We start from the raw sequence: 72,089 nt of genomic DNA on the forward strand, positions 1-72,089 counted from the left end.
CTCAGCAAAGACAGGGACCTGAAGTGGGTCACTGGAAATGGGCCTGAGTTCTGTTTTTTTTTTTTTTTATGTAGCAAGAACAAGGGAGTCTTCTGTGGGTTCTTCCCAAATGGGAAAGGTAAAGCTCCCTCCTAAGGGTGTTGCATCTGTGCATGCCTGGGGTTGGCCATAGTGTCTACATCTTGCTTATAACCCATGAGTGCATAAGCGAAACCTACAGGGGGGCTAAAACCACAATGCTGATGTCATGTTAATGATATTATAATGAGCTGGGTCCAATTAAAGATATTTAGGTTGATTTATATCACCTGCACTTAAGTTGGGACAGTCCCTACTGAGCAAACATCCTGGCATAAGAGGAAGTTCTTAATCAAATTTCTTCCCATTATCTACATGCGCAGTGCAGGTGTGGTCCCAAAGTGTTTTTCCACTCCCAAGACCCTCCCTCTCTATCTACATAACTGGCCTTTAACTGCCTCCTCTCTTACATGGATGGATATGCCATAGTTTATGAATTCACCTATAAAGAACATCGAGGTTACTTCTAGTTTGTGGAAATTATGGCTAAACTACATGTTATAAACATTTGCAAGCAAAGTTTTGTTTGGAGATAAGTTTTTAAATCAGTTGAGTAATTACCTAGGAGTATGAATGCTACATTTTATAGTGAGACTATGTTTAGCTTGGTAAGAATCTGCCAAACTGCCTTCCAAAGTGGCTGTACAATTATGCACCCCAAGGGCAACAAATGAGCAGTATTCCTATTGCTTTACATCCTCACCTGCTTTTTTGGTGTCAGTTTTTTGGATGTTAACCATTACAGTAGGTGTCTAGTAAAATCTAATTTTATTTAAATTTGCATTGTCTTAATGATATACGATGGTGATTATTTCTACCTGTGTTTCCTCTCTAGTGATGTGTCTGTTTAGAGCTTTTGCCCAGTTTTTTCTTGGGTGGTTTGTTTTGTTATTGTTAAGTTTTAGGACTTCTTTATTTTGTATACACGTCCTTATGAATTTCCTAAATATATTCTCTGATATTGGGCCTTGTCTATTGATACTCTTCGCAATGTCTTTGTCAGATAAGTTTTAAAACTGATAAACTGTGAGTTATTTTTTTCTTTCCTGAATTTTGTTTTTGATGTTGAATCCAGCAACTAATTGCTAAACTCATCATGACACCAATTTTTACTTATGTTTATTTTTTTCTTAGAAGTTTTCTAGTTTTGGATTTTAAATTTAGGCCTATAATCCATTTCAAGTTAATTTTTTGTGTAATTTATAAGATCAGGCTAGATTTTCTTTTTTTCCCACACAGAAGTCTAATTGCTTTAGCATCATTTACTGAAAAAAAAAAAAAAAAAAAAAAAAAAAAAAAAACTATCCTTCCTGCATTGAATTGCTTCTGTGACTTTGTTAAAAATTACTTGACTATATTTGTGTGGCTTCATGTCTGGGGTCTCTATTACATCTCTAGTTCATTGATTTATGTGTCTACTCTTCTACTAATATTCTACTGTTTCTAATTCTATAGCTTTATAGTAAGTCTTGAAATTGGATAGTATGAGTCCTTAAATTTTGTTCTTCTCAAGCATTGTTTTAAAGGCTATTCTAATTCTTTTGTTCTTGGGGGAGAATTTTTTAAATGTATTTTTAAATTTTAATTTTTATGGGTATGTAGTAGGTGTATATATTTGTGGTGTGTTAGGAGTATAAGGTATAATAATGTTGTAAACATGTTTTGGCAAGAGGCTAAGACATGGTAAAAAAAGATAAAAGTGTAAACATGTGCTGACCAAATAGAACATGTAAAGCAAGATAAAATGGAAAGATGTTGACACAGATGTTGCCAAATGTATCTGGGACTTTGGATTTTGATAAACAAGTTTGGTAAGCAGTCCTGGACATTGCAAAATGTTTTGATTTTGGACTTTTGGCAAACAAAAGGATCAAAACAACAATGAAGATTACCACGGTCATAAACAATCAGGAAAAAGGATTCAGGACTACACCTAAGGATGAAGCACAGAAAAGAAGGACTTCACAACCAGCGGGCTGCGGCAAATCCCCAATTAATCTCTAAGCCCCTTGCTGCATGCTTAGCGGCAAGAGCTAGCTGTATGGAGGCCCTCTGCCCATTCACTCTGACATTGGACAAGACAAGGATGGACAGACTGGAGGTTGTTTGATCCTCCAAGGGTACACTTGAATGTTGAATGGAACTCAGATTGAATGATTTTAACTGCTGTGGTGAGGCTGGCCCTTAATAACCCCCTTTGAGTGTGTCCTGTGAGTGTGTGTGCTGAGAAATGACAGTTGGTTATAGTAATTAATAAATCATGTGATTCAAGCATCTAACATGAGTGGCCAGTTGTTGTCATTTCCTGTGCTATAAAACCCTTGAGAAAGCGCAAGTTATGTCCTCGTGACATGGTGCATGTGAGACGTTTTGACACAGCCATATAATGTATAATAATCACATCAGGGCAAATGAGGTATTCATCCCCTCAAGAATTCTTCATTTCTTTACATTATAAGCATTCTAATTATACTTTTTCTTATTTTAAAATGTATAGTAAATTATTGTTGACTGTAATCACCTTATGGTGCTATCAAATACTGGATCTTACTCATTCTATCTAACTATGTTTTTATATACATTAGCTATCTCTACTCTATCGCTCACTACTCTTCCCAGCCTCTGGTAACCATTATTCTACTCTTTATTTCAATCAGTTCGATTGTTTTAATTTTTAGTTCCCACTAGTGACTGAGAATGTGCAGTTTGTCTTTCTGTGCCTATCTTATTTCACTTAACATAATGTCTTCTAGTGCCATCCATTTTGTTGAAAATGACATCTCACTCTTTTTATGGCTAAATAGTACTCCATTGTGTATATGCACTACATTTTATTTGTTTTCTTTTTTTCATATAAACTTTAGAATTATTGCCAACATCTACAGAGTAGCTTGCTAGAAACTGGATTGGGATTGTGGTGAAACTATTCTGCAAATTGAGAAGAATTGACATTTAAATAATATTGATTCTTTCAATTCACAAACACCAAATATCTTCCCCACTTATTTTATTCTTCTATGATATTTCTCAGCAGTGTTTGGCTGTTTTCTACATATAGATGCAATACATATTTTGGTAGATTCATGTAGAAGTATTATATTTCTTCTACTGCTTTTTCACAAAGATCAAAAGTAATTAAATGAAGGAAGAATAACCGTTTCAACAAAGGGTGCTAGAGCAATTGGTTATTCATAGACCAACAACTGAACCTCAGTCTAAACATCTAAACCTTACACCTCATACAAAAGTTAACTCAAATGTATTACAGACTTAAATGAACAATGTAAAACTACAAAGCTTTTAGAGACCACAAGAGATATTATCTTCAGGATCTCTAGGTGAGCAGGGAATTCTTACACTTGATGCCAATAAACATGACCCATTAAAAAAAAGAGTTAACAAATTGGACACATCAAAATTAAAAATATTTTCTCTAAAAAAGACTTTCCTTAAAAGGTGGAAAGACAAGCTGTGGACCAGGAGAAAATATTTGCAAATCACATATAAAGGACTGAAATATAGACTATACAACAGACTGAAACTCAACAGTAAAAAAATAAATAATCCAATTAGAAAATAGGCAGAAGACATGAACAGAAATTTTACTGCAGAGGACATAACAATGGAAAATAAGTACATAAAAAGGTATTCAACAATGCAAGCCATTAGGGAAACACAAATTAAATCAACTATGAGATATCACTAAATACACATATGAGTGATAAAAATTAAATTGAAAAATGTTGACAGCAGCAAATAATGATCAGGATGCAGAGAAAGCAGATTACTCCTATATTGCTGATGGAAATATAAAATGGCACAGCCAATCTGGAAAACAGGATGGTAGTTTTTTACATGACTAAACATGCCACTACCATATGACCCATAAATGCATTCCTGAGTATCCCAGAGAGATGAACACATACATTTACACAAATACTTGTACACTAATGTTTACAGCAGCTTTATTTATAACAAATAATGTTGGACATGACCCATATCATTCCATGGATGACTCGTTATATAAACTATTATGCATACACACCATGACATAATACTTAGTAGTAAATACATGGAATTATTGATGTGTGATAACCTGCACAAACTGTCAGAAAATTATTCCAAGTGAAAAAAGACAATGCCCAAATCTTATGTACTGTATAATTTTATTTAACATTCTTTTTTAAATTTTGGGGTTTTTTTGCAGGGGGGAGGGCAGAGTATTGCTTTGTTGCCCAGGCTAAGGTGCAGTGGCACATTCAGGGCCCACTGCAACCTCTGCCTCTCCGGCTCAAGTGATTGTCCCACTTCAGCCTCCCGAGTAGCTCAGACTACCAGCTCGTGCCACCATGCCCGGCTAATTTTTGTATTTTTAGGAGAGATGAGCTCTAGCTATGTTACCCAGGCTGGTCTAGAACTCTGGACTCAGGCGACCGTCCTGCTTTGGCCTCTCAAAGTGCTGGGATTACAGGTGTGAGCCACCATGCCTGGCCTATTTAACATTCTTGAAATGACAAAATTATGGAAATTTCCAGTTAGGTAATCTTAACCACCCAAGAGATGGTATTTGGAGATGGGGCCTTGAGAGATAATTAGGTTTAGATGAGCTCATGAAAGCAGAGTCCTCATGATGGGATTGGTGCACTTGTGCAAAAAAAGACACGAGAGCTTGCTGTCTCTCTCTCACTGCTGTGTAAGGATACAGTGAGAAAGGCAGTCATTTATAAGCTAGAGTCTGACCATATTGGCACCTTATTCTTGGACTTCTAGCCTCCAGAATTGTAAAGAAATAAATTTATGTTGTTTAAACCACTCAGTGTATGATATTTTTGATGGAAACCCAGGTGGACTAAGACATACAGTTTTTATTCTTTTTCTCCTTAAGCCAAGAAAGTTGCATTATTTAAAGTTTTGCAATGTGTTTAAGAACTTGCTGATATCATTTACAAGCTATGTTATGGCTTTTAGAGTACATAAATATTAGTTTCAGAAGCTATAAGAAGATATATTTTAAAAGAAGAAAACATTCCTAAAGTGCCCCATTTGCTGTTACTTCATTCCACCATTAACTTTTTGAGTTAACTTGGGTTTTATTTTTCTTTTTATTTCCCTCCTTTTTAAAATTAGAACACTTTTTGCTTATTAAGAATCACCTCACAGATGAAAGAAAAATGCTCCAATTATCTTTTGGGAATGAGTTTTCATACTACATGCACATCAATTCTTCTCAAGAGGAGACATACCTATTTCAAGACTTCTTTTAAAATTACAATTTAAGCAGCTCTTATTTGTGTCAAAATTATTTAGTCTGTTTGAATTGCCCCAAGAAAAAATATTCTAAGAGGCTTTATAAAAGGAAAACTTCTTGTTATTCAACTCATATGTTCCTCCTGAGAATTTTTTAAAACACATCTATTTTAAGAACCTGAGGGAAAATTTACATTTTACCGAGTTGCTGTAAACAACAAATATAAAAAGATTCAAATAGAGTTGCTGAAGCAGGAGTGTGTTGAATTACTCTAGTAATTCTTTAGTATCTATTTATATATGTTTCTAATAGTTCCCTCAGAAATATTCACACAAAAAAAGAAATATGATGTTAGAAGCAACAACGTAATGGTCCACTCATACAACATGTTCCAACAGATAAATTATTCTAACACCAATACAAGTAGAAATATATCTAGGCATTATAGATCTGCATCTGTTTTTATAAGGCATGCTTAAATAATGTATCGATGATCAAATCACTTCTGTAATATAACAACTATGTCCTGGCCCATAGTGGGTACTAATATATATTAGTAGTTAAAGCAATGAAGGTACTTAGTTGTTATAAAATAATGGAATATAAGCATGACCTAAATACACATACATGACCTCTATACCTACATACATACTCTCAAGCACATATATATGTAAACTTGTGATTTGTACTCTGATTATTTTATAGAAGCACTGAATTCTCCTTACTGCCTTCATATAAGAAAATAGGCATTTATTTTTCTCTCTATCCTATAAGTTTGCATGATGAATCTGATTCCTCTACCTTTGCAAAGCTGAACATCGTGCATTGAGATGGTGTGGTGGCATTTCAAGATCAAGGAAACTTGGTTCTCTAAGTATCTGGATGTAGAAAAATTCTAACCAACCCAAATCAGCAGATTTGAAGGCTGGGAGGTGTTTGCTAACACCATATAGTCCTTGACTAATATACTCAGTGTTATTGTTCCTTAAATGATCCATGACTTACTCTGTTTACTTTGTTACTATAAATCAAATTTTATATAAACATATGCCTTTGTTTAGACAGAAAACACCATATTTTTAATAATAGTTCTTTATGTAGACACAGCTTAACACTGATTTTCATTTCAAATAATATTATGAAATGATGCTGGTCCTGAATATCTGTGTGCTCTGAACTAGAGTAAAATTAAATCTCATTTGATTTTAGCCATATGTCTCTTGAGAAGATACTACTAGATAATTATATGCTATATTATGTATTATGGTTTGCCTATACCAGCTAGCTGCCATCCTACTGAGGAAAAAGACATCATTCTAATGTACTGTAATAAATTCTGATCATGAAATCAGCCTATCAGTAAGCACCTCTTGGATATCATGGATAACATGCTAGGAAAATACATTATTTTTAGTGGTGAGTGCATGAAGCCCTGTAAGTGACATTGATGTACACTATTAACAATTTGATCCAAATTATATTGTTTTTACTTTCCTTCATAGGGAAAGAAAAATAGGCACTGAGTCAATAATGTCAATAAATTTGTTGTCTCTTAGAGTTAAAAAGAAATAGAGAGATTCTTTACATCATAGCATCAATTGAAAAGAAATAGAAGGTCTAAAACTAATATTCAAATTAAAACTACCTGGAGATATCCATTCATTTATAATACGTGGCTCTACCACTTCTCTCAAAGTTATTTTCAGTGCCTCCCTGCTTTTATTAAGTTGAAGGCATCTATTTAATCAGAGAAAATTTAAAACTTTACTGAAAGATTACACAGAGGAAAAAAACTATATTCTGCTTTTGAGATTCTAAGCAATATTTCAAATTCATAATAGAGACAATGGTTTGAAAAAACACAGCTTTTGTTTAGAACAGGCACACATTTTGTGGGAAAAAACGATTTTAAGATTAAAAGGGCTAAAATTGAGAGAAGGAAGACAGAATTTATTTAGACAAAAATAAAGGAGTAAGAGATTGGGCGAAGATGCAGATAATCCAGACCAGTTAGTCTCCACTGGGGTTTCTAGAGCTGTCAGTGAGAAAGGGGCTTAATTCAGGAGGGTTGAGTGGTGCTCATCTCACAGGATGTGCACATAAAGGTGTGCAAAGTTGACCTCCAGCAGTTGGTCAGTCTCTGTCAGAGCAAAAACCATTTTTAATATCCTGATGAGACTGATATTATGAGAGGCCCTCATGTCCACAGTTCACATAATTCACAGAATGGAGAGAAAACTGCACTCCCTCTACTTGTCATATGTAGAGGACTTCACCTTACCTGGGACCTTACATGCCTCCATGTTTATTTAATAGAATTGATACACTTGTTGAGCTCTGCCTTATTACACTGAATTGACAAACTCTTCTTTGCAATGCCCCAGATGCTCATATCTCATTGAGTGCTCCTCAAGCTTTATTGTGCATGCATTACCTGAAGATATTGTAGAAATGCAAATTCTTGTTTCATAGGCCTGGAGTGCAGTCTGAGATTCAGTCTTTCTAACAAGCTGCCACGTGATGGCAGTGCATCCGTCCAAAGACCGTAATTGCCCCGGACAGTCACATATGTCTCAACCCCGAATGCACATCAGACACCCATGGTAATAAGATAAAAATACCAATACTCAGACCTCAACACCCCTTTGCTAGAAGGATTTTGTTGTAATGTATCTGGAGTAGGGACAAGACATCAGTATATCTTAAAAGCCTCCTTATGATTTCTAATATGCAGATCGGGTAAGAACACTGGAATAGGGGCCGGGCGCGGTGGCTCAAGCCTGTAATCCCAGCACTTTGGGAGGCCGAGACGGGCGGATCACGAGGTCAGGAGATCGAGACCATCCTGGCTAATACGGTGAAACCCCATCTCTACTAAAAATACAAAAAACTAGCCGGGCGAGGTGGCGGGCGCCTGTAGTCCCATCTACTCGGGAATCTGAGGCAGGAGAATGGCGTGAACCCAGGAGGCGGAGCTTGCAGTGAGCTGAGATCCGGCCACTGCACTCCAGCCTGGGCGACAGAGCGAGACTCCGTCTCAAAAAAAAAAAAAAAAAAAAAGAACACTGGAATAGGGAGTTAAGAAGTGAAATCCTCCAGCACCTACTTTTGGATGAGATTGGAAAGAAACCAGTGGAGATAAGACTCTTCCACCAACTCAAAAGTAGTGAACGGAAAACCCAGTTCTGTTATATAAAGATAAACACACACACACACACACACACACACACACACACACACACACACAGGAAAGAATCTGATTTGCTATTTTTATTTTTATAACATGCTTATTAATTTTACTTGCTGATAAAATATCCATAATCAATGTTTACACTTAAAATGCCTTAGTAGATGCCAAAGTCTCTTTGAAACTAAATTGTCCTGGGATTGACATATAGTTTCCTAAATCTTTCAGAATCACAAAACAAAATAAAAAATGATCAAATGACAAGCAATGCTTTATAAAGTAGTAAATATATTTGTGAGTGTGTTTTGTTTTGTTTTGCTTAATGCTGACAAGTAAGTGATAATATTACTCTAAAGCAAAGCTTTTTAATGGACATTTCAGTTATGACTTACACCTTAATTTTATGGACCATTAAGAAAACATTTGACAAAATGTAACATTTTTAATAACATGGATTATAAATGACAATCTGGAGGATTCTTACCTTTACTTATATCAAAGAGCTTACATAAAGCCTTAAATTCTTTTGTTATGAATTATTTCAGAATTGATTCTCTTAAAACACACACTACAAAAATAATCACATATATTTTGGGAGAATCTTTGAATATAGAACTTTAAGATTTTTAATTGTTTTTTTGTTCTATATTCCTATGCTACATCAAACTACTCCTGACAGATGACAATTTAGTCTACTTTAGCACCAGAGAAATCAATTCACAATCCTCCCACACCATAATCAATTGCATTTATTAATTCTCCAGAACTGTGTCTTTCTGTGTAATCTAAATATGTTTCATTGAACCCAATTTGGCCTTAACATAAGAGAAGAAATATATATGTCTTTTCTGAGTATTAAAACTAATCACAGACATTAATAATGCTGTGAAGTCATCTTTTAAGAATTTGTTCCTCTGTAGAATGATTTTAATTCTCAAATGAAATGTGTGCTTTTTTTTTTTTTTTTTCCATTTGGTTGCTCGGTGTCTGTCTCCAACTCTGAATAACAGCAATTTCCTTTTAGGATGTACTATTTCTCCCCGACTGAGTATAGTCTAGGTGAAACTCACTAAGCTGCCCTCCTCTAGCTTGAAATTTTTGGTTTTAATTGCACAATTTATTTGGTTATTTCCAGGCTTAATTGCTGTGCTAAATGTCTACTATTATTGTAAATTCCATTTTTCAAAGTGCCAGAACAATGGGACCTCCCTCAAGAGGTCACTCTTTTACAAAAGTCTGTTCACAAATCAGCTTATGCTCCTGAGCTTTTATTTCTCATTGAAAGTGAATCCATCATTCAGCTTATTTCTTGGTAGATGATAGATAGGTAGATAGATAGATAGATAGATAGATAGACAGACAGACAGATAGATAAATAGATGATAGATAGATGATAGTCATAAAGAGATATTCATTTAATTAGACATATAGTTTTATTCATGCAAGCATATGTTAATTGAAATTTATGGTAATCATACTAACTACAAAGGAATTCATTTTCAGAATTTTTATAATCAAGGACCAGTGAATATGCTAAAATCCCAAGTTTACGGATGCATCATTATACTTATGCTCTTCCTTTCCAGTTAAAATAGCCTAAAATTTGTCAACCCTGTAACAGTTACCATATACCTGAGAAACAGTCAGATTAAGGCTGCCATAGGAATTGACTGAAATGATCAGGTTTTCGTATATTATTTTAAAATATATAATTTTGCATTTTAGTTTAGATTCGGGGGGTATAAGCCCATGTTTTTCACCTGGGTATGTTGCATAACGCCAAGACTTGAGGTATGAGTGATCCCATTACCCAGATGCTGAGTATAGTACCCAATACTTAGTTTTTCAATTCTTATTCGCCTCCTCCATCCTCCTTTAGTAGTCCCCAATGTCTGTTGTTGCCAACTCTCTGTCCATGAATAGCCATTCTTTAGCTCCCACTTATTGTATGTGTTTTTAAATAAAGTATTTTTTTACCTTCGTAAAAGCAAGTACTGTCCTAATTTAATAATATGCTGAGTCCTTCCAAATATCAAACCCTATTTTTATCATTTGAACTGGAGATACCCCTTGATATCTTTGAACCTCAAGTTTCTTCCTATAAAATTAAAATAATTTCTGTCTTTAGCGGTGATGCTATTTTTCTTTTAAATGCTTTAATATTTAAGAGGAAAATAAATTACCATAATGATTTTCCAAATCAATATTATTCTAGTAGTGATGTGAGGAAAAAAATAAAGATTTTCTTCTTAAATTTAGGCAAGGTTGATTTAGGCAAGTATATTGATCCTTCCCAATCAAAATGCTGATCCCCAGAATCTTGGACATGCTTAAAATTATTCCGAGGAACACACAGAAAATGGCTGGGAGAGTAACCAGAGAAACATATGGCCCAGGTCTCCACTTTCTTGCCCAATCCGTTGCCAGCTGAAATGTCACTTCTTCATCAATGCTCCCATCACAAAATGCTAATTTTCTTCAGTTATTTTTCACTATGTTTTCTTTTCTTAATAGCATTTACCACAATTTAAAAGTATTTATTCACTTTTTATGTCCTTCTTTTCTTCAGTAGAACAAAAACCTTATCTATCATACACTTATTTCTACCTACATATCTTGCTGTCACCAACTTCTCTCTTCTTATAATCTTCTTAATCAACTCTAATTGACCTTTATCCTATTTTCTCTCCTAAAACAGGGCTTATCAAAAATAGTGATACCTCCATCTTGGCAAACCTATTGCAATCTCCCCTTAGGTACGTTCAGTCTGTCTCATTTCTTAATATATTTTTGTTTATTGACCCGGTGTCTACATTTTTACTGCCTTACTCCTACATTTCACACTTATATCTAATCAGTTTAACATTTACACATACATTTCTGAAAAAAAAAGATATAAACCTTGATTTTCCCTTTTGTCTCACACTCTTCATCCAGTCTATTAGTAAATCATGTCTATACTTTTTTCAAAATACAACATAAATCTAATTTTTTAAAAATAATAATATCCTAATACCCAAGTGAAAGATACTATCACTCACTCCTGTAACACTACAACAGTCTCCTCAGTAGTTGCCTTGCTCCTAGTCTTGCTCCTTTCCCCTAATAGATCATTTTCCACAGAGCAGCCATTATCAGGTCAAAGTGTAGAACACATTCTCACTTCACTATTTATATAACATTAAATTTAATTTTAAATCAAGCATGTTACATATATCAAACAGTTATTAGTAATTTATTAAGAAACATTTTCAGATGAGTCAAATAAATAGGTTGGTTTAAGGAGGTAATGAGAAATGAGACAATATACACTCGTGTCATATGCTTTATTGGTGAAGAAATGGAAGAAAGTGATGTTCTGAAGAAAAAATGAGGGTTAGAAGTAGTTTATATTACATATTTTCAAAAGTGGCTGATAAAGAATGAGAGATTGAAGATGAAAGAGAAAGAGAGTGACTGCAAGGACCTAGATGAGACATGAGACTGTGGCTTCCATTATGTCTGTCTCTGTTTCTCTATCACTTTATAGAGGCAGTTAAGAAGCAATTCACAGAGAGAAAAAGTGTTTAGTAACTTTTGTCATTGAGACATGCAGATATAGAGATAGAATAAGAATTTCCTAGTGCCTGTCTCTTCAATTTAACTCAATTTTAAAATCCAATTATGTGTTTAAAAATGCATATGAAATATAATGCCTAAGAATGGATTACAAATGTTACTTGGACCTATGAAATGAGCTTAATCTAAGATATTGGTATCAATTAAAAGGTTATTCTGTGGAGGGCAAAATCTTCTGAATTAACAAAAGGCCCAGAACAAAGGGACAACAGCAACATCACCAACAAATACCAGCAAAAGCTTTGACCAGGAAAAAACTGAGCACAGGCTCTCTTAGGTATAGCATTAAAACAAACAATTCTTCCCCTGAAATTCAAGATTAATACAATAAGCACAAAATATTGTATATTGAAAATGTTTTACTTTTGCAAGGAGAATATGCAAATTGGTTGGTTAGAATACTCTACCATTTTTCTCTCCTCTAAAATCATCATGCTTTGTATGGCTAAAGGGAAAGAGGTTACTATTGTTGCATGGATATTAACCAGTCTCTGCTGTCATCTGAGTATAGTTTCAAAGTAAACCTTGAAGTGATTGATACTGTGGGTGAGATGAGCAAAGTATAGTACTATTGTTGAATATGCCAAACATATTGAAACCATACTTGTTTGAAAAGAGAAGAATGTAGTTGTACTTTACAGTTCTGTACTTTTTGTATGTTGACAAACATTTTTGTCAAGTTCAAGAGCCTTTCTTTACTAACTTCAAAAAGGAATGTCATTTTAATAATTCCAGTGCTCTCTGACATTTGCACCTGCAGTATAATGTATGCATTCAAATCTAGCTACATTTTTCATAATTACTCTGTCAGTCATTTGATGTTTTTAAATCTTTTTTTTAAATGTGTGTATTACAGTTCCCAAATAAGAATTCTTTCCAATAACAAGTCTTACATTAAATTTTCCTCTAATTATTATTTTTAGAATTGAAATATTATTAATTTAGTGGCTCCACTATAATTACATTTGCCTCATTATCCAGTTGACCTTTATTAAAAGTTTAACAGAAAGGATATTTTAATAGGAGGGGTATTTTCAACCCAATTTGATTCCAATTTTGTATATTTTTTGTGGGGATATGTCCTATTGTATTAATCTGAGAAAAGATATATTGTATTATAACTATGATATTTAATATAAAAATGCTCTGTATATGATAAAAGTAAAATGTAATATACCATCTATTTTATTTTATATGAAAACAAGTATTGTAAATTGTTATCTTCCAAGTACGTGTCTTGCTGCAATATTATCATTCATATCTTCTATATCTCATGAAAATAATTGATTCTAGATACCATTATTTATGTTCCAAAATAAATAGCCTTTATTTGGATTTTGAAGGAAAATCCAAACAAAAATTTGTGCATAATCATGCCTTTAAAAATATTTTTTAAATTGTGCTAAAAATACCACAATGTTGGATGAAATCGTCTCTAAACTCAGTACTGATGCTTGAAATTTGATTTTTTTCAAAATAGAAAACTTAAAATAATTAATTGAAATAATTTAAAAGCTTAAAAGAGGTGGGCGCATGGAACCCAGGAGGCAAAGGATGCAGTGAGCTGAGGTTGCACCACTGCACTCCAGCCTGGGCGACAGATCGAGACTCTGGAAAAAAAAAAAAAAAAAAACACTTAAAAGAATGAATGCTAGGATTAAGCAACATATGACTACTATCAACTAGCTGTTCTCATGCTATTTTCTTTCTTTTTTTTTTTTTTGAGACGGAGTCTCGCTCTGTCGCCCAGGCTGGAGTGCAGTGGCCGGATCTCAGCTCACCGCAAGCTCCGCCTCCCGGGTTCACGCCATTCTCCTGCGTCAGATTCCCGAGTAGCTGGGACTACAGGCGCCCGCCACCTCGCCCGGCTAGTTTTTTGTATTTTTTAGTAGAGACGGGGTTTCACCATGTTAGCCAGGATGGTCTTGATCTCCTGACCTCGTGATCCGCCCGTCTCGGCCTCCCAAAGTGCTGGGATTACAGGCTTGAGCCACCCCGCCCGGCCCTCATGCTATTTTCTAATCTTAACCTTCAGCATTTGACACAGTTCACTTGCTACTCCTTCACATACTATTGCCACTTGTCTTATCCCAAACCACATAATCATACTGACTATTCTGTCACCCCACACTTCCAATCTGTTATCTTGCCTTCAAAATATATCAGCTTTCTGACCACATCTTATTCCCTCCATTGGTCTTAGACACCAACATCTCTCACCTGGATTGAAGCAACCATATTCAAATGAGTCTCTCTTGTCCACTCTTCCCCAACCCTGCACCCCACTCTACACCCAGTCTAGTCTCAACAGAGCAGCTGGATTAATCCTGATAAACCTAAATGAATCTTGCCACCCTTCTATTCACAACCCTGAAGTGATTCCCCATTTGTTTTATACTGAAATGTAAACGTCCTTAAAATGCCTTGTAAGACCCTACATAATCTGGTTTACCTTTAATTTGCTATCACATCTGTATTAAGTTTTGTGCTCCCTGCTCTGGCACACCCACCTCCTTGCTCTATCTCACATAAACCCAGCACACTTTCGCATTTAGATGTTTGCCGTATCTGTTCTCTCTTCCAGCAGTGTTGTTCTCTTAGGTATTTGTTTGGCTAACTTGTCCATATCCTTCTGTATTTTCTCAAATGCACCCTTTCGATGAGAGTGACTCTGACGACACATTAAATATTTCAATGAATTTCCCCTGCACTCATAGTTCTTCTTACCTTGCTGTACTTTGGCTTTTCTCCATCTAAGTTAGCACCTGTTAATATACTTTTAATTTTATTATTTGTCCTGTCTGCCTTGGTCTAGAAGAATGTAGGCTACATGGGGGCACACAACTTTGGTCTTACTTGTTTGTTGATATATCCCCAACACTTAGATAAGTGAATGGCACTAGTGAGAAATTAAAAATTTGAGAGTCTGACTGATTGAATAAAATATATGTTTCAATTTTAATTAATGCATTTGACTTGTTTAGGCATAAAAATGGTGACTTTTTTCTGTCATGTAAAATTGAAACTCAGATCTAATTTATACATTTAACACGATGGTGAATATGGTGTTTTGTTTTAATTAATTAACTTACTTATTTGGTAAACTGCATGGTGTTTTAAAAAAAATCTGGTTATAGAGTAATTTTGTAAGGATGGAAGAGAGGTAGAATAATCATTAGGTAAAAAATAATAATTCAGGATTGACATATTTACTTAAAATCACTCACCTATAATATTTAGGAAAAGTATATAAGATTGGGTCTCTCTACATATACATGTAGCTGATTGATAGACACCATTTTGCCATTTCTAAGCTCTTGAAATTCTGTACTTAGTGTTCAATTTTCTATTTTTTACATGAATAAAAATTTTTAATTTGGAACAAAGCAGTATATCGATATGTAATATTTGATCACAAATATTGACATGTAATATTTGATCACAAATATTGACATGCAATATTTGGTAACAATTATTTATTGTAGCTAACATAAACAAAAAATAGGATACTTTCTCTCCCATGTCAATAATATCTCCATTTGTAAAAAATAACTTCAATAATACCTGCTTTAGGGGAATAAGGTAAGAACAACATGAGTTCATGCAAGTTACATATTTGCTAGTGTTCTTGACATTTAAAAAATGTTTAAAATGTTGGCTATTATTTTTTATTATGATTACCGATCCAGTTCCAAAAGAATTAAAGTTCACAGAAATGCTTCATTCTGTATCTTTAAAGTATTTTCCATAAATATCACGTAACAACTTTTTGACTACTATTATACCTAGGAAGATAGTAAAGTTTAAATGATATGCATTGATTATTTTATTTAAAAATATGCATTTTTGTAATTGAATGTACACTATAATTATCATGCTTCACTTGAAATTACTATCTAATAAAGCATGTTTGGCATTTACAAAGTCCCATGTTTTCTTTAAAGAGATTCATATGATATCACTGATTGTCATCACTAATCACATTTTGGAAACTAGGAATTAAATGAAGGAATGTGTTTGTTTGGATATAATGTTACATATACAGATCTCTTGCATTGTGAATTGGTCTAAAGTTGTTAGAGGAATAAATTGAATATGTGTGTGTGTGCACGTATATGCATGTGTGTTATATAGTTATATATTGGAGGTTATCTGAAGTTTACACAAAATGTAAGTTTTTGGAAAGATTCTAAAATAAAGTATTAATAATGGCAAAATATAAAGATACAATATGTTAGCACTTAATAAATCTGTTCAATAGTATCTTTCTTTTAGAACCGTAATGAGCAAAGACAGAGAAGACTGATAGTGGAGCCTTATGAATTTTGTAGTTTATGGGATCCATACTAACTTGAATAGTCCATTAATAAGATTATTATGAGAGAGACATTTAAATGCTTTTACGACAATTAAGGTTTTAGTTTTTTTCCTGTAAGAAAGATAATTACCTATATCTTTGTTATATATGAGTAAGTAATATACTTTAAAGTTCCCCAAGATTTAGTTTAAAAAAAACCTTAAATAAAATAGAAATTGTGATAGTTTTATAGACAAGTTAGATAACAAATGTCATAAAACATGATACACAGCTTGAATAATAATCTCAATATACTTAATGAAAAGTAGAATGTATTGTTTGCTTCTGACTTTGATTTTGAAGTAATTATAAAACACAGAGAATTTCAAAAATAGTACAGAGATGTACCCGTCATTCAACTTTTCGTCACTGATTGCATCTTAAATATAGTACAATATTAAACTAGAAATTTTCCATTGGTATAATGTGTGTGTATTTAGTTGTCTTTCTAGATATTAATATTATTGCTGAATGTTGGACTTTTCATAGAACAAATGGGAGATTAGGTGAGGTTCTCATTATATTAAAACACACACAAACACACACACACACACACACACACACAGATTTCTGCTAATTGTTACGAATTACTTTGAGCATGAGCCTGTGTTATCTTCTGTAAAACTTTTCTTTCCAGAATGCTAAAGGATTCTAATCCAAGTTTCATGTGACATCTTCTACTCTCTTAGGCTTTACATCTTACACTGTTTATTTGGCTACAGTGGTGTGTCAGAGGTCTATTAAGGTTCAAATTACTCAAAAGACAGCAAAAGACAAGATGATATCACCTATGTTGTTAAACTTAGTCTTTCCCCGTTAAAAGAAAGTTGTAAATGACATACTCAACCTGATTTTTAAAAAAAGTACAATATACATGTATTACACAGTACAATAATTAAAATATGTTTGTGAAATATTTGCTTTTAAAGTGTTAGTCAGGTTTTTCTAGAAATTCTTTTTTAGTAAAACTATTATCTCTAGATACTCATCAATACAATCTTAAAATAGTATTAACGATAATTTTCTTTTACTTTTTATTCCCACCGCTATCAAGGAAAGATATTATGTATCCTCTTGAGGGAGGTCCAAATAGTCATTAAGGAAGCTGAGCAGCTTGGCTTTAGAGTTATTATTTATCATTTACACAGAACCATAGATATGTATAGCACCAAGGAGAATAAAGAAATGCCTTAAACTAAGTGATTTGTTTCCAACATAACCCAGTAAGGAAAAATAAAAATCCAACATTGATAGTTTTGTAATACAGGAAGATTTTATACCAATGAAAGCCTTTGAAATATCAAGAAATATTAATATAAGAGATAATAAGATCTTAAAAACAATTGATATTGTGACATTTAAGAAACATAAAGGTAGCAGAGGAAGAATATAAAGGCATCACTCCGTAGAAAGGTCAAAACAGAGCTATCTAGGAATGTGAATTTAGAAAAATATATCCCAGTAAAGAGTATTACATTTAAGGTAAGTCTAGGAATATGTCTCCCTGTCTATATATGGAGAGAGGGACCCATGTATAAATGTGTGTATTTGCAACTACATAAAAGTTTATGTATTAGTAGATTAAAAAGAGAAATAAATATAAATCTCCAATATAGATTCAAATTAGGTGAGAAAAAAACTTAAGATCCATTTTTTAGAATGAATTATTATGTCTCTATAAAATAAGAAAAGGTAGTTTCTTTTAATATTAACATTTATAAGAAATACACAACTCATCCCCAAAGCAATCAATGTATTTAAAGATGCAGTAGGATAATATCTACTACATTCAATGATTTGAAATAATGTTCATTATCACTACTAATATATACCATTAATCTGACGATTTCATCTGGCTCTTTCTTACCTCCCATATTTCACCCAATATACCTCTTTTCTTTTCAAATTATGTTCCTGGAACACTGGATTTTTAAATGCTCAGATAGCATGGTCTGTTCTGCATCACATTCTTCTTCCTTTTCAATTTTCAGGTTTCTGACAGTCTACCTAAAGTATTCCTGTCTGCTTGTTATTAACTATCACATCTCTCTTTTAATTTCTCCCATAACACAAGCATTACTTACATTTTATTATTTATTAATACTCAAATTTATTTTGTGCATTTTAATCATTCCCAGATTAAAACATATGCATTTTGAAGCAATTATTTCTATTTCTTTCCTACATATTTTCTCCCTCTATCAAATATTCTTCCATTTTTATTTTACCTTTGCTTCTGTAAGGGTCAGGTGCATCTGGGATGTGCAAATTAGAAGGATGCTAGCATGATTCTCTTCCAGTTTTGTATGTAAGGTGTCACATTCTTTATCTCAATCATTCATCATTAAAAAACTGCTTACATGTGTGCATTGAGGTCCCAGGTAGAATAATTATTTTAGAAGCTTAATAAATATAAAATTAATAACAAACAGCATGTCTTGTGATTATCTCTTTATCTGCATTCCCTGGGCTTAGAACTTTATTTGAAGAATACAGTCATTTATTAAATATTTTAAATGAATAAATTAATACTTTTTTGAGAATAAGATTATAAACATTCTTAAAGAATTGGTCTAATGTTTCACAGCAATTCCTATAAAAATCCCAGCATTTTATTTTAAATACAGACAATCTTACCCTAAACTTACATGAAAAAGGAAAGGAACTAGAATAGCTAAAACAGTATGGAAAAGAACACAATGGGAGGAATTACACTCCCCAATTTTATTTAATTATATAGCTATTGTATTCAAGACTAAGGATTAATGGCAAAGGAATTGACATATTGATTGATGAAACAGAATGAATAGCCTAGTAAAAAACACAACTACACCTTCAGCCAACTGATTTTTAACAAGGGTACCTGTGTAATTCAACGAAGAAAGGCAGTCTTTTCAACCGGTAGTCCTGAAGCAATTGGATACACATAGGCAAGAAAATGCATCAACATAAACCCAATACTTTATACAAAAATTAATACCAGATTAATAATAGATTTAAATGTAAAACTACTGTAAATATTTTAGAAAAAAATAGAAAAATCCTCAGGATATAGGGTTTGGTAAAGAGTTTTTAGACATTAAACCAAAAGCTTAATCCTTGAAAAAAATTGATAAATGGGACTTCATAAAAACCAAAAATTTAACTCTGCGTAAAACTTTGTTAAGATGATACAAAGATGAGTTACAGACCTAGAAGATATATTTTCAAGCCACATCTGACAAAAGACTTATATGTAGACATTATAAAATACTCTCAAAACTGAACAGTATGCTGATTTTGCAGAGGGTTTTAATCACAAAGGGATGCCGGATTTTGTCGAATGCTTTTTCTGCATCTATTGAGATGATCATGTAATTTTTATGTGGTGTGTCACAATTATTGATTTGTGTATGTTAAATCATTCCTGCATCCTTGGTATGAAATCCACTTGATCCTGGTAGATTATCTTTTTGATATGTTGTTGGATTTCATTAGCTAGTATTTTGTTAAGAATTTTACCATCTATGTTCATCAGGGATATTGGTCTGTAGTTTTCTTTTTGGTTATTTCCTTTCTTGGTTTTGATATTACGGTGATACTGGCTTCATATAATGATTTGGGGAGGGTTCCCTCTTTTTGTATCTTGTGTAATAGTGTCAGTAGGATTGGTACAAATTATTTGAATGTCTGGTAGAATTCTGTTGTAAATCTGTCTGGTCCTGGACTTTTTTGTTGTTGTTGTGGTTGGTAATTTTTTAATTTCCATTTCAAACTAGCTGCTTGTTAATGTTCTGCTCAGAGTATCTAGTTCTTCCTGATTTAAGCTAGGAAAAATGTATCTTTCCAGGAATTTATCCATCTCCTCGAGGTTTTCTAGTTTATGTGCATAAAGGTGTTCATAGTAGCCTTGTTTCTTTTGTATTTCTGTGGTGTCAGTTGTAATATATTCCGTCTCGTTTCTAATTGAGCTTATTTGGATTTTCTCTCTTCTTTTCTTGGTTAATCTTGCTAGTAGTCTATCAATTTTATTTATCCTTTCAAAGAAGCAGCCTTTTGTTCCATTTATCTTTCGTATTTTTGTTGTTGTTTCAATTTCATTTAGTTCTACTCTGATCTTGGTTATTTTCTGTCTTCTGCTGGGTTTGGGTTTGGTTGGTACTTGTTTCTCTAGTTCCTTTAGGTGTCACCTTAGATTATCTGTTTGTTCTCCTTCAGACTTTTCAATGTAGGTGTTTATGGCTATGAACTTTCCTCTTAGCACTGCCTTTGCTGTATCCCAGAGGTTTTGATACGTTGTGTCGCTGTAGTCATTCAGTCTGAATAATTTTTAAATTTCCATCTTCATTTCATTTATTTAATTTCCACGTATTTGCATGGCTTTGAAGGTTCCTTTTGGAGTTGACATCCAATGTCATTCCACTGTAGTCTGAGAGAGTGCTTGATGTAATTTCAATTTTCTTGAATTTATTGAGGCTCATTTTGTGGCCTATGTTAGAGAAAGCTCCATGCGCTGTTGAATAGAATGTATATTCTGTGGTCGTTGCGTAGAATGTTCTGTAAGTATCTGTTAAGTATATTTGTTTCAGGATATAGTTTAAATACATAGTTTATTTGTTGACTTTCTGTCTTGATGACCTGTCTAGTGCTGTCAGTGGAGTAGTGAAGTCCCCCACTATTATTGTGTTGCTGTCTGTCTCATTTCTTAGGTCCATTAGTAATTGTAATATAAATTTGGGAGGTCCAGTGTGAGGTGTGTATATATATATATATACTTAGGATTATGATATTTTTCTGGTGGAAAAGGCCTTTTATCATTATATAATGATCCTTTTTGTCTTTTTTAACTGCCGTTGCTTTAAAGAGATCCAAATACAAAATGGCCAAAAGATACAAACAGGTATTTCACAAAAAGGATATGTGAATGGTAAATGGCCACATGAAAAGATGTTCAACACCAGTAGCCAGTAGGCAAATGGAAATTAAGACTACAATGACATACTACTACATACCTACTAGAGCAGATAAAACATATTTTTAAAAATGTGACAACATGAAATTCTGATGAAGATGACACCCTAGATCTTGCATACATTGCCGGTGGGAGTGTAAAATGATATACCCATTCTCAAAATAGTTTGACATTTTCTTTAAAATTTAATAAAAGAAAAATATGTACATGCCATATACTTAGCCGTCACATGACTTTTATTCAAAACAAACACCTAAACAAAACCTGTACAAGAATGTTCGTAGCATCTTTATTTTTAAAAACCCCAAACTGAAAACAACCAAAACTCCTTTAAAAGGCAAATGGCTAAGGCAACTGTGGTACATCCTGCCATAAAAACTGATTCAGCAACTTAAAAAGAATTGGCAAATTCTTTGAATTTTGGTCTGTCCTTCAAGGAGCTTAGAAGTCACCACATGATCCTAACAACAAATAAAAAGCTAAATATTTTTTTAAGTCAATAAAGGTTTTTAGGTATTTCAGAGAAGTGAGATCACGGGGCAAACCACTGTGTCCAAAATTGGAGGAACAGGTAGACAGACAGACACACACAAAACAACACCACTTATCAGAGCAGGTGTCTCCACAGGAACCAGTTATCATAGTAAGGAAACCTAAATGGTAATTGAGCAAATGCTGGAGGCTCAGGATGGACAAGTCTGAGAGTTAAAATCTCCAGGGGGACTCAGTTATAGGGAACCCTAATGCTTTTGTGTGTTTATTTCTAGGAGTTATACCAGGTCATCACAGTGAATATCAGAGAAAAATCCTCTCCTGCTTTGAGCAGAAGAGGGGAGAAATAACCCCTTTGAAATATACTAGAGTACTCTGTTCTTCTTAAGAAAGCCTTCCCTCAGGAGAAACTATTTTTATCAGAGCCTTAACCTGATAGAGCTTTACCAGAGTCTAACTCACCCAGGGCAAGTAAAACACCCTACTTTAGTTACCTCTAGCCTACTAAGTGGAGGAAGAGAAATACTAAAAATCCAGCCCTTTTACTTACCCTGTCCCACCTAAATGGGAGGGAATAAAGAAGCACTGGTGAAGTCCATAGTCCAGAAGCACAAACTCACTAAAAGACTAAGACTAATAATAAGACTACAGATTGCTTTCCTCCTCCTGTCCCCACATTACAACTGCATTACTAAACACCAATTTACTGCCTTTAAAAAAAAATTGCCAAGTACATCATATTTACCTTCCAACAAAAACTAGAAGGCATACTGAAAGGCAAAACAAAACAAAAACAAGACCCACACAGTGTGAGAAAGCTAAATAAGCATTAGAACGGTGTCAGATTTGGCAGGAATGTTAGAACTATCACAGCATAAACTTAAAATAAATCTAATTTAATTTAATTTAAATAAACCTTACAGTTAATATGCTGAGGTTTTTGACAAAAGAGTAGACAACATGTAAGAACTGATAGACAATGTAAGTAGATGGGGAAATTCTAAGAAAGCATCAAATAGAAATGCTGGAGATAGAAACACTATAAAAGAAATGAAGAATACCTTCAGTGGGCTCATTAGGAGATTGGAGGAAATGAGCAAAAAGTCTCTGACTTTGAGAATATAATAATAAAAACCTCCAAAATTGAAAAATAAAGAAAAAAAATAAACTACAAACAAACAAAAAAACAAAACCCCTCTGAGAACAGAATACCCAAGAACTCTGGAACAACTAGTTACACAAACAGTGTAACATATATATATTGAGAATACCAGATGTAGAAGAAAGAAAAGAACAGAAGAAATATTTAAAGCCATAATGACTAAAAGTTTTCCCAAAATAATGTCAGACACCAAATCACAGATCCAGAAAGCTCAGATAACACCAAGCAGCATAAATACCAAAAAACCTACACCTGGGTACAACATATTCAAGCTTCAGAAAATCAAAGATTAAAACAATTTGAAAAAAGCCAGGGGGAAAAAAATATGCATAGAGGAGTAAAGACAAGAACTACATCCGACTTCTCAGAAACCATGCAAGCAATGAATGTAGTAAAATATTTAGTGTTGACACCTGATGTATGCTTTTGTACAAGTAAAATGAAAGACAGCAATGATATAAGAAATGAGAAGAATTAGAAATATTTTGTGAATATAAGATACTTATGCTATTTGTGAAGCAGTACAGTGTTATTTCTAAAGTGGACTTTAGAAGTATGATTGATGTGAAAAGATGATAAGAAAGAAGAAAAAAAGGAATTATATAAAGTGCTCAATTAAAACCACACAAAAAAAGAAAAAATGTGAAAAACAAAATAGAAACAAAGAATAAAGGCAACAAATAGAAACCAGTAACAAATATAGTAGATACTAATCTAACTGCGTCAATAATCAATAGATGAGAATTAAAAGACAGAGATTTTTAGAGTGCATCAAAAAATAAGACCCAATTATATACTTTCTACAAGAAACTCACTTTAAATCTAAGGAATCTTATAGAGGAAAAGTAAAGGATGGAGAAAGATATACCATACTATCTCTAATCAAAAAAAAGAGGGAGTAGCTCTATCAGTTGCAGACAGAGCAGACTTAAGAACTAAGAATGCCATCAGGGATTATGGACAAATTTGATAATTTAGATAAAGGGATTGCTGGGTCAAAAATTTAGAAATAGCTCAATTTAACAACCTAACATTACAACTAAAAGAACTGGAGAACCAAGAGCAAACCAACCCCACAGCTGGCAGAAGACAAGAAATAACCAATATCAGAGCTGAACTAAAGAAGATAGAGACACAAGAAACCATTCAAGATCAATGAATTCAGGAGTTGTTTTTGAAAAAGAAAAAAAAATAATAAAATAGACTGCTAGCTAGACGAATAAAGAAGAAAAGAGAGAAGATCCAAATAAACACAATTAGAAACATGAAAGGGGACATTACCACTGACCCCACAGAAATACAAATAACCATCAGAGAATATTATGAACAACTCTATGCAAACAAACTAGAAAATCTCGAATTAATGGGTAAATTCCTGGGGACATACATCCTCCCAAGACTGAATCAAGAAGAAACTGAATCCTGGAACAGACCGATAATAAGCTCTAAAATGGAATTAGTAATAAATAGCCTACCAACCAAAAAGAGCTCTGGACCAGATAGATTCACAGGCAAATGGTATCAGATGTACAAGGAAGATCTGGTACCTTCTCACTGAAGCTATTTTTTAAAATCTAGGAGGAGGGACTCCTCCCTAACTCATTCTATAAGACCAGTATCATCCTGATACCAAAACCTGGCAGAGACATGACAAAAATTAGAAAACTTCAAGTCAATACCTTTGATGAAACTCAATGCAAAAATTCTCAACAAAATACTGGTAAACCAAATCCAGCAGCACATCAAAAAGCTTATGCATCATAATCAAGTAGGCTTTATCCCTGGGATGCAAGTTCGATTCAACCTACGTAAATCAATTATTGTGATTCATCACATACACAAAACTAAAGACAACAACCACATGATTATGTCAATAGATGCAGAAAAGGTTTTTGATAAAATTCAACTCCTTTTCATGTTAGAAACTCTCAATAAACAAGGTATTGAAGTAATAATCCGCAAAATAATAAGAGCTATCTTTGACAGACCCATAGATAATACCATACTGAATTGGCAGAAGCTGGACGTATTCCCCTTGGAAATCAGCACAAGACAAGGGTGCCCTTCTTACCATTCCCATTCAAGGTAGTATGGAAGTCCTAGCCAGGGCAATTAGGCAAGAGAAAGAAATAAAGGTATTCAAATAGGAAGTGAGTAAGTCAAACTATCCCTGTTTGCATATGACATAATTTTATATCTAGAAAACATTATAGTCACAGCTCAAACATCTCCTTAATCTGATAAACAACTTCAGTGAAGTCTCAGGATACGAAATCAATGTAAAAAAATTACCAAGGCCGGGCGCGGTGGCTCAAGCCTGTAATCCCAGCACTTTGGGAGGCCGAGACGGGCGGATCACAAGGTCAGGAGATCGAGACCATCCTCGCTAACACGGTGAAACCCCGTCTCTACTAAAAAATGCAAAAAAACTAGCCGGGCGGGTTGGCGGGCGCCTGTAGTCCCAGCTACTCGGGAGGCTGAGGTAGGAGAATGGCGTAAACCTGGGAGGCGGAGCTTGCAGTGAGCTGAGATCCGGCCACTGCACCCCAGCCTGGGCGACAGAGCAAGACTCCGTCTCAAAAAAAAAAAAAAAAAAAATTACCAGCATTTCTGTACACCAAAAACAGCCAAGCCGAGAGCCAAATCAGGAATGCAATCACATTCACAACTGCCACACAAAGCATAAAATACCTAGCTATAGGGCTAACCAGGGAGGTGAAAGATCTCTATAATGAGAACCACAAACCACTACTCAAAGGAATCAGAGACGACACAAGCAAATGGAAAAACATTCCATGCTCATGGATGGGAAAAATCAGTATTATTAAAATGGCCATACTGCCCAAGGCAATTATTTTGTAAAAAGGAATGGGTTACCGATACAGGCAGTATCATGTTTAATCTCACGTGAATTACTGTATAATAAAAACCAATCCCCAAAATGTCACACTCTATATGACGCCATTTATATAGCATTCTCGTAAGGACAAAATAATAAATAGGGAAACAGATCAGTGCTTCTAGTGATGATGGGGGTGGTGGTAAGAAGGGAGTTACTGAAGGGGAACTTTGTGTCGAAGAAATAGTTCTATAGGTTGATTGTCATGGTGGTTACCTGAATTTACACTCACACAGAACCACACACACACCCTATACCAATGCCAATTCCCTTCTTTGATATTTTGTTATAGTTATGTGAAATACAATCACTGTAGGGAACTTGGTGCAAGGTACATAGAGCTCTCTGTCCTTTTTTTTTTTTTTCTTTTTTTGTCATTCTTGTAAATTTCCAATTATTTCAAAACAGAAAGAAAAAAGGTAGTTTCTGACTATCTATTTCTGACTACTTTCAGTCTAATGAAAGGAAAAAAAGACATAATTTTAAAAACTCTCCTTAGAGGTGTTCTGTTTGCAGGCGTATCAGAGGTACCCAAGACTATTGGTCTGATGATTCCCTAGGGGGAGTCACAGAATTTAGCACAAGTTTTACTCACAGCAAAAGGATACAGAACAAAATTAACTAACAGTGAAGTTGCATGGAGCAAATCTGGGGAAACCAGACAGTTTCCCAAGGGTCCTTTCCCAGTGGAATCACACAGAATGTGTTTAATTTCCCCAGCAAGAACATGTGAAATGTTTTCAACTGGGAAGTTGGTTACAGAATTATCACCCACAGTTTTTATTGGGCCAAGTCAAACAGGGGGCCTCTACCTGGTATGTACAAAAATTCCAGACTCTTAGAAGGAAAGTAGGTATTCAGGATATACCATATTGCTTACTCAAACAGTTTAAACACAGTGAGCAATTCTTACCATGAGGAGTGTAGGAGCATTCCTGAAATCCAGGTTCCCAGATGCCAGCCAAGGGCTCATCTTACAAGCAGAACTTTTCAAGGGCAGCAATTTAAACTCACTATGTTAACACTTTTCTGTATAGTAAGGCCATACATGTTGTAAAATTAAGCAAATACACAAATATATGTCAAATATAAATGTATGACATTATGAGAAGCAAGTATTCATGTTCTGAAAAAACAAATATGGAGTGGGGGGTCTAGTAAGGCAAGGATGAAATTGGTGCTGTTAGTTTAGAATTGAAGATAACATTATAAACATGATTTTTAAAAATCTATCTGTCAATATATCTATCTACCCACCCTCCTACCAACCTACTAAACTACAGTTCTCTTTATTAAAAGGATCCAAGTACAATACCAACCCAATAGGCATTAAGGCATCAAGCAATTATATCTTGCTTCTCAAAACTATTATTCACTTAAGCGAACAAGTAATTTTTGAAAAATAGTTGATTTAAAGGATGGGGCAGAGAAAGTACAAAGTAAACTCGTAACACTTCATTATGCCACAAAGTAAGAAAATACTATTAAAGGGGGAGGGACTCAAGTCAATGTGAAAATGTTTGCACTAGACAATTATGGGACAATTTCAGCATGAAATGTATTGTAAAAAGAATGGATTATAATCCAATGACTATGAACCCATAGAGATTATAAGTATATTAATAAATAAATAATGTAGGTGTAAAAATAATAGATTAAAAAAAAAACTCCCGGTACCAAATTTTTATTTATGTTTCAGGCAAGAATAGTCCATCAATGCCAAAACCATCAGTTAAAATGTGATGGAGAATGGATATGGGCTGCTTTTTTAATGTATTGATATAAAAGATGCCACCTAAATTAAATACATCAAATTAAGACACAACAACTAGGACTCAGGGACATTATTCCGCCCCCTCCCCCCCCACGAAGTGTTGTACTAAAAAAAATGCGATATTATATATGTTAAATTTTTGCCAAAAATGCATAATCTGAATCTAATCATAGGAAAACAAAGAGAAATCCATATGTTCTCCTTAAAGTGCCTGTGTTATGAGATACAAAGAAAAGGTGAGGAATTGTTTATGGCTAAAGGTGGCTAAAGAGACCCACAAATAAATAGAAGCATTATCCTGGATCAACTAAAAATATTATCTATATATATCTCTATATATAGATCTCCATCTATATATATACACACGTATATATACACACACACACATATATATATACACACACACATATATATATACACACACACATATATATATATGGAGATCACTGGGACAATTGAAAAAAGTTGAAGTATAGTGTACTAGATATAATTACTATATCAATGTTAAATTTCCTGAACATGTTAATTGTACTGTAAACATGTGATTGAATGTCCTTGTTCTTACAGGTGGAATTATTAAGGGATAATTGATCATGTCTGTAACTTGCTCTCAAATGGCTCAGCCAAAGGACAGAAATGTCAGAGAGATACAGAGAAGGAGAGAGGAGGAAGGGAGAGATAAAGAGAAAAAGAGAAGATATGGTAAAGGTAGCACAATGATGAAAATTGGCAAATATACGTAAAGGCATACAGAACTTCGATGAACGATTCTTGCAACCTTTATATAATTCTGAAGGCTTTTTGAAAAATGGCAAGCTTTCAAATAAAAGCAATTTAGGAATTGTTTTACATATACATGGTAAATTAATGAAAGTAAAGCTACATGGTTTTTAAATGGCATTAAACACTGAATATATTGCCTGGGCCTAATTTATAGGCATGAAAGTCGAGTCATGTGGAATTTTTCACATTCTTTTTAAATTATGTAAATTAAATTAGAAAGTTAAAATGTTAAGCTACCACCTGGCACAGTTACTTAAAAATATTTTCATTAACTGATTAAATAAAATTACTTTATTACTTTTATATAAGTAGCTTTTGCTTTTATAATATATACAGCTGACTCAGATAATCAAAGTCCTGCTGGAGTGTAAGTATTATGTCACAAGAAGGCCTAAAGACGGCCCCACTGAGAATCTAAATGAAACCATTCTCTTGGGATCTCAAAGTATCTTAGTGCTGGATTAAAGCTGATGTCCAGGAATCTACACATAATTCACAGAAAACAAATTGTGTCATTCCTCATTGGTAAATTTAGTATTCTTCCCATTAACTTCTTTGAGGAGGATTGTAATTGGAGACTAGTGCACGTTAAACGGGCTCCTTAGGCAAACGCAGAGAGTGCCACAGGTCAGAATTACCACCTTTCATCAATCTTGATATAAATGTAGAAACATATATTTCAACATATTCAAATGTATTATACTCTCACATTACCTCTCTAGGATTTCTCATCCAAAGTGTTTCCTGTAGGAGAGAACCAAACACACTGGAAAGAATAATAGGAAAGTTCACTTGCCAGAGTTTGGAAGGGAAGTGTGATGGAGATAGAGCATCTGTCAGGCTCTGTGTATCTAGACTCTTAGATCTCCAGCCTGGCCTGCTGGCCTGGGCTCTAGTATCTGGTCTCAGAGAATATGAAGTACTTAGGTCACCACATTATTTACTGTTTGTGGGGGTCACAGCTCTGCCTATAGATTCTCCAGCTCAGACTTTTGACATTACAAGCAGCTAACAATGCTCACATATCATGCTTTAATAGCACATTTAGGTACCATCCTACTATCCTGTGTAGAACGTTGGAATCAGTGGCTACAGCATCTTAGAGAGCTCCGTTTGTTAACAAAGTGAGTGCATAAGTTGGGTAATGTCTTGGCACCCCAGTCTGCCCTCCATATCATTTACATGTGACAGGGAGAGCAATGCAGCAACCACCTTATGATTACAAAACAAAGGACAAACACAGAATCCTAATGAATTATGTAATCCCAAAAGCCAGTGTTTCTTAAGAAGATTTAAGTCCCAGTTAATTTCTTCACACCAATAGAGTGAAGATTAGTCTGAGGCAATCAGTGCACAGCCTACACAACATGATTTGGGCACAGTTTTGCCAAAACTCTTCCCTATTTATCACCAAAGGACTTCATTTGTATGATATCTACCTCAATTTGAAACAGTTTATAATGCAGGGAAAGACAGACATAATGTAAGATTACATTTTATGTATCTCCCACTAACATATGAATAGGTAAAACACAAAATTCATGGCTATCTCAGGTGGATTTTCAAAAATATATGCATATCTAAAATGAGATAATAACATTGGCTAGCCTGCTATGTTTTCAGCAATATAGTATAAAAACTTACTTTGCCCTATTTTGGGCTTAAAACTAATGCTAGATTTCAAAAGAAAATTTCAATTAATCAGAGAACAAAAGTTCATCATTTTCTTATGAGATTGTTTATTTGAAATTATCAGTGTCTTACCAGGAGTGGAGACTGGGAGGAAATAGATAAAAAGTAGAAAAGGAGACAAACTTGCTTTTATGTAGGATGAATAAATCTGGAGCTCTAATGTACAGCATGAGGAATATAGGTACTAATGTTGTATTGTATACTGAAAACTTGCTAAGAGAGTAGATTTCAGGGGATCTTATTCCAGAAAAGTAACTGTTGAAGGTGATTGAAATGTTAATTTGATTACACTATGTGTATGTGTATCAAAACACCACGTTGTACATCTTAAATATATACAATAAAAGTGGGCTTAAATATAAACATTTTATAAAACAAAGTATTTGGTAAAAATTATTTTACTTTAAAATTTCATCTTTCTTGTTTAAAATAGTTTTTAAAAGTAATATTATAATGAAAAGTTTTACAACTACAATAAAAGCTTCTTTGAAAATTTTAACACAACTGAATAAACAGCCACCAAGATAATGTTGTAACTATGAATATAAAAATGTTGGTATCACAGCCTTACTTGAAACACCACAAAACTATTCTCTTTATGCTATTTTAACCTCTTATAAACTAATTGAGTTCTTCCCAGAAATGCATTGATTGGGCATGAAGGTGCTCAGTTAATACTCATTTAGTTTTAATTACTTACATGTATTAAAATATCAGAAAAGCATGTGAATAAAATGTAGCATTCTTCCATATTTTACTACCTATCCATGTACCTCCAGCTTTTCATGAATAAACTTGTTTCCTGTTAGTTTTTATTCCCGTATGAGCTAAAAAGCAGAAGAATCTCTAAACATCCGTAGAATGCCTTCCATGGATACACCTGACAGTATCTATTATTTGTCTCAAAAAAAAAGTATGATCACTTTATGATTATTTGTATGTGGTTTTGCTAGAAAAGAATTGAACGTTATTAGTTGATATATAACAGAAATAAACACATATTCATAATTTTCAAGTAAACATTATTATCTCTGGTAATGATGTTACGTCTATAAGAAACCAAATATTTTCATGGCTATTACCAAGCCCTTATGCACCCACCCAAATTTTGGATGTAAGGGAATTAAAATAAAGCAGAAAGAAACGCAGGATATGTAGGCAGTAGAAACCTGAATATCTCTTTGTTTAAAGATACCTAGATTTTCTGTATTTCCATGTTAATCATACTGAATTATAATTAATTTGGTGACACAATTCACTACTATACTAGTACTTGTTAAAAGTTAGGCTGTCAAAACATAGAATATGGCCACTACATTAGTAAAGACTGACATCTTCAATTTAAAAAAGCTCTATCTGAATCTGGTAAACAAATATCTCATGAGGCAAATTTCCCCAAGTAAGTAATGAATAAAAATGAGAAATTTTTGAAATATGCAACTACTGTGTTCTTTTTTGTATCTTCCCCAGAGTTAAGGAGAGGTTTGGGAACAGGTTGGGAGAAAGGTAAATACAATGAAATGTAAGTACATTGTTTGCTATAATTTATCTGAGATTTAGCCATGCTTCTTGGTATCAGGGAGGAGGGACCAGTGAATGACTTGTAATTAGAATAATTGTAAATTGCAAACAAACTACAGTGAAATATGGTATCGACACGAGTTAGTCATTAACTCTTGTTCTATTATTGATGTTTTCTCCTCATCATTACACAAAATGGCAGAATCCTGGCTTAACTTATGACATCTTTTATCTTTATTATCCTTACATATTGATTTTTTTTCTAGATGAGTCATGAAGGCTAAATGTGTGTGTGTGTGTAATATAACTATTTCAATCATATTACTCATTTTTCAGAAATCTAAGTGTCTAACTAAAATTTATACTTGTGTCAACTAAGGATGGTGCCTGGTTCAGGAAATTCCTTGTGATTAGATATGACTGTATTACAACTATATACCTTTTGCTACAACTGATTAACTATGGATTTCCCCAACATGAAATCTTTTCAACAGGAAAAGGCAAATATTATGGTAAATGTAATAATCTGACCTTCTTAGTTAAAATATGTGAATTATATCATAAATGTGGACACTTCAAAATAGTTATTTATAAGTATTTCAAAAGAGGAAAATTTAAACATCCATAATGCTAGAGTCTAAAGCAAAGTTGGCAAACATATTGAGAGATTTTAAATGATACTCCATTTCCCTGAGACATTCTTAATATCTGTTCACCTTCTCTTGTATTTAAAAAAATCCCAAATTTATCAGTGTCTTTCACATTATCCCCCCCAAACCTACCCATTTACATTAATATTTCATCAGTTATATTACCTTTCTAGGCATGCTATGCTCTGATGTTATTTGGCCAAATGCATGTAGCTGCTATTGAAGAATAAATTACACCAGACAAAGTTAATTAGGCAAGATGACCTTATTCAAGGTCATTGAATTATTATTGAAACAGTGGATAGAGGCAGAACTCAGTCTGAATTAAACTCTGCTTAAACAAAGGGCTGAGACCATTAACCAACCTCTCTTAACCCCTCCCTTCCCATGGAAGAAATAAGTTCTAGTGTCGAATAGCACAGCAGTGTTACTGTAGTTAACAGTAATTTATTCTGTATTTCGAACTAGAAGAAAATATTTGAAATGTTCCCAACACACAGAAAGATACATATTTGAGGTGATAGATATCCTAAAAATTCTGATTTATCACACTTTGTATGCAGGTATCAAAATATCACATGAATTCCATAAATACATACAATTATTATGTATCAGTAACCAAAGAAACAAAAACAAAGGGCTAGGAGTTTTGAAAAGCTGAGGTTGGAGGGTGAGTTATAGACCATTTGTGGTGTTTGCTTACTGCCTTTACCCAAAAGAAGAGTAAACTTTCCCTTTTTGGCAGAGGTAGTTTTGGAGGCAGTTCCCTGCAGAAGTTAGGCCCCGATTTTCCCACAGAAACTGGAAGATAGGGGCACTGTCGTCCTTAACATTACATGTCAAAGGAATGCCTCCCAGGTCTTTGAGAAAGACTTTCTTGGGTTGTAAAACTAGCAAGAAGCTTTTAAAATGATTTACACCTCAAAGGAATAGAGGAACGAATTTACAATGACAAGATTTCTAAAGTAAATGCTCTTTAAAAAAGAAAAAAAAAAAAAAAAACACAAGGGTCAGGGGCTTAGAGGCAGAAAGAAGCCTGTTTAAAGTTCAATCCAACTGAGAAACACTAAGGCCTTCTTGATCACTGTCATTTGGCTTATAATTAAAACTCAGTCTCCAGTGATAGTAATTAGAGCTGCAGATATGATTCTGGGGAAATAAATAGCTGCAGTATGTTCAAATCACTACTCCTGTTTTTTTTTTTTTTTTTTTCTTACACAAAATGAGGATGTTGGACCAAATTATCTCTCAAGTTAATTCCAATTTAACTTCTACAGTTCTATTTTTCTAATATTCTTGTTTGTTTAAATTCTTTTATATAAAAAAGAAAGAGAAAGGTGGAGAAGGAATGAATATCATTGATTGCCTTGTTTCATAAAAGCAAAACTGAAAATAAAAATATATAAAAAAATTAGTAACAGCAAATGATCAAGCATTCAAATCTTTAACAAGAAGAGAAGCTAGGTGTCTATAATGCTAGATCCCAAAACAACTTTGTTTTCATGTAAAGTTCATGTCAATTATGTTGACATAACTTGCTTGTATTGTTAATGATGATCTTTTTTCATGAGAAGTGGTGATTGCTGATCTTATGGCCTTTTCACCCTTTCCACCAGATTCTCAAATCTCACCTAGGATAAATGTAAAAATTTATGCTAAATATTTTTTGACTAATCATTAGACTTACATGTTTCCAAATTAACAAGACTATTATTAGCCAAATGTCCCTCTAAGGGTTTGCGCTCTTTCTATTCGCATCCTGCTGCTATAGTACCCAGGTAAGTCATCCACAATTTTCCCGCAATTTTTATAGGTATTTCATTTAGGGATGCCAAGTTCATTGCAAATTTGAATCAGTCTTTTGAAGATCTATAGTTTAAAATTAAGCAATACAAGCTAAGCATTTCCTTTGGTTTCTGACAGATAACAATATGAATAGACAATGCATTGTTTTCAGGGTTTTATTCTTGCTTTAAACAAATTTCATTAGATTCATATCTTGTTTCTTTTCTTAACATTTTAAACTTTGGTTTCTAGCAGGGCAAAGAATAATGGAAATAGCTGAGAAATTAAAGGTCTATATTCTGATTCAAATGCCAATTCAATTCGAAGAACTCAGAAAGATGCAGCTGCTTTGAGAGATAAGGAATTAAAGAATACCTTATGGTATCTACTAAAACTATAATTTAAAATATATAAGTACAAATCCTGCAACATCAAAAACTCTCTATTATGAAAAAACTTAAGGTAGTAAATGCAGTATTTTAAAAACTCATAATGTGAACAATATGAATATAAAGTTTACAATTTTTTTTTTTTTTTTTTTGAGACGGAGTCTCGCTCTGTCCCCCAGGCTGGAGTGCAGTGGCCGGATCTCAGCTCACTGCAAGCTCCACCTCCCGGGTTCACGCCATTCTCCTGCCTCAGCCTCCCGAGTAGCTGGGACTACAGGCGCCTGCCACCGCTCCCGGCTAATTTTTGTATTTTTTTAGTAGAGACGGGGTTTCACCGTGTTAGCCAGGATGGTCTCGATCTCCTGAACTCGTGATCCGCCCGTCTCGGCCTCCCAAAGTGCTGGGATTACAGGCTTGAGCCACCGCGCCCGGCCAAAGTTTACAATTTTTGCAGTGCATTTTAGTCTATAAATCTCAAGTAGTTTATTCCAAGTTATACTCTACTGTGTATTACAATACTTTTTAAATAATTTTTCACCAGCAATATTTTAAAAAGCAAACAAAAAGTATGAGTAAAAAGTTCCTTCTCTAAATTTAATAAAACCAGAGTTGTGGTATTAATTAAGAATGGATGTCCACATCCCAATTTGTTGTTTTCCTGTGTAACTTCTCAGTCTCATTTATGAAAATTTTAAAAACTTACAGTTTATAAATCAGTGGTGCCTATTACAGTAATGCTTCATATATTAATGACACATTTAATAACTTTAATACAATAATAACTGATAATAATTCATAGAATTGTGGTATGAATCCAGGCATTAAAGGCCTTTGTCCTGGCCTCCATAGAGGGCCTTGCATATTTGCAAACATCTAAAAGAAATTAAGTAAAGAATGTACAGAAACATTGGTTTCTTCAGATCAGGTACCCAGAACTAGAACAACACTACTCAGAATCCTAAAACATCGATGTTCTTTGGTTACTAATATTCTTTTATTTCCAGAGTACTTCTCTCTATACTTCTTACTTCATATCCTTGGAAAACAGGACGACTAGATTTCATTGCTGGGATAGTTTGTGGATTTAACCTATGCTGACATTGAAACAGACAATTGGTAGGAGTGTAGGGAAAGATAGTTGAATTAGTGGAACTGAGGAGACAAATTAACTTGTCAAATACTTTTCAACATGAATGCCATAGATTTGTGCAAAACAAAATGTGTTTTCTCAATAGTAGATACAATCTTCTTGTTTGTTTCTGTTCATGGACCAGTAAGTAGTTCTGAATGTAATCAAGAATTTGCACTGCACTTGTAGGATTTGCACATGGTGACTGAGAAATATTTTGTATCAATTAACTTTTTTTTTTTTTTTTTGGAGACGGAGTCTCGCTCTGTCACCCAGGCTGGAGTGCAGTGGCCAGATCTCAGCTCACTGCAAGCTCCGCCTCCCGGATTCACGCCATTCTCCTTCCTCAGCCTCCCAAGTAGCTGGGACTACAGACTCCCGCCACCTCACCCGGCTAGTTTTTTGTATTTTTTAGTAGAGACGGGGTTTCACCGTGTTAGCTAGGATGGTCTCGATCTCCTGACCTCGTGATCCGCCCGTCTCGGCCTCCCAAAGTGCTGGGATTACAGGCTTGAGCCACCGTGCCCGGCCGTATCAATTAACTTGAATTACCCTTATGTTTGTGTATCTGGGGGGCCTAGATAGAAGGTGTGTGAAGAATAGTAATAATTTTCTACATTGACAAGTAATTGTATACTGAATAATATTTTTATATAGTTTACTAACATGTATTTAATTCTCCCAAATGAATTTAAATATCCAGATTTATTTAAATAAATTCGATCTAAATATTAACTTTTAAAATTTTTATTTTTAATTTTTAATATTAATATAAATTTCAGTAAGCTATGTTTTAGATTACAATAAAATAGTTTTTGAAATATATAAATAATTTTATTTTTCCAATGTGTCCCATTGCGTTCAATTTGTTTTTCAAGAAACATATACTCACATTTTAAATACAATTAAAATTTTTTGTTGCAACAATCATTTTGATAATTGAGAATAAATAAAAATCAAGGTCATTGTAGAAAGAAAAAGAAACAAAAAAACACAGTTTAGGACAGAAAAATAAAGCAACGAAAGAAGTGTTGTTATTATAAAAGTATTTAAACAAAAGCCAAAATTGACAAATGGGATCTAATTAAACTAAAGAGCTTCTGTACAGCAAAATAAACTACCATCAGAATGAACAGGCAACCTACAAAATGGGAGAAAATTTTTGCAATCTACTCATCTGACAAAGGGCTAATATCCAGAACCTATAAAGAACTCAATCAAATTTACAAGAAAAAAACAAACAACCCCATCAAAAAGTGGGCAAAGGATATGAACAGATACTTCTCAAAAGAAGACATTCATATAGCCAACAGACACATGAAAAAATGCTCATCATCAATCACCATCAGAGAAATGCAAATCAAAACCACAATGAGATACCATCTCACACCAGTTAGAATGGCAATCATTAAAAAATCAGGAAACAACAGGTGCTGGAGAGGATGCGGAGAAACAGGAACACTTTTACACTGTTGGTGGGACTGCAAACTAGTTCAACCACTGTGGAAAACAGTGTAGTGATTCCTCAAGGATCTAGAACTAGAAATACCATTCAACCCAGCCATCCCATTACTGAGGATATACCCAGATTATAAGTCATGCTGCTATAAAGACACATGCACACATATGTTTATTGCGGCACTATTCACAATAGCAAAGACTTGGAATCAACCCAAATGTCCATCAGTGACAGACTGGATTAAGAAAATGTGGCACATATACATCATGGAATACTATGCAGTCATAAAAAAGGATGAGTTCGTGTCCTTTGTAGGGACGTGGATGCAGCTGGAAACCATCATTCTCAGCAAACTATCACAAGAACAGAAAACCAAATACCTCATGCTCTCACTCATAGGTGGGAACTGAACAATGAGGTCACTTGGACACAGGAAGGGGAACATCACACACCGGGTCCTATTGTGGGGAGCGGGGAGGGAGGAGGGATAGCATTAGGAGATACACTTAATGTAAATGATGAGTTAATGGGTGCAGCACACCAACATGGCACATATATACATATGTAACAAATCTGCACGTTGTGCACATGTACCCTAGAACTTAAAGTATAATTTTTAAAATAAATAAAAAAAAAAAAAGCATTTAAGCCAGGATAAAGACATAATATATTTTGTTTATTTCACAGTTTTTTAAAACTCAATTTATAACTTCTAAATATTGAGACATACGGTAAAGTGGGCCCTGGTGATATTCTTGTCCTAGACACTACAAATTTTAATGATGACACCGAATACCTTTGTATTTACATAAGTCAAATTGCTTTATCTGAAAACTATATGTTCTGTACTGGACTTTCCTTCCTTCGTCTTTTTAAATGCTGCTTTTATGAGTATGATCAAGTCAAGTGAGTCTATCAACGAAGAGAGAGTGATCAACCATAACAAATGATACCCAAGGGCCAAATAAAATGATCATTAAATTTAGCATTATAGAGGCTATTGCTGGCAATTAATAAGAATATTTTAATGGAGTAGGAGTTAGATGTGGATAGTATGGGTTTAAGAAAGAATGGATAAAAGGACTAAACATTGTGAATTCGATTGAGTTTTACTTCAAAGGGGAGAAAATAAATAGAAATAGCTTGTTGAAATAATTAGAATAAAGATGAGACAAAAAAGTAATAGCATGGCTGCATGCAGATGAAAATGATTCAGTAGAGCAGGAGAGGTGGAGGCTATGGAAGAGATGGGATAGGATTATTATTGCCCAGTTCTAGTCACAAGTGGAAGGAGGATTTAATTTTTATAGGAGCACAGAAAGTCATTTATGGAAACAAATAGGAAAGGTTAGTATGTAGATATGAAAGCTGGTATGTGGGTTATGCCTGTTCCCCTATTCTGATTACTTCAGTGCAGTTGTAAGCAATATTTTGATCTCAGAGCAAAAATAATAATTCCACCTATTTTCTAGGGTTGTTGAGATGATTAAATGATTTTGTACATGTAAGAAACTTAGAATGCTACATGGCATCTTGGTATCATCTAATGTGTTAGTTGCTGTCATAGACATTAATTTCTTCCTATAAATATGTCTGCTGTTAATTTCACCAAACTCTTTTGAAAGAGCCCAATCTTTCAAATTATTCTTGAAAACCATGATTAAAAAATTTAAAAATGAGAAGTACTGTAAATGTATATCTATTTATATATAAATATAAATTATATAAATAGTATATTATGAATTATATATTCAAAAGATATATTTATATAAATATAAATTATATAAAATATATAAAAATATATGATATATATAATATATATCATTTTGATATATATATAAAATATATATCATTTTGATATATATATAAAATATATATCATTTTGATATATATATATAAAATATATATCATTTTGATATAATAAATACTTTTTTTCCTCTTAGTATATCTCCTATTCCTTCAACATCTGACCATTGCTATTTGCTTTGTTTTCCAGGCCTCGTATCAATTCCTTTTCCTGTAACAGGTTTTGTCCTCATTGCACTCTTACTTCTTCCTAAGTGTTGATGTCAGTATACGGCCTAAGTAAAAGCATGTAACAAGTTTAAAATACCAAATAGAGTCATCTTGTAATTAAAACCTACATATTCTGGTGCTCAAACACACAGTTGGTTTCTTGAGACTTTTTAAGGTTAATGGAAATGTGAAACAATAATGATGTTCTCCCTTGGCTTTTATTCATTTGGCACACTGAAAAAAACTTTATTCATTTAAATCTTTCTTCTATTAATACAAATGGCAATTGTGCTACACTAAATTAATGAGAATTGTATAAACAGAATATTTTTCGTGATGGGGATGAAGTAACTAGTGTTTTACTAAGCATTAACTTTTCTACCTGTCCTCTTATAGGTGTTTTTGATTGCAGTAACCATGACCACAAAGCAGTCTAGCAGGACTGCATAGGCTGGAAAGCCCTTGCAGGTGTGTAATCAACATTTTGCTTGCATGTTTCACTAACTCAGTGGGAACACTATCAAGTGGGTGGATTTGTCCTTAATCATGACTAGTGCGGAGATGCTGATTCTCTAAATTTAATATATGTATTTTTGGACATTTAATTTTAAGTAAAATAAGAAGTTAAGATCCTCCAAAAATTTTACCTTCTGTTATTTTACATATGAAGTCGCTGCACCTTTTTATGAGATGGGGTTTAGAGGCAAGCCTCCTAGATGTTTTAATAATTATCTCCTAACTCTAGTCTGCAAATAATTTTATTTGACAGAATAAAAAAGACATTTTCCCTTACATGAGTTAAAGAGTTTAGAATAACTTTACTTCTATAATTGTATGCATACATTCATTAACATATACTCCTGGCAATTAGTTAACATATGCCTTCTACTTTCTGGATGATATAAAATACCTTGGGTTTTTGATTTATTTAATATGATCAAAAATTCAGTTTTGTTAAAATTCTTATCATATGGTTCTCCTTATCTTTTTATGCTACCTTCAACTTTAAGTCTGCTCATTCAACCTCTTTGACACATGAGACCATTTAAAATCCACTACTTGCCTGACTTCTGACTTCCCTTTGGAGTTAAGAGGTGTCAAGGCTAAAGGAAAGTCTGAATATGCTACTGGCTACTGGCCTGAATCGTTCTAATTTTTCTACTTAGGTCATCGTTACTTAAGCGTAGGGAATCAGAAAGACCAGCTTTCTTCAGATTTCATTCCCTGCATATTTTCTTTATACAAAATGAAAGTTTTAGGAAAAGAAGGTAATTATACTGCGGATAAAGTTCTTGTAGGACTTTACTCATCAATCAAAGATAAATAATCATGTCTCTATTGTTTATTCCTTTTGTAAGTATATATCTCTAATTATCTTGCTTCATGTGGAGTCAACACTATTGATTCTTGCTTCTTTGTCTGCATTTAATGTGCTGTATCTGCTCTTCGACCTAGCATCAATAATTATCTTGCTCTTGTATTAATTTGAAAACATTTTGTTCCAAGGGAAAATTTCTACTAAACCAGTTTATAATTGAATTGCCATATAATGAATTATCTAAATGCAATGAGAAATTTCCAATTGTCTAGGAAGAAAACTTTTGATTAAAAGTATGATTAAATTTGAAATATATTTTAAAAGTCATGGGTACAATGACATTACATATTAACCTTCTGATGAAAATATTTTTGAAGTGAATAATAGTTGTTCAATAATTTTGTTTTTTCTTAAATATTTCTTTCTCTTATTGCCTGCATTAAATTATTCATGTTAATCCCTGTTTCTGGATGATCTCAGATTTAGGAGATTCATAGCAGAGAAACATTTGCATCAGTAGGGACACCACAAAGATTATCTAGACTGAGTGATTAGGTGGACAAAAAACTGAGGCTCAGAGAGGATGAGAAACTTACCTGAAGTCACACTTTAAGCAGTTAGGGGAACACTGGGTCTAAAAATCCAAGATTTCTACTTTGGGGCCTTCTATATTTCCTTCTGTGTCACCGTGCTTTCCCTAAAGTGGAAAAGAAATAAAACAGTAGAATGGAATGTGAGAGTAGGAAACTAAAACAAAATTTTAAAAAGGTGTGAACATATTTTGAAAGCCATTTAAAAAAAAAAAAAAAACTAGAACATTCTATCATTCAATTATGTATTATATCTCAATTTATAAGAACACGATAAAACATAAATGTATTTAGGTTTATATAATTGTTAATTAAATGACTGAAATCTTTTTATGTGTGAAGAACTTCACTTTATATCAATAAATTTAAGCTAAAGGTTACAATAATGTTTTTCAAGGTAACACGTATGTTAATACATAATTAAATTGCACACACGTAAGACAGAAATGTGAAATAGTAGTAATAAATTATTATTTTGATTTTTGTTGTAGTGGAAAGCCAAATTTTTATTTCTAGTCTCATCTTCAAGGAATCTTTTATTACCATACTCTTAGAAGTTTAGATGGCTGCTTTAGAGGACATGGAGGACAACAAGTGACAGCACAATTAGACCCTAAGTGAAACACAATCTTTGTTTTTTAACAGAGGTTAGCCAGATTTTTATAATGTGTAAATTCTCCTTTTGTTCATATATAACAGTGGCATGCTTAGATAGGTCCTAACTGACAAAAAGTAGCCTTTTTGTCTGTCCATAAAAAGTATCTTTAAACTCAAAATGAATCAATTCTTTCATTACATTAAGGAAATGCGTAAGCTAGCAAAATTCTAGACAAGGCTAATTGTTGTATTTTAAGTGAGTCTTAAACATATGTTTTCCATGCCTACGAACATTGTAAAAATAAATAAAAATTTTAAAAATATAAGATTTTATTTCATCAGCTGTATTACCCTGGAAGTCAATTACACACCTTGAGGTTCAATGGAAGTGACATGCATTTAATGCTAAGCTAGTGGATAAAGTCAATCTGTGCGGTAAGCATTTTACACTGAAAATTAATATTGAATTTAGAACATCAAAAATTGATATTCAAAATCTCCTAAATACCCATGAAGTAAAATGTTTATAATTTTCTATATGACACCTTATTTAGTAAAACTTGTGCATAGTAAGATTTCAGGGTCAATAAGGAAAGTTACAAAGAACAAAAGAAAAGGCTGTATACAAGGGACCAGACATTCTGCTTTTAAGACAACTGTCGAAATTCTAGTGGCAAATGTGTGTGTGTGTGTGTGTGTTAGTGTTGGTGGGGAGCGAGCATAAAGTGACTGGGAAGTAGATAATTCTGATGTCCTCCTGCTTGCCTTTAGGATTTAATCTACTCGATTTCAAAAGTATATCTATTATAACTTTAACACATTTAAATGATATGTTTGTTATCGGAGTTAAGATAAATAATACATGTGAAACACATTGCGGACTATGTCGGACTGAATTAGTGTTTATTGGATTTGAACTGGTCTAAGCCTTGTTTGATCTGACTCTCACACAGTACGTCTTTGATAACTCTAAAAAAACTATTACCTGCCTGTTCTCTGCTGCCAAATCATCCAATGAATAATAGAGATTTTAAATGACACTTACTCAAGCATCAGGTTTTAAAATTAGCTCACGATATGGTTTGGCTCTGTGTTCCCACCGGAATCTCACACTGTAGCTCCCATAATTCCCACGTGTTGTGGGAGATGATTGAACGATGGGGGTGGGTCTTTCCTGCGCTGCTCTCGTGATAGTGAATGGGTCTCACGAGATCTTATTTATTTATTTATTTATTGACGGAGTTTTACTCTGGTTGCCCAGGCTGGAGTGCAATGGCGCCATCATGGCTCAGTGTAACCCCCACCTCCCGGGTTCAAGCGATTCTCCTGCTACAGCCTCCTGAGTAGCGGAGATTATAGCATGCACCACCACGCCTGGCTAATTTTGTATTTTTAGTAGAGACGTGGTTTCTCCATGTTGGTCAGGCAGATCTCGAACTCTGACCTCAGGTGATCCGCTCACCTCAGCCTCCCAGACCACACCGGTCTATGGTTTTTAAAATGGGAGTTCTTCTGCACAAGCTCTCTCTTTGCCTCCTGCCATGCATGTAAGATGCGACGTGCTCCTTTTTGCTTTCCACCAAGATTGTGAGGCCTCCCCAGCCGTGTGGAACTGTAAGTCCAGTAAAACTCTTTCTTTTGTAAATTGCCCAATCTGGGGTATGTCGTTATAAGCAGTTTGAAAATGGATGAATACAGCTCATAAATATGTAAATGATAGAATTCCATTGTATTGTATTTTTTCAAAATATTTTACGAACAATTATAATACATTTTCTTACAAGTAATTTGGAAATTACTGTATTACACTTCCAATGTTTAATTCAAAACATTAAAAATGATTATACAGCCAGTGGAGTGGCCTATGTCTGTAATCCCAGCTACTCTGGAGGATGTGGCAGGAGGATCGCTTAAGCCCAAGAATTTCAGGCTGCAGTGAGGTATGATCATGCTACTGCACTCCAGCATGGGTGATAAGAGTGAGACCCTGTCTCTAAAAAATACAGTAAAATGCAATACAGTACAATAGAATTCCCATGTAAATGCCATTTACCAAAGACAAAATTGATGTTTAAGAAAAGCCTAGAAAAGCTTTCTTATTTGTTAGCATTGAATTAAGTGCATTATGTTGATTCATTTATAAAAACTAATTCTGTAAAAGACACCTCAAATCTCCTGAGAGCTCCTTCACTGCAAAAAGACGGCAGAGATTCTGATATCACTAATTGAATATATTTTGGAGGGGGTTATACCTGATTATTTGCTTCTATTTCTAAAACAGACTAAATTAATCTTATGCTTTCAGCCGAAAATACAAATTTGTTAGCATTGCATAGAATGCCTCATGGAACCTGGCCACAAACCACAGTTTTAAGTCACATCTCTTCTCTTTCCATTCCCATCTATTTAAAAATTACAAATCTATTTAAAATACCTGTATCATTCCGAATGTTAGTCTTAGTGTATAATTTTATTTCTCAAATTCTACTTTTTCATTAAAAAATAATTTTGCAATAATTATAGACTCACAGAAAATTATAAAAATAATACAGAAAAGTCCCAGCTACCTGTCACCCAGTTTCCCTCAATAATAATATCTTACATGACTATAGTCTGATATCAAAACAAAGACATTAAAATAAGTATAATCCCATAATTTATTCAGCTTCCACCACATGTATATGTTCTCAAATGTGTGTGTTTTGAGTGTATTCTATACAGTGTTATCTCCTATATATGTATATAATCGCTACCATAATCAAAATACAGAACTATTCTATCACCACAATATCCCTCTTGCTACTCTTCTCCGATTATTTGCCTAGTAAATAGGCAGCTTAATTACTATTGTTTTCTAAACCTTTCCTGAGACTGCGGGTACTGTGTGTCCTTGTGCTCTCAGAGCTCCCTGTTTGGGCTCTTTCAAAAACTCTTACTACATTACATTTTAGTTACTCTTAAAATGTACATCTTACTAACTAAACTGACTGCAGACTCTTTGAAGTTGGAAGAGTAAAGTAATGTGTGTTGAATGGGTACCTACTGGGATAATAAAATTTGCCAAAGATGCCTCCAATAATCATATCTTGTTCAAATAACAATTTTCTGAACCTACAATTTTAAAATACTATCTCTGTGCTATAAATGAGTTAATTGACTTTTAATGTATACATGCTTTGGGCCCAATTTTTACAAAAAATTATTATAAGAGTTAGCACAAATAAGAACAAAAAGAAATGATTAAAATATAACTGCTGATGCATGGTCTACTTTTGCTGCTGAAGATGCCATAAGCATCTTAATTACTACACAGAGAGTCATTTTCTAGTAAAGAGAACTACAAACACTTCAAGTGTCCATGGTGTTCATCAGCTAGTAAACCTGGCAGGTGGGTGGCTATTCCAAAATTCCTAGTAGTTAGGCAAATCTCTAATTAGAAATTTCAAATTCCTAGAGGTGTTTGCACAGCAATCCAACATAAATTTAACTGCAGCACCACTGCCCCAGGATATATCGCCAATATACAGACTACAGATGTATGTTATTAGAGTTTTAAAGAAGATGCACAAAAGGAAATTAAATCCTGTCATCATTATTTTAATTTTTATGTGAATATAGATACTTTATCACCTGATTTCAGTATATTGAATCACTCCCCAACTTCTTGCTCATACTAAAAGGATAGGTTTTTATACTTTACATTTTTAACTTTTCTCAGTATTTTACAAGTAATATTACAAAACACTAGTTATAAAAGAAAGACCCTACCAGAAATGGGGGAAAAAACATTGTAGTTTTTGAAATAATGGTTTAAAATGGAATTAGTTTCTTACTTTCAAGTTTCCACTACTTCTTAAAGTCTTACACTTCTGGAAAAAGTAGACTTAGTACATAATCTATTTTTTTTCTCAGACTTGCATTTTAGAGATCAAAAATAATTTTGCCATATTAAACATTGTTTTTTGCAAGAATTAGAGAAAGATAAACCTGAAAGACAATATACAAATATAGAAAAAAATGCTACATATTATAAAATTTGTGTATATAAATGTAAAAATACATTAGTTGAATATTTAGAGTCTGTATCCATTAAATGAAAAAGCAGTATTTTTTAAATCTAATAACACTTTTTTGTTGCCCACTTTATGACCTTTAACCAATTTGAGTTCCAACTTTCCAACTTTAGAACAGGCTTTTGGCAGTAGTAGAAGGCAGTCAAATTCCTAGGCAGGCAGGGACTGGTCCTCAGTGAAACTCGACTTTCAATCAAAGAACAGTGTAAGGCCTGAAAACTGAGCTGCCAGTTCTGGATAAAATCCATGGACCAAAGTAAGGACTCCCACTCCTGTTTGGAGTGCATCCTCTCAATTGGTCCTTACCTTTCACTTATTTTACATATACTGATCTTTCTGTGATTGGCTACCAGTTGAATCTTCATTTGCATAGAGTGAAACGTCACTCCCACTCCTGTACCTGATTGATTGTGGGTCAAGCCTTTGTTTTGGCCTCTAATTGGTTCTTTCCATTATTGTGACTCTTTCTGAATGGTGCTTTTCCCAAAATGGCCCACAGGCCACTCAGGGCACTCCTCCTCATTCTCAGTCCATAAAAGCCCTGAAATTAGTCCTCCAGACAGCAACCGTCCTTTGGGTACCCGGTTTCTGTTGAGAGCTTTTCTGTCACTTAATATATCCTGCTCTGCCTTACTCACTCTCCAGTGTCCATGTGTTTTATTCTTCCTGGTCTTGGGACAAGAACTTGGAACTTGCTAAACTGCAAGAGTACGGGAACTGAAACCCTCCAGCTCACTGAACTGTGGGCAGTGGGAATACAACAGTTATAACACTTCCTCCAGCTTACCAAACAATGGGAGTGAAGAAGCTGCTGGGCACCACTCTCACCTGCTTGTTGAACGGTGAAAGTAGAGAAGCCACAACATTTTGATAATGTGAAAATAAAAATGTTTTGAAGAGGGAATAATTTTTTTAAAATTGTATTTCACTGAGCTCTATAATTTTAATCTTTCACTCTACAAATATTTAAGAAGAGATGATTGACATCATGCATAGACGGAATCCAAGATAATTGATCTCACAGAAGAGCAGAATGGTAGTTGCCAGGCATGGAATGATGGTGGTAGGGGGATCTGAAGAGATGTTGGTCAAAGGCTACGAAATTTCAGTTAGTTAGGAAGAATAAGTTCAAGAGATCCATTGCACAATGTGGTAATATAGTTATTAACAATATATTGTATTCTTGAAAAGCAGTGCCTGTTAAATGTTCTCAGCACAAAAATGGTAACTGTGTGAGATAGTATGTACATTAATTAGCTAGATTTAGCCATTCTACTATATAAATATACTTAAAACATCATGTTGTATACTATATACACAATTTTATGACAATTTATAAGTAAATACATGCAAACATTAAGACAATAATATATATTAAATGTTGAAATTATGTGATGAAAAGCATACTCATTTCTCCCAAGTGATTCACTCTCTAATTAGAATGAACTACTAGAGATCTTTGCAGAAACAATTACAAGGCATGTGTGCAATGCTAATTTGTGTACTTGTACAATGTGCAATGTTGTAAGAAATTTTACTTCCACAAATGTTATAAAAATTCCAATATATTTGTATCATTTTCTAAAAGTTGTTTATTGTCTTTAAGAAAATAATGAGAAAATTAATTTTATACTTATTCACATATTTACTATTTCTGGTGTCTTTTTTGGGTTGGTCTAATTTTCCTTATGTTGTTATTTTCCTTCTCTAAAGAACATCCTTTAACAATTTTATTTTTCTGTATTGCAAGTTTACTCATGACAAATTCTTTCAGCACAAAAAATAAAAATAACAAAAGGAACAAAATAATAACAAATGTATAATCAGTCTTACCATTTTAACTAGTCATAGTAAGACTTTTTGTCATGGTGATAAAAAGCACATTTGAGATCTGCCCTTTTAACAAATATTTTTAAGTGTACAGTAACATATTGTTAATTATAAGCAATTTTATAATAATGTGATACAGTAGATCTGTAGAACTTTTTCATCTTTCGTGACTAAAACTCTCTATCCATTGAACAGCAGCTACACATTTCCTCCTCCATCTCCCAGCCAGTGGCAACTAACATTTGACTTTCTGTGTGTCTATGTAGCTGAATGATTTTAGATACCTCAATAAGTAGAATCCTGCAGAATTTGTTCTTCCACAAGTAGCTTATTTCATTTAACATAATGTCCTTAAGGGTCTTCAATGATACAGCATATAACAGGATTCCTTGTTTTTTAAGTCAAATAATATTCTATTGTATGTAGATGCCACACTTTCCAAAACCATTCAGCCATTGATGAATATTTGTGTTGTTTTAACCTTTTGGATATTGTGAATAATGCTGCAATGAATGTGGGAGAGCAAATACTTCTTAATGACACTGGCTTCAATTCTTTTGGATAAATATTCAGAAGTGGGATTGCTGGATCATATGGTAGTTTATTTTTAACTTTTTGAGGAACCTTTGTACTGTTTTCCACAAAAGCTGCACCATTTTACATTATCCCCAATAGCACATAAGGGTTTTTATTTCTCTATATCCTCGCCAACACTTACTTCATTTTTTAAATAACAGCCATCTGGCCATCTGGCCATGCTAATAGATGTGAGATGATACCTCATCGTGGTTTTGATTTGCATTCTCCCGATGAGTTATGTTGGGCATATTTTTCATATACCTACTGGCCATTCATACGTCTTTTTTGGAGAAATGTCTGTTTAAATATTTTGTCCATATTTAAATCAGGCAATTTGTTTTTTGGCCTTTTTTTCCTATTAAGTTGTAGAAATTCCTTATATGTTTGGGGTATCAAACCCGTATCAAATGGTAGTTCTAAGTTCTTTGAAAAATCTCCTAACTGATTTCCACGGTGGCTGAACTAATTTACATTCTCACCAGCAGTGTATAAGCATTCCCTTTATTCTGCAGCCTCATCAGCATCTGTTGTTTTTTGACATTTTAATAATCGCCATTCTGACTGGTGTGAGATGGTATCTCACTGTGGTTTTGATTTGTATTTCTCTAATGATTAGTGATGTTGAGCATTTTTTCATGTTTTTTGGCCATCTGTATGTCTCCTTTTGAGAAGTGTCTTTTCAAGTCCTTTGGACACTATCTAATTTTTTTTTTCTTAATGAACTATTTAATTTCCTTATAGATTCTAGATATTAGACCTTTGATCCATAGTTTGTGAATATTTTCTCCCACTTTGTAGGTTGTCTGCTTACTCTGTTGATAGTTTCTTTTGCTGTGCAGAAACTCTTTAGTTTAATTAGGTCCCATATTGTCAATTTTTGTTTTCATTACAATTGTTTTGGGAGAGTCAGTCATAAATTATTTGTCAAAGCCAATGTCCAGAATACTATTTCCCAAGTTTTCTTCTAGGATTTTTATAGTTTTAGGTCTTACATTTAAATCTTTAATCCATCCTGAGTTATTTTTTATATATTGTGAATGGTAGGGGTCCGGTTTCATTCTTACACATGAGGCTAACCAGTTATCCCAGCATCATTTATTAAATAGGGAGTCTTTTCTCCATTGCCTGTTTTGTTGATTTTGTTGAAGATCAGATGGTATTCTGTGTGTGCAGCTTTATTTCTGGCTTCTCAATCCCTTTATTGAGTGTATACCCTTAGGAAAATAAATCATTCTACCAAAAAGACATACACACTTATATGTTCATTGCAGCACTATTCACAATAGTAAAGACATGGAATCAAGCTAAGCTCCCATCATGATGTGCTGATAATGTCTCATCACAAAAGAAGAAGAAAAAGAGAGTTCCTTAATTTTGGCTTCATCTTAGGAAAATAAACAATTCGATATAACCCAATGAGGGTTGTATAATTTTTTGATGGCCTGTGACATAAATCCATTATCTGTACTCTTGTATCAATTAATATTTTAAATACAAACAATCAAACTAAATTCTAGGTAACTAGAGCATTTTAAAGAAATGACTTGAGATAATATTGTGTGTTTATAAATCAGAAAAGAAGCTTAACAGTCAGACCCCAGGAAGAGCAGGAGATGGTTTCTGGATATCTATGATATCTCAGGAAATGCTCTTATAATCTATAATTTAGTCTGCTCAATAGAAAGTCTAACTATTTGATAATTTAAAAGTGATACAGTATTTTATTTTATAATAATTTTGATTATTTTGTGACACAACATGAGTAAAGGAGTGAATCAGCTATAACTAATTTATATTCTTGTCTTACTTAGCTAAAGAGGCAAATTACCAAGACAGCAGTCTGATAGGTTTAGGTTGTCAAGTGAACTTCTTTGTCCACTCTTGAGTGACTAGCTCAGGTGGATGGCACACAAAGGAAGAAGTAGAGATTATACCCCAAAGGAAACACTTGACCTTTAAAAAGTTAGTAGATGTAACTTATTGGGGGGAAAAATGCTCTTAGGTCAAACATGTTTAAGACATACTGGACTGGAGAAGCATGTTTTGTTTTGTTTTGTTTGTTTTAGCAGCATTTTAGAACTTCGTGCATGTTTATTAACATGCCTTCACAACATTGGTTGCTTTGGTTTTCCTTTGGAGTATATTTTGAGAAATGCTCCATTAGAAAAAGCAAACAAACAAAGAAATTAAAGGGTTCCTTTCATAGAGCACTTCTACTTTCACTATAAAATACAACTCCAACTGAAACTCAGATAAAAGGGAGAATCATTTAGGAAACACTTTATTTATTAGAATTACCTGGACAGATTGGTAAGACACAGATTGCTGAACCCTGCTCCCAGAGTGTCTGATTCAGGAGGACTGGTGGTGAGTTCCAAGAATTTGCATCCCTAACAAGTTCCCAGGTGATGCTGATAATGCTCATCCTGGAACCACTTTGTAAAAAGTTCTGTTTTAATAATTGCTGGAATCAGTAAATGAACATAATTGTTTAAATCTTTAAATCTTTTGTATAACACAGATAAGCCTCTGAGGCTTATGATGCAATGGAATTGACTCATTTGCATAATCCTCTAAATTCTGTTTCTGAAAAACTGTATTCACCTGGCCATGCTAAACATATTGAAGATGATATGAACTCCTGGGCCCTCAGCATGCTCTGCTGACGTTAGATGTAACCTCACAGAAACGTCTCATAAAAATGTAATCAGTTTCTGGAATGGGCTACAATTTGGACATGTTCTCCAGTAGAGGAGAGACTCTTGTGTCCTTCAAGAATCCATGCCATCCTGGTATCCCTGGGAATGCCAGCCTCTGGTGTAAGTTTTCTAAAACAAAAACAAAACCAAATGAACAAACAAACCATAAAGGAAAAAAACACAATCGAACTGTCATATTACTTTATGCAGTGCAAAACATATTTTAACTCGTCCATTATAAGTACAGAAAGTAAAAAAATAACACTCAGAAAAGTGATAGATTAAGAGATTGCACTGTGATGTGTAAGCAATCATTTAACTTTCTTGGAACATATTGTATTTATTGATGGTTAAATTGGCATTTCATATTTCTCAAGGATTGGTATGATGTTTCAGCATGTCAGTTTAATTAGATGAAAAAAAGGTACATGCTTACAAGCTGGCCAGATAAAATCCATCAGTCTTACCAATATAGGCAACCACATTAGAGGGAAAAGAGATCACTGTTATGGACTGAATTTTGTCCCTTCAAATTTATAGGTTTAACTCTTTACCCATAAGATGACTATATTTGGAGGTAGGGCTTTTCAGTAGGTAATTAAGGTTAAATGTGGTCGTAAGGGCAAGGTTCCAATTCAATAGAACAAGTGTCCTTAAGAATAGGAAGAGACACCAGCAATGCATGTGCACAAAGAAAAAGCAGTATGGTCTGCAAGCCAGAGAGAGAGGATTTTGAAGAAAATAACTCTGTCAGTACTTTGATTTTTAAGCCACCTGTTTATGGAATTTTGTTAGCACAGGCTAATACGCTCTTCTTTTCCTCTTAGTCCTATTCAAAGCTTCATATAAGCATTTGCTAAACACACTCCATTCAGGATTTGATAGTCAAATGAACTTGTGAAACTCTAGGATAAATAACGTCCAAACAATAGTGCTTACTGAAAGGGTTAAATAAAGATTACTGAAAGATTTCTGACACATTATTTGATTCGAATCAAATAATATAAATATTATAAATCTGATGTGAAGGGTATTCAATGCAACATTTTTCAATTTACTAAATATTGTTGATACTATTGCTCTTTTTTCTTTTTTACTGTCTTTTGTTTATTTGTTTAAACAATATCTCATGGGAGTAGCATTGGCAAATATTGTTTTACGTAAGTTAATGACATTTCATTATTAGGACTAACGTTTATCTTTCTCATTGACTCAAAATTTAATCTCTTTGTTTTATATTAGAATTTTACATCATCATTTGGGTTATTACTCTGGGTTTCTGCATTAAAGAAATAGCCAATAGGATGTGTTTGTATATATACATTTATGCCTATATATACACACACATACATATTGACGTATTTATATTTACACACACACACACACAGAGACAGAGAGAGAGAGAGAGAGACAGAGAGACAGAGAGAGACAGAGACAGAGATTTATTTTAAAGAATTTGGATGCTGGCAAGCTAGAGACCCAGGGAAAAGTTATTGTTACATTCTCTAGTTTGAAGGCTGTTTGGAAGCATATTCCTTCTTCTTCAAGGGACTTCAGTCCTCTCTCTTAGCCTTTCAATTGATTGAATGGGGTCCATCCACATTGTGGTGAGTAATCAGCTAGGCTGTACTCAAAGTCTACTGATTTAAATGTTAATTACATCATAAAAATTACCTTCATATAGCACTTAATGTGTCACTCTTGGTTCATAAAAATGTAATCAGTTTCTGGAATGGGCTACAATTTGGACATGTTCTCCAGTAGAGGAGAGACTCTTGTGTCCTTCAAGAATCCATGCCATCCTGGTATCCCTGGGAATGCCAGCCTCTGGTGTAAGTTTTCTCCAGTAGAATAGACTGGTGTTTGACTACTACTGTGTACTATGGCCGAAACAAGTTGACACGTTAAATTAACCATCAGAGTCCCCATAACATTCATCCCTGATTTGCTTTTACCACATTTTACCCATTTAAAAACCAAAGTCCTCACGCCCAATCTTCCTTTTCTTTCCTGATACCTGAGTGACAGATGAGACAAATATATTGGCAGAACTTGTTAAATTCCATGTTAAAAAGCTCTGTCCAGCTGATACGAGTTTACTTACTCTGCTGCTATCAGCAAGTGACACTGGAAAAGTCTGCTTCTTTCCCTGTTTATAGTTTTCTGCAGTTTCTGACTCTGAAATATTAGGGTCACATAACTCATTCTGTGTTCCAATAACATTTTAGGCCTCCATTTACCTCTCACATATTGTTCTGTAACAATTGTTCTTTGCTTTCTGCTTTTCACAAATGGAAAATATCATGAAACCTTTTAAATTTATATCTTCTAATAAGTCTTTTCCAGGCAGAGCCCAAGAATCGGTCATTTTAAATCTTTTTTTTCAGTCCCCTAAAAGAGATATAATGCAGTTTGCTCACTGATGGCTTTAACATTATGGTCTGTTCACTCCATAATTATATTTATAAAATGTATTAAATTATATAAGTTGTCACATTTGATTTATAAACTTTTCTATGCTTAAGTTCCTTTCTCATTGTTGTGCATAATTATCAACTATTCTGAAAACTACATCTCTCCTGTCCTAAGCCTAAGAAATAATTTCATGTTGTATTTTAAGGAGATCAAATCATCTATGAAGAAATACCTTTTCCATCTTCCTCTTTTTCTCTTTCTTTGTGTCATAACATTCTTATGCATTGTCTTGGGGAAAAAATGTACTTCTGTTCTTTGAAACTATACCACTTGGCATTCAATAAATATTTGTTGATTGATTTAACAGTTTTTTTTTAATTTTTAGACGCACTGTTTTATATAAAGTATTTCTAATATATTCTAATGCTTTCTTTTTTAATAAAAAATTTTTATTGTGGTAAAATACACATAACTACTTTTAAATTTATAGTTCAGTAGTATTAAGTGCATTCATATAGTTGTGTAACCATCCCCACCATTCATTTCTAGAACTCTTTTCACCTTGCAAAACTGAAACTATACCCATTGAACACTAACTCCATATTCCACTGTCCCTTCATCTCTGGCAACCACCATTCTACTTTTCTGTCTCTATGAATCTGACTACGCTAGGAGACACACATAAGTGAAATCATAAATATTTGTCTTTTTGTGATTGGCTTATTTCACTTAGTGTAATGTCTTCAAGATTCCATCTATTCATCTATTTGGCAAACTTGTCTCTATTGTATCGCCTACATATTTCACTAATTTGTTTCCTCTTATTCATTCTCTCAACTGTTTTGGCTAAATTTCTCTGTATATTTTATATTGACTCAGTGAAACGGCCTAGTGACAGTTCCTTCATAATATTCTGTTCATTCCTAATCATCACCCACCATTGTCAGAATTAAGTAGTTATTGTGGTTACTACATTATTTTTGTTACTGTATTTCAGATTATAAACCTAACCAAATTACTCTTTGCTTAAAATATTTTACTGTCTTCTGATTATCTATTTTTTTAGACTAGATAAATTTAAAAATGAGTGTATATACATTCTTCTGAGTTCCATTTATTATTATGTATAAGATGTCTTATTTTTTATCATGGACCCTATGCTTCATTACATTCTTTTTTATATTAGAAATTTTAATTCAACTACTATGCTTCCAAATGTATATCTCATTATAAACAAGTAACTCAAACTTTTTACTCCTTTTCTAAAAAGTTTATTAGTTTTGTGAGTCTTAAAAACAGATCTTGATTTACATCCAGATGTCATCATGGTATTACTTTTGTCGACCATTTCTAAGAAGTGTAATGATTCCAGAGTATGCCAACACATAAATAAGAAAACGTTCTTTTTGTCAATTGTAGAAGAAAACCAAGAGTGACACATTAAGTGCTATATACTAAGTACAATGTTCTGGGTACATGTTATGTTTCCTAAATGTAATCTTTATATTAAATTTTCATTAATTTTATACTAGAAATCTTAATTAAATTACTATGCTTCCAACTCTATATCTCATTATAAAGAATTTACTCAAACCTTTTATTATTTTCATGTAAAGATCATTAATTTTGTGAGTCTTGCCTAAAATAAGAGAGGAGAACATAGAACAGAGAGAAGAAGAGAAAAAAGAGCAAATAAAAGGAAGAGAATATTGATTATGTTATGTTTATTATGTTTGGGACTTAGTTTTTCAAGATGTGTGAATAAAAGGACAATTGGGTAACCATGAGCCTCTTAGGTCATTTTCTATGATAACTACACATACAATGTTCTGGAAAGAGATAACTCGATAACAACTATTCCACCACTGTATACACCAGTTAATCATATAGTCTTCCCTCAAAGAGGAATTTAGCTTCAACAGGCCTATTATACTTCTTAGGAGAGTCACCCATGCATATCATACATCACCAGGTTGCCTCTCATGGAGCATATTATATATTGCTACAGAACATCTCTAAGCTGAAAGAAGATTTATACAAACACAGCAGTGAGTGACAAGGAATCTAAGTGTATATCAGGGAGCTATTATTTGTATGAGTTTTCAAAACTTAAAATATGTAAGCAGAAGGCAAAATCACCATATTTAGATCTGTAGGATATTTTTAATCTTTTAAATTGTATCATTTATGTTCATATGTTTAGGCTTATATGAGAAGAGCTGATAAACCTAAGACAAAACAAAATAAAGCAAACTTAAATAATTGAAATCAGTCAATGATATATTATTTCAACAAATAAAAACATACAAAATATATTCTTGGACCATGGCAAAATTAAAGTAGAAGTTAATAACAGAAAGATACAGAAAAATTGCCAAATATTTGGAGATATAACAGCATACTTTTTTTTTTTTTTTTTTTGAGACGGAGTCTCGCTCTGTCGCCCAGGCTGGAGTGGTGCGATCTCGGCTCACTGCAAGCTCCACCTGCCGGGTTCACGCCATTCTCCGGCCTCAGCCTCCCGAGTAGCTGGGACTACAGGCGCCCGCCACCTCGCCTGGCTAGTTTTTTTGTATTTTTTTTTTTTTTTTTAGTAGAGACGGGGTTTCACCGTGTTAGCCAGGATGGTCTCGATCTCCTGACCTCGTGATCCGCCCGTCTCGGCCTCCCAAAGTGCTAGGATTACAGGCTTGAGCCACCGCACCCGGCCATACTTTCAAATAACTGATAGGTTAAATAGAAAGTTACAAAGAAATTTATAAACTATTTTAATGGAGAAATGGAAACATCCTAGTGAAAATTTGTGTGGTATCACTAAAACAATGCCAAAAATTTGTGTATCATTATATGTTTATAATGTTATAAGGGAAGAAAAGTCTTCAATTAATGATGTAAGGTTCCACAGTAAAAATAATAAATTGATGTAAGAAGGAGAAAGAAAATAAATATAAAATCAGAAATTAATGAAATAGAAAATGAAGAAAAGATAGAGAAAATATAACAACAGTAGAGTTTTTTTAAGATTAATAAAACTGTAAACCTTTGGGCTGATTTTTCAAAAAAACATAAGAAGGCACACATTACATATATTACTGACATTGGAATGTCAACCCATTAAACAGCTGAGTTGAAATGGACATAATTCTTGTGAGACACGAACTACCAAATCTCACTTACAAAAATAATCGCCTAGTTAGCTCTAAATCTATTACAGAAAATGAGTCTTTATCACATTCTCACAAAGAACAATCAAGACAAAGATGCCTTTCCTAATGAATTCTACCAAATATTTAATGAAGAAATAATAGAAATTACACAATACTCTTCTAAAAATGAAGATGAGCTGTCACACAACTAATTTTATAACACCAGTGATACATTATAAAAGTAAAAAAAGTATCACATTCATTACATAAACTCAAAATTTTCTAGCCCAATATCAAAAAATTCTAGTAGTAGATATAGTAGCTGATATATCATGACCAAATGGCTCTATCCTACTGTATGTAACATTGGTGAATATTTGAAGATTAATCATTATAAAGGACCATATTTATATTTTGAAGAATAATATGAAATCATTTCAGTAGATGTAGATACAGTATTTTGGAAATTGCAACAACACCTGTGTTAGAAATTGTTGCAACCTAAGAATGGTAGAGAACTTCATTTTGATGAGAAGCATTTATAAAAAAAGTCTAGAGTTAAATTATATTTGTATAGTGAAAGAATGATTTCCATGAAAATTATGAAAAATCAAGAATGTTCACTCTCATTACTTCTATTCAGTGCTTTACAGTGGTATTATTCAGTGCAATAGGGCCAGAAAATATATCAAAGAAATGGATTGGAAAGAAAGAAATAAAACTGACTTCACTCAAAGACAATGTGATCAGTTTTGCAGGTAATATAATGAAATTTTCAAAAAGTAAGTGAATTTGAAAAGATCATAGAATATAGGTCAACATACAAAAATAAATTGTACTTCTGTTTTCTGGAAATGAACAACTGTAACTTAAAGTTTACAATTTTTGCCTTTAAAATCACATAAAAATATATAATTACTTAACATAAATTTAAAGGAATATGTGCTACATATTTAAATTTCAACCGCAAAATAGAGCTGGCTGCAATGGGGCATTCCTGTAGTCCCAGCTGCTTGGGAAGCTTAGGGGAGAGGATGCCTTGAGCTCAGGAGTTTGAGTTCAGCATTCTGTACAACTTAACAAGATGCTATCTCAAAAAAAGTGTCACAGAGATAAAAACAGACCTAAATATAAGTGATATAACATGTGTACATTCTCCAAAAATTAACTTATTTAGCGTACTTACAATCAAAATTCCAGTAAGCAATTTTTGTCAAAATTGACAGGCTGAACCTAAAATTTACATATAAATATAAAGGAGTTAGAATATCTAGAAACAATTTTGAAAAATAGATTTGAGAGATTTGGCATTATCCAAGTTCAACATTTACTTTCTGAAATGAAGAATGTGTGGCATTAGATCAATGATAGACATATAAATCAAAGGAGAAAGATATAAACCCAGAGAGTATGGACAGTCATGTTCTACACCCACATATTTACCTGATTAATCAACTATTTAATATTGTTGTTTTGTTTAATATTTTTATATTTGTTTAATATATTTTGTATAATATTTGTGATAATTAATACTCAAACAGGAGTTACTATTGTTTTATTTAATATTACATTTGTTTAAAATAGTTTGTATAATATTATTGGTAATAATTAAAACAAAAGCAGGAGATACCAAAAAAACATAATCATACTAGTTTTTATAGATTTATCAGATTTTTTTTGTTATGGATTTGAATTATCTACTATTGTTAATTAATTTTCCACCTGAAGGACTCTTTGTAACATTTATTATAGGTCAGATGTATTAGGAACTTGCTCCTTTAGCTTTTATTGACCTTGGATGTTTTAATTTCTCTTTTATCTTTGAAGAATAGTTTTGCTGGATATTTAGTTCTTGAATGACAATACATTTGTTTGTTTGATGAGAAATTGTCTACTAATCTTTCTGAGGATTCTTTGTACCCTATGAGTCTTTTTTACTACTTTCAAGATTATTTTGTCTAGCTTTCAACAGATTGTTTCTGATTATTTTTGGTGTGGATCTCTGACTTTATCTGCTTAGAATTTGTAGAAATTCTTGGATGTGTAGTTGCATATGTTTTATTAAATTTAGGACATTTCAGCCATTTTAAAAGTATTTTTTGACTATTTTTCTTCCTTCCTTTGGGAACTACCATAAGGAGTATGTTGGTATGCTATATGATATCCCATAATTCCCTTAGCCTCTGTTCATTTTTGTCCATTTTTTTTCTTCTATTTTTCAAACTGGTTAATTTCAATAGCTCTCTCTTCAGAAAGTACCCTAATTATTTATTCTGGCTGCACAAATCTACTGTTGCATCTCTTCAGTGAATTTTTATTTTAATATTTGAATTTTCAGCATCAGAATTTCTGTTTGATTCTTCATATAACTTTTAATCTGATTAGTAATCTTTATGTGTTCCTAGACATCATTCTCTTGATTGTCTTTTTTATTCTTTAGTGTTTTCAACATACTGAAACTAGTTAGTCTTTTCTAGGAAGTCCAGTTTCTGTACTTCATCAGAGATAGTTTCAGTTGAAATTTTGAAATGTGAATGATACATACTTTTGTATTTCTCTATATTCTTTATAATATTTGTTGAGAGCTATACATTTGTAATGTTGTAATGTGATAACTCTGTATATAAAATTCTCTCTTCTCCCCAGGTATTGTTGTTGCTTTTTGAGGGACAGAGTCATCCATTTGTTTAGCGATTTTTTCCAAACTTCTTTTCCAAGGATTACATTCCTTGTCATATGTTCCATTTTCTCTACAGTCAGCCTGTAACCTGACTGGAATGTCCTTAAGTGCTTGAATGTAGAAGAAATAAAAAGTACTCTGTCTCTTTAAATTATTTCAATGAATGCTGCCCAAGAAGCTCCTTCATAATGTTGAGGTTGAAACAATAGCCAGCCTCTACTCTATGGGGCCAAAGAAGGGCACTTTCTATGTTATGTGAACTGTCAATATTTGGTGAAATTTATCTGCCTCTTGTTTTAAAAAAATCAAGCGCTTCTCTGGATGCTGAAAGTGTTGGCCTAGATTGCAGAGTTCTGAAATAGTCAAATCTGACATTTCTTGTCAGCTCTTCAGTTATTTCAGTGAAGAAACTCATTCCTGATCCTCCTACTCCACCATCTTCCATGATATCACTTGGTCACTTTTTTAAATGATGAATTTACTTTAGGAAATATTCTTCATTATGTTTTTGATTAAATCAAATAATTATGCATTGTTTATGTTTTCTAAAATCAGACTAATTCATTTTCTCGCCTCTCTGAAATTTATACAAACTCCTACAATGTTCTTGTTTTCACTTCTGATTTTCACCATAAACATGATACTAAACTAATAGAAACTACAAATGTCATAAAATCACTGTTTTTTTTTTCACTCTTAGTATGTTTGATACACTCTTAGATTTTTTTATACACTAATTTCTATTACCACTGAGTAACAAAAAGTGTGAATAAATAAAATAATAATGAATGAATTATTGCTGGATGGATGTAAAAAATAAATGAATAAGATTTACTTAGGGACCAAAGGATACATAGAAAAATTAATTATTGACTGGGCACGGTAGCTTACACCTGCAATCCGAGCAATTTGGGAGGCCATTGTGGGTGGATCACCTGAGGTCAGGAGTTTGAGACCAGCCTGGCCAACATGGTGAAATGCTGTCTCTAGTTAAAAAAAAAAAAATACAAAAAATTAGCAGGGTGTGGTGGCACACGCCTGTAGTCCCAGTTACTCGGGAGGCTGAGGAAGGAGAATCGCTTGAACCTGGGAGGCAGAGGTTGCAGTTAGCCGAGATCACACTATCGCACTCCAGCCTGGGTGACAGAGTGAGACTATGTTTCCAAAAAAAAAAAAAAAAGAAGAAGAAGAAGAAAGAAAATAAAAGAATGCATAAAAATAGTAACCAAACCAAACCAATTAAAGTAATGACCTGAAACAGTGCTTCATAAAAGTGATTGGAAAAGGATACTGAGAGGAAATAACCATTGATGTAGGTGTAAAAACAGGAGGCAATGATGTCTACTAGGAAAATTTAAGTGAGTGCAGTTGGATGAGAGATTCCTGCACTAGTGGTGCTGATCTGTGGCTGAGTGAAGGAACAGTTTTGCAGGGAACAAATGAAGGTTACCACATTGTTCTCCCTATTATGTGAGAGATAAAATATTTCCTACTACTCTTAAACATTTTATAGCTTCAGTGTGAAAAAGAAGATAAGTAATCAGAGCCAGAAGCACTATCAATTCTTACGGTACATGAAGCAAAAAGAAAGATCTATAGAAAATGCATATAGTACTGTGAAAAGCATAGAAATATAGCTATCTGACTCAAAACTTGGCAATGCAGTTAGAGATCTCATTTCGGAACAAAAGGTATATTGCCCATTTTGAGCTCCCTGCCAAGTTATAAATTTATCTCTTAGGTTACTAGAATTTTTAGGAAACTAACTTTTGTTGTATTTTCATTTGGATTCCTATCATGAGAGTCTATAGAAGAAAATTTCTTCCTCATGTAGGTGAGTATATGCATTTTTATATTTTGATCATTTGTCAGTGGAATGTTAAACTCAAAGTAGCAGCAATTTCAGAGAAAATATTTAAAAGAAAGTTAAGCTAGTGAAGAGAAAGACACACAGACACACATTTTGTATTACAGACATTGTAATAAAGAAATGCTGGAGGGTATGCAAAAATGATATCAATCCTATCTTATGTGGGTTATCATTTTGAACTTAAGAAAAAATTCAGAATGTCTAATCTGTAATTTAAAACTAAATGCAAATATAAGGGTATGAAATTAACCTCTTTACGTCGTTTATGATCTGAGGATGCACTTACTATTAATACTATATTTAATTTAAAACATTATTGAAATGTATATGTGGCAAAAATTTTATCAATCTTACAAGTATATGAGCTGAAACCAAGGAAAAAAATAATATCATGTGATGTAATTAAGGACTAACCATTTGACAAATATGCTGGAGGATCTGCAACTATTAGAGCTGATTATTTCTTTATTCTATGATTTGTTGCAACTCAACACATAAAAATTCTTTTGAGAAATCTTTATAGCAAGGATCAAGTTTCTACTTGATTTCCCTACCCACCACATTTAGCATAATGGTATTTAATCATCTTATTGTATATAAGTTTCTCAAGTATTTCAAATTATCAGATAAAAAAGTTCAGTGAAAAAAATCAATATTATTAACATTATGCATATTGTCGATAAAACTATACAATAGCTGTGTCAGATTGTTAATAAGAATATTCAACATCCCGTAAAATGGGATGCAACTTATATTGCTCTGTCTTACAAAATTTCAGTTAAGGAGGAAGTATAAGCCTTGCCACAACATAGTCTGGCCTTGTTGGAATGTTCTGATTTCAGATTGTATGGTGGAGAAATGGGATATTAGTCTCTTTGCCCTTTCATACTCCCATTCAGATAATGCATTGTTTGAACAATGCATTGTTCATGAATGACAGTTATTTTAGAAAAAGGCAGAAAGAATAAATTGGCAGAAAGAATAAATTGGCTTTTAAAACTTCCTAAGACAGTATACGTTAACAGATTATTGTATAATGTAACTGAAATTTGGGGGAGACTATTGTATTTTTCATGACATACTGAAAAAAAACCTGCAGATAAAAATATACTTGTTCTCTTTCAGATTATATGTGCATAATTTTTAAATGTAGATAAATCTAGTGAAAAAATATTAATTCCAACAAACCACCAACACAGGTGCCAGTGTATGCCTCCCCGGGACACAAGGATAGATACATTTAACCCACCATCACTAACACTGAAGCCCGAAGATGGGCCCATCTGGCATTCCAGTCCCCAGTACACATCACCACAGTCTCCACTAATAACCATACCCTAACACCATGAGGAAACCACAGATACCACTGACGTTGTTTATGGCCGGAGAAATCACTGGAGGCTTCACTGTTCCGTGTACCCAGAAGCAAAGCCAAAGGGTTTTACCCAACCAACACCACAGATGCATCTACAGTAAAAAGGACCCCCACCCCCAACAAAAGTAAATTCAAAAACAGGAAGAAACAACTGTTACACCAGTTGTGCAGAGATCAACATAAAGACACAGAAAACATGAAAAAGCAAGGAAATACGACACCTCCAAAGGGACACAGTAATATTCCAGCAATTGATCTTAACCAGAAAGAAATTCCAGTTATCATATTAGTTCATCTTTTATAAGGTTTAAATATATATTAGGTTCTATATAAATTAATTGGTATCATTATATATCTTTTGTTATTAGAGTGATAAAGACATTTTAGTTGTGTTGTTTAATAAAATTAAAGTGATTATGCTCTCTACGTATTTTTTTTGTATTGAATTATCAGCCAAGAACAAACACCAGAGTCAGAAACACACACACAGGTTTACCAAAGAATACTGTCTTCGATCATACTCCTAAATTTTAAAATTATAGTTTTAGTTACTCTTTTTATATAGTCACACATTATCAGAGGCAGCATTATTTTGTTTTGTGCCCTATAAAGTAATAAATTACATCAGACATACAGATGTCTAAATTTGACTTATGTTAGTAATACATCTTAGAAAATATATTCTACATTTTATCTCAGCGATTTTCAAATAATCTAAAAACACTTATACATTCAATTGAATTGAAAAATGAAGTTGTACTTGACAGAAAAGTCTGAATGATCTTTTCTTAGCCCTTGAATTAAAGAAGATTAAACAAAGTTGTAATGAATTATAGCCGTGCCTTAGACTTTTTTCCTTTCTGAAAAGTGACCTACTGTTTCCCCCTGGAACTTATTCACAGTTGGCTGAATCTGGGACACTGGGGAGTGCTGGAGGTCAGTGCTGCAGGTTGGTCTCATGGTGCTACTTATATTAATATTGTCTTTAATTAAATACTGTGTGAGATAAATTAAATGGATTTGGTCCAGTCCTCTTTTGGTTATAATACTCGAAGTGATCAACAAAGTTGCATACTCAAATGAAAATTTGAGTTTGGTCGAAAACATATCAGGCTGAAGGATGTTTTTTTAAAGGAACAAGCTTTCTTTCCCTTGCCACAAAAGTAGTAAAACCTACCAAATTCAGTTCTTCCCAGGCAATGCAGTTACCAAATGGACAAGCTTCCATCTGTCCATTGTCCATCCTGTGTTGACCTCCTACCTGCCACCTCTCCATAGGCCCTGGAAAGCATATGGAACTGCTCTAGTTGCTGCATTTTGTGTAAGTAGTGAAGTCCTTTGCCTCTGACCCAGGAATCTTACTTCTTCTGCCCCTAGCTATGAAACTGTAATAGGCTAACTTGGTAGACTGTAAGTATGTCAAAATCCCAGACCTTTTATAGTTCTTGACAGTCTCATAATGGTTTATTTTCCAGTTCCCCCAAAATAATGCCCAAAAGGGGTGACTGTGAAAGAGACACTCCTGCATCCACATACCTTAACAGGACTAAGAACTGAGATTACCTATATCTTCATTACTTTATTATTTTCTCCAGAAAATTTTTTTACTGAGGAAGATACCACTCTAAACCTATCAATAACTTCATTGTATGTGACAGCAGTTTTCCAAAATTGATTTTTTAAAAATAGATCGATCACTTAGCCTTTTTATCTGGGCTCTGATTTACTAAACTGCGTGAAGTATTTGCTTATTAAACACTTCTTTACTTATCCAGATTTCCTCCAAGACCTTAAACTTCTGGTGCCTACCAATCTGAAAAATACTATAAAATTTGCCCAATCATGTTCAGATTTCCTATATGGAAACACCTACCTTAAGCCTCTCAATCCTACAACCAAACACCTCATAAAATTTTCACCTCACCTCTCTCTGTTGGAACACTACTAAGATCCTGTGAAGTGAGTGCTCTTTCTTCATGTAGGAAGTAATAAATATGACTCTGATTTATTAGGTCATGCATACTGTGTGTGCATGGGTGTATATGTGTTTAGGAGTTTGGGGATTAACAGTATATAATGGTGACTTTCAGAGAGCTACAATTTTACTAGACTTAATAACTACTCTATTCGGTATTTTTCCCTAATCTTTCAGAATTTCTGTATGTATTTGATTAAAATGTTTAGTGCTTATAGTTTAAAACTGCTTGAAATATTGCAAAATTGAATTTATCTGTATTGCCAACGTGCAATATGCAAATCTACATTGTTGTAGTTATTAACTGCAACGTAAATAATGCAACAGAGGTGATGCATTATTGAGATAGTGTCAATGAATCAATTGTGTGAAATGGTCATTTGTTGTTTTGTGTGAAATAAGTAGTAAGTACACTGGGAGATTTTCTTTTCTCTCCATTAAGCTGTTACACAATTATGAACTTTAAAAAAGGATTAAACAAACTACTTCTGGATAAAAATACCCTGTCTATTGCATAAAGTTCACTTTGCTTCATGTGTTTCAAATTTAATATAATCATCCCCAAAAGTCAAGAAAAATGCATTTGCAGGATTTGGGCTTTCTTTCATTTCATCTTTAGCAGTAAGAAAAATCTGTAACTGTAAGAGCCATCACTGAAGAACTATATAATTTAATATTATCTCTTTATTTTTTGAATTACGAAGTCTTCATTTATTTCAAAGTTGTCATATTGCATAAAATATACCCACCAATTTATCTTTTCCTTGAAGTTACTGGTGGCAGAAAGATGATTTCATTATTTTACCAATGTGCAATCAAATGCAAAGGCTCTCTACATGAATTCTGCAGGCCAGATTTTTCTTTACAATAGCCATCCCTGCTTTAAGAGAAATAATGTAGTTATAGCTGTCTTTCTAAGTGCATTGAGATTTGATTACAGGCTGCAGCAGTAAATGGCTTTGACTAATACAGAAAAAAATGTACAAATACAGTTTGAAAGTTATCCAATAACTTCAAGTAGGGAATATATCTGTTACCTTTCTGCCTAGAAAATTTTAAAGAAACATTCAAATAATTTAGATAAAATTACAATTTGTTGGTAGTTAATTTTAGTGTAGACTTAATAATTAAATACAATAATAATATTTTTTTAAAGGAGGGAAAAAAGACTGTAAAAAGGCCATCAAAAATTTTATTTCTGTTTGTAAAACAATACCAATTTTATCACTCTAGGTATAAAGCTTATTTAATAATGAATATGTAGCAAGAAATAAAATTTCACTTAGACTCAGTGCCAAAGAAAGGAAACCAAATTAATCATGAGATACAAAATTATCTCCCGATATTGCTAATTGAATAATTAGATTTTACACTGGATCATATGTGTGTGTGTATATATATATAGATCCAGTTTATATATATATATATATATGCAGACACATACCACAACATATACATATATGTGTGTATAATACATACGTGTGTAATATACAGTATATAATACGTTGTATAATGTATATATGCACAAATGTATTATTTTTAGTCAAAAGAAGAAAAAATGGTATGTTCTAATGTTAAATATTTCTAACCAGTTTTATATATGGAAATAACAATTTCAAGCTGTGAATCATGTACTATAGATAACAAATGTTAGGATCAGGTAATTCGCGAAGAAATGTATAGGTTATCAAAATCAAAATTGTGTCACTAATGTTAAGGAAACCCTGACAGAGCCAAGAAAAGCCATGAAGAGAGAGTTCTCATGCTTGCGTGCCTGATAACAAAAACAGTCACAAAACACTACAAAAAACACAAGCTTGTACAAAGGCCATTGAAGCCTTACACAAAAGAATACCTCCGCAAGGACATCTGCCCAGCACCTGCCTGTCCAACTTCAGACTGGCATCACTTCAGACTGGTATTAATCTCTGTAACCAAAGATAATTATTCCAAAATAATTATGTAACCTTTCTTATTTTTTTCTTTAAAAACATTTATCCTCCTTTACCTCCCTGAATGTGCACATCGTTTACCATGGCATGCATATTCCCATTGTAATGCTTTACTTACAAATAAACATATTTTCTTTTAGAGAGCCTCTCTCTGTTTGTTATTTAGGTTGACAAAGCAAGCCCAGTAATCTGTTAAAGCAAGCATATCTATAGATTGTTGGTAATAGAAACAGATTAAAACCCCTGATTAGGTAAGAAATATGCTGACATGACAAAAATCTAAATGGAAAGCCTACAAAGTCAAGGAGTTAGTAGAGTTAGACAGAATAACACAAACAGATCCATTCTCAGTATTCAGATTAAGAAAGTACAATTGTGTGCTGCATAACAATGTTTCTATGAAGGACAGGCAGCATATGTAACAGTGGTCCCATAAGAGACTAAAAAATTCCATCCCCTAGTGACATTGTCACCATCATAACCTTATAGCACAATGCATTACTCATGTGTTTGTGGTGATGCTGGTATAAAGAAACCTACTGTACTGCCAGTCGTATAAAAGTGTAGCACATACACTTATGTGTGGTATATGATAATGAATGACTATAGATTTACTCCTGGGTTGGTTCAACATATGCAAATCAATAAATGTGATTCATCACATAAACAGTACTAAAAGCAAAATCCACATAATCATCTCAACACATAATCATCTCAATAGACACAGAAAAGGCTTTTGATGAAATTCAACATCCCTTCATGTTAGAAACTCTCAACAAATTAAGCTTCAAAGGTACATACCTCAAAATAATAAAATCCATCTATTACAAACCATAGCCAACATTATACTGAACAGGCAAAAGCTGGAAACATTCCCCTTGAGAACAGGAACAAGGTGAGGATACCCACTGTCACCACTCCTATTCAAAATAGTATTGGAAGTCCCAGCCAGAGCAATCAGGCAAGAGACAGAAAATAAAAGGCATCCAAATAGGAAGGCAGGAAGTCAAACTCTCTCTCTTCATAGGTGATATGATACTATACCTAAAAAAAAAAAAAAAAACCCTCATAGCTTCCACCCAAATTCTTCTGATAAACAACTTCAGCAAAGTTTCAGGTTACAAAATCAATATACAAAATCAGCAGCATTTCTGTATACCAGTAATATCCAACCTGAGAGCCAAATCAAGGATGCAATCCTATTCACAATGGCCACAAAAATAATATTTTTAGAAGTCCAGTTAACAGGGACGTGAAAGATCCCCATAGCAAGAATTATAAAACACCGATGAAAGAAATCAGAAATGGCACAACAAATGGGAATAACATTCCATGATTATGGATAGGAAGAGACAATATTGTTAATATGACCATACTGTCCAAATGTATTTATAGATTCAATGCTATTCCTAGCAAACTACCAACAACGTTTTCCACAGAATTCAAAAAAAATTCCAAAATTCATTTAGAACCAAAAAATAGCCTGAATAGCCAAAGTAACTCTAAGCAAAATGAACAAAGCTGGAGGCATCACATTATTTGACTTCAAACTGTACTATAAGGCTACGGTTAACTAAAACAGCATGGTACTGGTATAAATATGTATACACACACACACACACACACACGCCAATGGTACAAGTTAGAGAACGCAGAAATAAAGCTGCACACCTACAACTGTCTGATATTTGACAAAGCCAACAAAAATAAGCAATGGGGAAAGGACTGTATTGAATAAATCTGCTGGGATAACTATCAAGCCATATGCAGAAGATTGAAACCGGACCTTTACATCTCACTGTATACAAAAATCAACTTAAGATGGATTAAAGACTTAAACATAAAACCTAAAACTATAAAGACCTTAGAAGAAAGTCTGGGAAATACCATTCTGGACGTTACCTCAGGCAAAGTCTTTGTAACAAAGTCTCCAAAAGCAATTGCTACAAAAACAACAGATGACAAGTGGGACCTAAAGAGCTTCTGCACAGCAAAAGAAACTATCAACAGAGTAAACAGACAAATTATGGAATGGGATAAAGTATTTGCAAACTATGCATCTGACAAAAGTCTAATATCCAGAATTTATAAGGAACTGAAATAAATCAACAAGGAAAAAACAAATGACCCGATTACAAAATGGGCAAAGGACACACACAGACATTTCTCAAAAGAAGACATTTATGCAGTCAATGAGCATATATGCTCAATATTACTAATCATTACAGAAATGCAAATTTAAACACAATGAGATACTAGTCAGAATGGCTATTATTAAACAGTCAAAAAATAACTGATGCTGGCAAGGTTTGAAAAGGAAATGCTTATACACTGCTGGTGGGAATGTAAAATAGTTCAGCCATTGCGGAAAGCAGTTTTGTGATTTCTTAAAGAACTCAAAGCAGAATTACCATTTGATCCCAAAACCCCATTATTGGGTATATACCCAAAGGAATATAAATCATCTTATCGTAAAGACACATGCATGTGTATGTTCATTGCAGCACTGTTCACAGTAGCAAAGACATGGAAACAACCTAAATGCTCATCAATGGTAGACTGGCTAAAGAAAATGTGGTATTTAAACACCATGACATGTTATGCAACTATTAAAAGATGAGATCATGACCCTTGCAGCAAAATGGATGAAGCTGGAGGCCATAATCCTAAGCAAATTAGTGCAAAATCAGATAAGCAGATAACTCATATTCTCTTACAAGTGGGAGCTAAACACTGAGTACAAGTGGAAACAAAGAAGGGAACAATAGATACTATGGCCTATTTGAGGGTGGAGGGTAGGAGGAGGATGAGGATGGAGAAGCTATCTATCGGGTACTATGCTCATTACCTGAGTGATGAAATAATTTGTACACCAAACCCCCATGACATGCAATCTACTCATGTAACAAACCTGCACATATAGCCCTTGAACCTAAAATAAAAGTTGGAAAGAAAAACATAAAAGAAGTGTCTATTTACTGGTTTATTTATTTACTACAGTACACATTTCATTGTTATTTTACAGTGTATTTCTTCTACATATACATAAAACATGTTAACTGTACAACAGCCTCAGACAAGTCACTCAAGAGGTATTCTGGAAGAAGGCATTGTTATTGTTGGAGATGACAGCTCCAAGTCTGTTATTTGCTCTGAAGATGTTCCAGTGGGACAAGATGTGGACGTGAAAGACAGTGATATTGATGATCCTGACCCATTAGGTCTAGCCTAATGTATGTGTTCATGCAAAAACAAAGGAATTAACAAAGAAGCTTAAAATAATAACAAATTTTAAAAATGAAACAATTGTTATAGAATAAAAATATAAAGAGGATATTTGTTTATAGCCGGGTCATGTGTCTGTGTTTTAAGCTACATCTTTTTACAAAAGAGTCAAAAAGTTAAAAAATTAAAAACATTATAAAATAAAAATATTATAGTAGGCTAATGTTAGTTTGTGATTGAAGAAAATTTTAAAAATAAATTTAGTGCAGCCTAAGTGCACAGTGTTTATGGTCTACATTAATGTACAGTAATGTTGTAGACCTTCACATTCGTTCACCACTCACTCACTGTTTTACTCAGAGCAACTTTCTGTCATGCAAGCTCCATTTACAATAAGTGCTCTACAATGGTGTACCGTTTTTTTATGTTTTATACCATATGTTTACTGTACCTTTTCTATGATTAGATATATTTATATAAACAAATGCTTATTATTATGTTACAATTGCCTACAGTGTTTGGTACAGTAACATGCTGTACAGGGTTGTAGCATAGGAACAACAGGTTCCTAACTACATAAACTCCATGTTTAGTAGGCTGTACCAGCTAGGTTTGTGTAGTACACGCTGTGATGTTCGTATAATGATGATATCACATTTCTCAGAATGTATTCTTGTTAAGTGATGCATGACTGTATCTACGTCGGTAGTATAAATTTGAAAGGTCAGACTGATAGGATAGTGGCTTTCCAAGTAAGCATGCTAGATGGATGTACAGAGGGTCAGGGGTGAATAGATTACTGTAAAACTTATGACCTATAGTTTGTAGCTGGAAAGAGGTACGAGATTTGCTTACAAGATTTGGAAGTTCAATATTCCTTCTTTTACTCCAGAATTATACTAATTAGACTAAAATATAGTAAGTGCACATTAATTATATATATATAATGTATGTATGCATATTATATATAACATGTATGTGTGTATATATATCCTCTTCAAAGGAGATTTAAATATACAGAATGAGCAATAAACATCAGGATACAAAGAAAAGAAAGGCTGTGTAAAGATAAACTCTTTCTAATGATCTAGATGTCAATTATAGGAAGCCATAACAAGAATGATTTTTGAAACTGGGCCAGCGTCTCTTCAAGCAAAAAATTATTATGTAATCTCTTCAAGAATCCCAAAACCGAGGTTAGAGTACCGGTGGGACAATAATTGTGGGCAAGAGGGTGTGCCTGCCGGGTAGAGTAATGCAGAGTGAAATTGGGTATTTGTTAATGTATTGGCTGTTCAGAATAATTTACTGATTTCTGCCCAGAAGCCACACTATAGTTTTTTAAGCTTTTTAATGCCATTTTGATAAAATACAAGTAATTGGGACATATCTAATGTCAGTACTTAATTCTAAGGTGAGTTCAGCAGAAATGTCTCTTGGTGGGATAAATCATAGTATATCATCCCAATGACTAGGAAGATTTTTCTCAGGATAGTTGAAGTCAGAGGAACTGAATTCTAAATTGTAGACCACGAGGAAAGTACGTCATAGGTGGTAAAATGAACCTAAATGTCAGAACTGTGGGGGTGGCAAAACTGACACTAAAAAATAAATCAAGAAGACAGACGCTCAGAATGTGGGGAACCATTCAGGATGAACTGTATAAAAGAGGTTCAAGCAAATGGTTTTATGAGTAAGCACAAGGAAAATGTTAGAGGTCCATTTTTAGATTTGCTAGCTACATGGTGTAGGAGTGTGCTGGTTAGATCAAAAGAATCATGCAGAACTGGTCAGAATGTATGGCAGGATGTCAAACTTTATTCACACAAAAATGTAATATGTTCGAGCACTTAAGTTTAGACCATCCCTGGAGGTCAGGTTACAAGATGTCTTAGATTTGACATTTCTGGTAATTATAGTATTCCAAATGTAACTTTAGTTTTGAACTTCAAAAATGTCATATATATTATATAGGAATATAATGAATGTGTACTTATTTTAAGTCAATAGCTATGTACGGAATATTATGTGAGCTTTCTCTTTTAAAACATACAAATTTTGGAGTGAATATCATTATAACTCCTATTTTAAAGAGGAAGATACTGATCATTAGAAAGATTTAAAACATCTTGCTATTTCACAGTGCTAATAAATGGCATATAGAGTATTCTCTTCCAGAACTATCAAATTGAGCTTTTAATTTTCATATTGTACCATAATTTTATGATAAAATTCTATTGTATTTTTATCTGTATTTCTTTGGTCTGAGAAAGATAAACCTAGAGAATTAATAATCATAGTAAGAAGTAACTTTTTGTTCAGCCAATGAAATATTTGTTCTCATAAAAAATGTCAAAAGAGTTGAGGTCACATTAAATTACTTGTACACTGGCATAAACATAAAATTATAATTTGAAGTAATTTCATGTATTATCTATACTTATTTTTCTGAAAGACTGAGCCAAGTTCATATTACTGCTATAAAATGGAAACAAAAGTTCTATTCAGTAAATATGAAATCATACTAAGAAAACAACAAGCATACATTTTTGGGTTCCAAGAAATGCTCAAATTC

At 33.5% G+C, this 72,089-nt stretch overlaps 1 long non-coding RNA gene across 1 annotated transcript; it reads right to left on the reverse strand.

The window, feature by feature from the left end:
- Positions 1–33,848: 33,848 nt before the first annotated feature.
- On the reverse strand, positions 33,849–42,818 carry LOC126932927 (uncharacterized). Its single transcript, XR_007718373.1, has 3 exons — positions 42,741–42,818; positions 41,105–41,205; positions 33,849–34,043 (listed from the first exon to the last, which is right to left on the reverse strand). It is a non-coding gene; the product is annotated as an uncharacterized LOC126932927 (long non-coding RNA).
- Positions 42,819–72,089: the final 29,271 nt, after the last annotated feature.

This window comes from Macaca thibetana, chromosome 12, assembly GCF_024542745.1.
Source record: "Macaca thibetana thibetana isolate TM-01 chromosome 12, ASM2454274v1, whole genome shotgun sequence".
NCBI classification, from domain to species: domain Eukaryota; kingdom Metazoa; phylum Chordata; class Mammalia; order Primates; family Cercopithecidae; genus Macaca; species Macaca thibetana.